Raw genomic sequence first — 72,089 nt, forward strand, 5'->3', positions numbered from 1 at the left:
CACCAGGTACAGGGGACGGCGATGGGGGCCTCTTGTGCCCCCTCATACGCATGCCTACACCTGGGTTGGTGGGAGGAATTCCTTGTATATACCCACCCACTCTTCAGGAAGTGTGCAGCTGCTTGGTTAAGATATATGGATGACATATTGCTTTGCTGGAGAGGAACACTGGACACTCTGAAGACTTTTGTTGAAGAGTTAAATTGTAATAATCTAAACATACATTTAACATTCACATATAGTGAAAATACAATAAGTTTTTTGGACCTCAACATCCACAAGCAGGGTAATAGATTAACTACCTCCACTTATAGGAAATCAACAGCTGGTAATACCTTACTTCATGCCACTAGTCACCATCACCATTCCCAAATAAAAGGAATCCCAGTTGGAAAATTTCTCCGAATTCGTAGAAATTGTACCAGTTTGGGTGATTTCAAAGACGAGTCCACACACCTGTCTGAACGGTTTAAAACGAGGGGATATTCAAAGAAATCAATTAAATATGGCTACAACAAAGCATTGAGAAAAAATAGGGAGGATACCTTAAAAAAGAAAAAAGACATAAAGACGGATGATAGAGTGAGGTTTATCTCTAGGTATGATTCACATTGGGACTTACTCCGTAACATCATGTTAAAAAACTGGTCACATTTGACCTTGGACAAAAAAATTGCGTCCATAGTTGGTGATTGTCCCAGCATGGTCCCAAAAAAAGCACCGACACTGAAAGACCTTTTGGTCAATTCAGAATTTAGGAGGAGAACTGACGGACATGAATCTTGGTTAAAGAGTCGCCCTAAGGGATTGTACAAATGTGGATCCTGTAATTATTGTAGATATGTATCGAAAACAAATATGTTCACTGATTCCGAACATAAAAAGGACTACAGAATCCTTTCTTTTATTAACTGTCGTTCCAGCATGGTAGTGTATGTAATTACATGTTCATGTGGGAAGATGTACGTTGGAAAAACGAAACGTGAATTACAAAAACGCATCAGTGAACATATCTCAGTTATTAGAAGGGGAGAGATGAACAATCCATTGGCAGTTCATTTTAAGTCCCATCACCAACAATCCCCAAAGGGTTTACTCTTCATGGGGATATACCAGCTACATGAAGATTGGAGAGGTGGAGATAGGAACAAGCTATTACTTCAAAAAGAAACCATGTGGATATATACCCTGGGGACTCTGTCCCCTAGGGGGTTAAATAATGAGATCAAATTTAACATGTTCCTCTGAAACTACTAGGCTTTTGTATCTGTTATGGATTCTTCTTTCTCCTCCCCTTCTCCGAGGTTATTATTTCTTCCTTTTTGGATCCCTGCCCAGGATGGTGGGGACTCGGTCGATGGTCATTTTTTGGCCCTTGACCTACTCCCTGCCCTCCTGCGCAGTCTCCCCTTACGACCATTAATCAGTATTCTGTATCCCTTCCTTGGTTCTTTTCTGGAATTTTATGGGTGGGTTCGACATCCACTCGGTGGGCTGTTTTCTAGCAGCTGAGTGGTCTTGCACCTATTCATCTTTTTCCACATTACAGAAATAATTGTATTTATATTCTGTAACTATAAAGATGGAGATTTATTCTTTATCTTTTTAGTTCCTCCATTTATCGAACCAATGACCTTGTTCACACATTGTAATAGAGGGAATAGAAATATTTACCCTTGTGCACATTCAATCGATAAATGTACACATATATGGAAATGAGAGAAAAGTGATACTCCTTCCTATAGTCGGTTCATAATGTAGATCTACTCCCTCCTATCATCAGATGTATTAATCGTCCCAGGACATATCCTTTCATTTAAAATAGTACTCTTTGGTTCAATTTGATGTCAGACTAATATGGACACTCTGTTCAATATATATATATATCTCTATGAGCTATGAATATGGACACTCTGTTCAATATATATCTCTCTGTGAGCTATAAAAGGAACAGAATATCGCTACTCGCAATATGCTTGGAACCCCCTTCTTCTTTCTTTTTATTATTTTTCTTCTTTATTTATTTATCTTTTTTTCTTTTTTCTTATTATTTTATTTTTTATTATTATCCATATTTTTTATTATTTTTTATTATTATTTATTTTTTATTAATTTATTTATTTTTTTCAATTATTTAACTTTTTATTTATTTATTTCCTTTTTCTTTCGTTTCTTTACTTAGTTACCCTCATTACTTTTTGGGAGATTGATGCCTCTTTCTCCAGGATAATGACATTGCATCTTATTTAAAGTTATTAATGAGGACCAAATTTTGGGTCGTATTTGCTTTTGGCAACTCCGGCAATACTCTAATGAAATTTTTCTCCCTTTTTTATGATTATTTTCTTAAAAATGGTTTAAGATATATTGTACATTTGTTTAACCTGTAATTGCAGTTTATTCCCAACATTTTTCTGCATGTAAACGATTGAGTTATTAAAATTGATCATGTATCTTTAAATACCTGTGCTATATAAGCAGGTACTATCGTGAACATGATTTCCTGTCTCTGATGAAGTCCCAGCTGGGATGAAATGCGTAAGACATATGCACGGTGGTGAGAGACGTCATCACACCGTTTTTCTCAGGCGTGGTTACCTGTAACTCCATGCCTCAAACCACGCTTGGTTTGTTACCTACTACCTTGGCCAGTGTTTTCTTACTGGGTCTCTGGACTTGAGATTCCTAACCCCTACTACCTACGAGGTATGAGACACAACACCTAGAGGATATCAATTGGCTGTTTTAAATCCGAAGCAAGGATTTTGCATGCACGCTACAACAGCCCTCATCTGTACCCGGGAATTAATCCATCCAGTTACGGATAAGGAAGCAAGGAAAAATCCACTCGGTGTATGATCAGGAATCCGCCTGTTTGAAGGAATTGAAATGACCAAAAGTTCGTTCCTAAAGGTCAGATGTACATGGCTGTTCAAGTTGCACTGAAAGTTCAATAAAGATAAAGACCATCCATGGACTGATCTGCACGCAATAGATGAGTATGCGAAAAAAATCTCTGTGGATCATCTATATTCTCATTGCTTATTCCTGGATGTGCCTAATTATTTTACTGTCTTGACCGGTTTGAATTTACCTGTTTCTCTTAGGCTGTAATTTGCTACATGCACCTTGCCGAGATATCCTTTCTGTATCTCTGATATATCCTTTTGTATTTCCTTGAGCATATTGATGCTTATATTTATATATACCCATTCTTCCTCCTGGCCAGGTAGTTTTTTTAAATTGTTTTGTATTATTGTATATGCAATTGTGGGAACTGTTGTATTACTCCCCCCCCCTTTTTTTTCTATGTATTAAACTTATTTTTTATTGCATTTATAGATATATTCATTATTTATATATCAATCATTTAATTTTCTTACCCAGATGAGTGCTTGTTTTGTCCTGGATAGTTTTTTGGTTTACTGTTCTTTGGTTTAGTTACTAGGACGGCACCGTGTGGCTCCCCAACCACAATATTCTGGGATTCTGGATATTTCCCTTCATTATTTTTTGCACCCCAACATTTGTAAAGCAATTTCTCCCGACTACGGCAATATGTCATATGTGGTATTTGGCTTTTGGAGCTCAAATTTAGCGGAGACGTTTTCGTGTTTTATGTCGCATTTGCAAATCCCCTGAGAGACCAAAACAGTGGAAACACCCCAAAAGTGACCCCATTTTGGAAACTACACCACTTAAGGAATTTATCCAGGGGTATAGTGAACATTTAGACACCACAAGTCTTTTGCAGAATTTATTAGAATTAGGCCGTGAAAATGATTATCAACATTATTTCCACTAAAATATTGAATTTTTAATTTTCACAAAGGATAAAGGAGGAAAAAGCACCCCAACATTTGTAAACCAATTTCTTCCGACGGCTATACCCCACATGTAGTCATAAATGTTTTTTTTATTAGAAATTAATTAACCCTTTCCGGACTGATCCATTTTTTGCTTTTTCTTTTTTGCTTTTCCCTCCCCACATTTAAAGAGTCATAACTGTTTTTCATGTTTCTGTCAATAAAGTGGTGTGAGGGCTTATTTCTTGCGGGATGAGTTGTAGTTTTTATTGACACCATTTAAAGTACAATTTAATGTACTGGGAAACTGAAAATAAAATTCTTTACAGGCTGAAATTGAAAAAAAATGGCGATTCCTCCATTGTTTTTTTGGTTTTGTTTTTACTGCTTTCCCTGTGCTGTAAAAACAAGAACTTACATTTTCTCTGTGACTCAATATGATTACAGTGATACCAAATTTATATGTATTTTTTTAATATAAATTTTACTACTTTTACAAAGTAAAAACTATTAGTTAAAAAAATAAAATGTTTTGTTTTACCACATTCCGAGAAGCATAATATTTTTTTTTTTTTGGTTGATTGAGAAGTGTGAGGGCTTATGTTTTGCGGGATTAGCTATTGTTTTTATTGGTACCATTTTTTGGTACATACAGCTTTTTGAGCACTTTTAATTACAATATTTTTTAAAACTAAAGGCCTGTTCACATCAGCATTGCCCTTCTGTTGAGTGGTTCCCTCGGAGGTCTCCGTCAGGTTAACCCCTCAACGGAAAGGCAAACGGAAACCTTAGCTTCTGTTTCCCTAAGCATTGATCTCAATGGTGACGGAAACGTTGTTAATGGAGTTTTAACTCCTCACGTCGCCGCTTATTTATTCTGATGCAGCCGTGAAAAGGCGTATTGGCGGTTACTAACTGCTTAAAACAACCTGGGTTCTATGCTGCAAAGTCCAACCTGTCTTGCGGTGGGCTCTGGCGAAAACCATAGAGTAGTCTTAGATTCTGTTGATCCGAGTTGTGATGGATTTTGGGTTGCGGATTTATTTGCACGCCCATTCCTGTTAAACTTCAGCAGCCTCTGGGGAATCGCTCACCTAGCAATTCCATAAACTTCCACCCTGGGAATTGCTAAACTGGTGATTCCATGACATGAAAAACCCACTTAAATGTCAGGGCCGATGCCTTATCTCTAAGTTCCTGTTCCTTACAGGTCCCCAACATTCATCCTGAAACTATTTTATCTAAGGGGATAGTGGTTTCCGCCTGATCTTGTAACTGAGATTAAAAAATGTCAGCAACTCGCTCCGCAAAACATTCCTGCTGGAAGATTATTTGTCCGTCCTCAGTTCAGATTTCGTTAGCTCAATGAGTTACATGATTCGGTTGGAACGGAAAGGCAAACGGAAACCTTAGCTTCTGTTCCCCTTAGCATTGATCTCAATGGCGACGGAAACGTTGTTAATGGAGTTTTAACTCCTCACGTCGCCGCTTATTTATTCTGATGCAGCCGTGAAAAGGCGTATTGGCGGTTACTAACTGCTTACTAACCTGCCTTGCGGTGGGCTCTGGCGAAAACCATAGAGTAGTCTTAGACTCTGTTGATCAGAGTTGTGATGGATTTTGGGTTGCAGATTTATTTGCACGCCCATTCCTGTTAATCTTCAGCAGCCACTGGGGAATCGCTCACCTAGCAATTCCATAAACTTCCACCCTGGGAATTGCTAAACTGGTGATTCCATGACATGAAAAACCCACTTATAAAGTTACACATATTTGGTATTGCCATGTCTGTAAGGACTCCAGCTATAAAATGATTACATTATTTAACACGCAATGTGAACGCCGCAAAAAAATAAAAACATTGCCAGAACTGCTGTTTTCTGTTCATCCTGCCTTAAAATTTTTTATCAAAAAGTCGTATGCGCTCCGAAATTGTTTCAATAAAAACTACAAGTCGTCCCGCAAAAACTAATAATTTTGAAAAAAAAAAAGTGTTTTCGTAGTGTAAAAGTAGAAAAATATAATAAACTATATTAATTTGGTATCGCCGCAATTGTAATGACCCGCTGAATAAAGTTATTGTTATTTATACAATACGGTAAGTGGCGTAAGTTTAAGATGCAAAAAAGTATGGCGAAATTGCTTTTTTTTTCTATCTCCCCCAAAAAAGTTAATAAAAGTTAATCAATAAATTATATGTACCTGAAAATGGTGCTGTTAAAACTTGTTCCGCAAAAAACAAATCCTTATACAGCTATGTCAATGAAAAAATAGAAAAGTTATAGCTCTTTGAATGCGACAAGGGAAAAATGTAGAAAATTTGCTCTAAGCAGGAGCTGCTCCTAACAGGAATCTCCGATCCACGCTGTTTAACCCTTTGATTGTTGCAATTAGTGCTTGCGGCATGATCAAACAGAAACTTGACGACATGATTGGAAACTGGAGAACCTTTTGCAGTCAGCCTTGGGGGCTTCGAAAGGACCTCAGGGCTGTCTTTTCTGTAAGCCTGCTGTTAAAGCACAATGGGCAGGTTTACTAATACTGTCTATGTTTGAGGCAGTGTAAACTTAGTCAGAAAATGCAGCAAATTTATCAAAGTGATGCACGCTGCATGAAATATTTGGGACATCTTGCTAGACATGCTGGACAATTTTTTTTTTTCCTTGTATCACCTATTTGTTGGCTTAGTGAACGCCAGATTTTTGCGCCAAAACTTTGGCGCACAGTATCACATTTTAAGCCATGCCTATTTTTATAGACCACACCCATTTCCCACTAAGCCACACTTCATTGCCATGCCTGTTGAAAAAGTGTCTAAAACAGTTAATAAATGTGGCGCACGGCATCTGAGCCAGAATTCTTGCACATTTTGAATAATAAATCTGCCCCTGTATATGTTGACCTGACAGCAATCTGTGTCATAGTGACACATTATAATATATTAGTAGAGATGAGCGAACTTATCAAAAGTTCGGTTCGGCTAGTTCGCCGAATTTCACAAAAAAGTTCGGTTCGGACCGAACTAGTTCTGACCGAACCTGTCACTTCCGTGCGCCGAGCATGCTACTGTCCGGGGTGCTGATAGAGTTAATGGGCTGCACCAACACTTTCAGCAACCTTCACAGTACATGCTCGGCGCGCGGAAAATACAATTTTAATAAATGTAATAAAAAAATAAAAATTATACGTTCGTACTTACTTTCCTCCTGTCCGGCCTCCAGCGATGACGTTTCATCCCTTTCGCCGCTGCAGCCAATCACAGGCTGTAGCTGCGGTCACGCACGCCAGGATGACGCTTCATCCCACGTGACCTCCTCTGCAGCCAATCACAGGCTGCAGCGGCGACATGGATGAAACGTCATCGCTGGAGGCCGGACAGGAGGAAAGTAAGTATGAACGTATTATTATTTTTTTGGGCATGTATGTATGTATGTATGTTGTCATGTATGTATATCTGTGCATGTATGTTGGCATGTATGTATATATGTGCATGTTTGTATGTATATTTGCATGTATATATTTGCATGTATGTATGTATGTTTGCATGTATGTATGTTTGCATGTTTGCATGTATGTATTTTTGCATGTATGTTGTCATGTATGTATGTTGTCATGTATGTATGTATATATGTGCATGTGTGTATGTATATTTGTATGTATGTATGTATGTTTGCATGAATGTATGTATGTTTGCATGTATGTATGTATGCATGTTTGTATGTATATTTGCATGTGTGTATATATATATGTATGTTGTCATGTATGTATGTATGTATGTATGTATGTTGTCATGTATGTATATCTGTGCATGTATGTTGGCATGTATGTATATATGTGCATGTTTGTATGTATATTTGCATGTATATATGTATGTTTGCATGTTTGCATGTATGTATTTTTGCATGTATGTTGTCATGTATGTATGTTGTCATGTATGTATGTATATATGTGCATGTGTGTATGTATATTTGTATGTATGTATGTATGTTTGCATGAATGTATGTATGTTTGCATGTATGTATGTATGCATGTTTGTATGTATATTTGCATGTGTGTATATATATATGTATGTTGTCATGTATGTATGTATGTATGTATGTTGTCATGTATGTATATATGTGCATGTATGTTGGCATGTATGTATATATGTGCATGTGTGTATGTATGTATATTTGCATGTATATATTTGCATGTATGTATGTTGTCATGTATGTATGTATGTATATATGTGCATGTATGTTTGCATGTATGTTGGCATGTATGTATACATGTGCATGTTTGTATGTATATTTGCATGTATATATGTTTGCATGTATGTATGTATGTTTGCATGTATGTATGTTGTCATGTATGTTTCTATGTATGTTGTCATGTATGTATGTATGTATATATGTGCATGTATGTATGTTTGCATGTTTTTATTTTTGCATGTATGTTTGCATGTATGTTTATATATATGTGCATGTATGTAATTATGTTTGCATGTATTTATGTTTGCATGTATATTTGTGCATGCTTGTATATATGTATGTATGTATCTTTGCATGTTTGTTTGTATGTATGTATGTTTTCATGTGTGTGTGTGTATGCATGTATGTATGATAGTTTGCATGTATATATGTGTGTATGTTTGCATGTATGTATATTTGCATGTATATATGTGCATGCTTGTATGTATGTTTGTATATATGTATGTATGCCCATGTATGATACTGTCTGCTGGCGCCCTGTATCTAAGTCAACTTCACGGCAGGCTTCTATACATGGTATAAAAGTCAGTATCACACATTAAACTGAATCTAAGCCTACGACATGTTTTATTTCATTTTTTTTTTCACAGGTTTGGTGTTTGGACTACGTCGGTTTCGAGGACTACTTAGATGATGGTTTTTTTTCTACAATAAAATGGTTAATGAGGGTTGTGTTGGGGGTGCTTTATTTCAATAAAATATTTTATCTATATCTTTGTCTTTTTCTTTTCAAATTTTATTACTACCACTTTAGTAATGGCCGCTGTCTGAGTGACAACATCCATTACTAAGGCGAGGCTTAGTGTTAGCCGGTGCAGAGGCTAACACTAACCACCATTATTACCCCGGTACCCACCACCACCAGGGGTGCCGGGAAGAGCCAGGTACGATCCAGTACCCGACCATCTGTTGTGATGGTCGTGCCCTGGGGCGGCCGCAGGCTGGTATTATGAGGCTGGGAAGGGCCAAAAACAGTGGACCTTCCCACCCTTGTAATGCTAGGCTGCTGCTGCTGTGTTGTATCTGGCTGGTTATAAAAGTGGGGGGACCCCACGTCATTTTTTTAAATTATTTATTTAAATTTATTTTTTTTAAAAGACATGGGGTTCCACCCAATTTATCATAACCAGCCACATACAACACAGTGTTATTAGCCTGGGAATGGACAAAACCAGTGGCCCTTCCCACCAATGTAATGCCAGACTGCTGCGGCCTTGTATATGGCTGGTTATTAAAAATGTGGGGGACCCGTCTATTGCTAAATTTGTTAAATTCAAAAAAAAAAACGACGTGGGGGTCCCCCCCATTTTTATAACCAGCCAGATACAACACAGCAGCAGCAGCCTAGCATTACAAGGGTGGGAAGGTCCACTGATTTTGGCCCTTCCCAGCCTCATAATACCAGCCTACGGCCGCCCCTGTACCCGACCATCACAACAGATGGTCGGGTACTGGATCGTACCAAGCTCTTCCCGGCACCCCTGGTGGTGGTGGGTACCGGGGTAATAATGGGTGGTTAGTGCTAGCCTCTGCACCGGCTACCACTAAGTACCGCCTTAATAATGGACGCTGTCAATCAGCCAACTGCCATTATCTAGGCACTAATAAAGTTTAAAAAAAAACACAAAGACAATTCTTTTTTATTGAAATAAGAAATCCCCAACAAAACCCTCGTTAACCATTTTATTAAAATTTGAAAAAACGTAGATCTACGCAGTAGTCCAACGAATCGAAGACGTAGTCCAATCGGTACATCAAAATCTGCAACAACATAAAAAAACAGTTATCAATGTGAACAATACCAATACTTCTACTCACCTACACACATATATACACGCACACACAAACAAACAACCATACACAGACACACACATATATACACAAACACAGCAAGATATAAACACACACACACACACACACACACACACACATAAACAGACAAACACACACATATACACGAACTCACACATATACAAACATAAACACATATCCAAACACACACACACACGAACACATATACACAAACACATATACAAACAAAAACACACATACCCAAACACACATATACACAAACACATATACACAAACACACCCATATATACACACAAACACACACCCATATACACACATATACACAAACACACACATACAAAAACACACACAAACATCTACACACAAACATATACACAAATACACCCATATATACACAAACATATACACAAACGCATATACACAAACACACCCATATATACACACACACACATATACACAAACATACATATAAAAACAAAAACAGACAAAGTCACATACCCAAACACACATATATACACAAACACACACATACACAAACACGGTTTCTTTTAAATGCTGCTGGGGAACCCGCTCGATCCACTATATAAGGCTGCGCTACAGTGCAGCATTTAAAAGAAACAGGATCCTGACCTGTCCATAGAGTTTAAGGCAGCACAGAGTATTTCAGGAGATGAGCATGCAGATTCAGTGCTGCTGTGAACTCTGCTCTTACCATTACGTAGCTCTCAGTCTGTTACCTCTCCTCCACTCCTGTCCTCCAGAACACCTTCACATGATTGGCAAGTCACCACGTAATGGTAAGAGCAGAGTTCACAGCAGCACAGAGTATTTCAGGAGATGAGCGTGCAGATCTTGTGCGGGGTGGTGACTTGCCAATCATGTGAAGGTGTTATTGAGGACAGGAGTGGAGGAGAGGTAACAGACTGAGCTACGTAATGGTAAGAGCAGAGTTCACAGCAGCACTGAATCTGCACGCTCATCTCCTGAAATACTCTGTGCTGCCTTAAACTCTGTGGACAGGTCAGGATCCTGTTTCTTTTAAATGCTGCACTGTAGCGTAGCCTTATATAGTGGATCGAGCGGGTTCCCTAGCAGCATTTAAAATAAACAGGATCCTGACCTGTCCACAGAGTTTAAGGGTATGTTCACACGTAGTCAACAAAAACGTCTGAAAATCCAGAGCTGTTTTCAAGGGAAAACAGACCCTGCTTTTCAGACGTTTTTTTACCAATTCGCATTTTTCGCTGCGTTTTCACGCCGTTTTCGCTGCGTTTTTTACGTCCGTTTTTGGAGCTGTTTTCATTGGAGTCTATGAGAAAACAGCTCCAAAAACTTCCAAAGAAGTGTGCTGCACTTCTTTTGACGAGGCTGTATTTTTACGCGTCGTCGTTTGACAGCTGTCAAACGACGACGCGTAAATAACAGGTCGTCTGCACAGTACGTCGGCAAACCCATTCAAATGAATGGGCAGATGTTTGCCGACGTATTTGAGACGTATTTCCAGACGTAAAACGAGGCAAAATACGCCTCGTATACGTCTGAAATTTGGCCGTGTGAACATACCCTTAGGCAGCACAGAGTATTTCAGGAGATGAGCACGGGCAGCCGTTCGTTTTTCCGAGCCGTGCTCCCATTATGCACACGACCGTAAAAACACCCGTTATTGCGGGTCGGAATTACGACCCGCAATAACGGGCTCATAGACTTCTGTTACCCACGGGTACCTTTCCGTTTTCTCACGGGAAGGTGCCCGTGCCGTTAAAAAAATAGAACATGTTCTATTTTTCTATTTTACGGGCCGTGCTGCTATAATTATAATGACAGCACGGTTCGCAAAAGCGGCCGGCTGCCCGTGGCCGGCCGGCCGTGCTCGTAGTTACGAGTCGTAATTACGAGCACGGCCCGTAAAATAAAAAAATAGAACATGTTCTATCTTTTTAACGGCACGGGCACCTTCCCGTGAGAAAACGGGAAGGTACCCGTGGCTAACAGAAGTCTATGGGCCCGCTATTTCGGGTCGTAATTACGACCCGTGATAACGGGTGTTTTTATGGTCGTGTGCATGAGGGCCCGTAATGACGGGTGGCTACATGTGTGCACCCGTCATTACGGCAGCGTTGCTAGGCGACGTCAGTAAGGGTATGTGCACACACACTAATTACGTCCGTAACTGACGGACGTATTTCGGCCGCAAGTACCGGACCGAACACAGTGCAGTGAGCCGGGCTCCTAGCATCATACTTATGTACGATGCTAGGAGTCCCTGCCTCTCCGTGGAACTACTGTCCCGTGCTGAAAACATGATTACAGTACGGGACAGTTGTCCTGCAGAGAGGCAGGGACTCCTAGCATCGTACATAAGTATGATGCTAGGAGCCCGGCTCACTGCACTGTGTTCGGTCCGGTACTTGCGGCCGAAATACGTCCGTCAATTACGGACGTAATTAGTGTGTGTGCACATACACTAAATAGTCACTGTTCAGGGTGCTGAAAGAGTTAACTGATCGGCAGTAACTGTTTCAGTACCCTGGACAGTGACTACCGATCACAGCACCTGTAAAAAAAAAGACGTTCATACTTACCGGGAACTCCCTGCTTCCTCCAGTCCGGTCTCCTGGCCGTTGCCTTGGTGACGCGTCCCTCTCGACATCCCTTGATGACGATGCAGCCCATGTGAGCGCTGCAGCCAATCACAGGCTGCCGCGGCCTCTGCAGCCAATCACAGGCTGCAGAGACCTCTGCAGCCAATCACAGGCTGCCGCTTCAGAAAAGGTCGGACTGGAGGAAGAAGAGGGACTCGTCCGCAAGACAACGACCGGGTACGTATGAAATGCTTTTTATTTTATTTTTAATCAGCAGCCTCTTTTCTCTATCAGTGATTGATAGAGACAAGTGGCTGCCGATTTGTATAATGTTTTTGACCGGGTTCGGTCAAAACGGGTTCGGCCGAACCCGGTGAAGTTCGGATTCGCTGCGAACCGAACTTTTCCGGAAGTTCGGACCGAAACCGGGTTCGGTTGTCCCGGTTCGCTCATCTCTATATATTAGCATGCAGGAGTATTCTTATACATTACAAGGATAAAATAAAGTTGTTAAAAAATTAGACCTTAAAGGGGGAAAAAAAGTAATAAAAAAATAATAATAATAAAGAAATGTCCACAAAAAAGACAATATTTTGTAATAAATATATTTTATTACCCATACAATACATAAAAACAAAAAGCTTACACATATTAGGTATCTACCACAGTATATGTTGCCCTGACAGCAGCCTGTGACGCGGGGGGTCGACATTGGGCAGGTCCCTAATGCATCATGAGCCATTGGACACTGCTTGTTTGATTCAGTATTTAAACCCTGTGTGGGACTAGCATACTACCCTCCTCACGAAACGCGCATCGAGGTGTCTCCTTTGGTGGACCTGTCAACTGCCATCATGTCAGCCACCGGTAATTGATTTATCCTTGCATTGACTATATATATTTTTTGGTCTCTTTATACCTAGGATTTTGTTCTAGACATCTAGTATGATGAGTAGGATGAGCCACGATAACATAGATTTAGTATTTATGTGATCCCTAAAAAGAGAAAAAGATTACACAGCGCCACATGTTGCAAGATAAATCTAGTTGGTAAGATGAATAAAATGCAAGGAGAAGTAGTTACGCTCACCTATGGAAGTTGTACAATTCAGGTACAACACGGATGTAAGCATGTAGTAATAAAATCAGCTGCAGCTCTCCAATCCAGAAACCGGTAATATGAACACGGTACTGCAACAAGACAGCAATTAAAAATGAAATAATTTGGATAAAATGAAAGTGCTACTGAACGAGGAAATAATAGCAATATAGGTAATAGCTTAATAATTTGAATGCATGGCTACGCGTTTCAACACAGAACCTGTGTCTTCATCAGGCCAAAGTAAACATACAATAAACATGGCATATTTATACACATCCTAGGCAGGATCAAAAATTCTAAAACAATCAGAAAGACCCGCCCAAATTTTTTTTTTTAAAGTAGAACTGTCAGTGACGTCACCTGGGAGCGGGTGGTGATACAAACTACGTGAATTGAACATAAAATGAATATAAATAGTGACTTTTGCAATGTTATATAGGAGTTACATTAAGAATAAATATAAATGGACACTATATTCTGAAGGTACAGAGTATCTAATTGTAGACGGAGAAGAAAAAAACAAATGGATAAGGGAAAACACGGCAATGCAAACAAGAGTATTATACAAAAAGAGGCCAGTAAGCATAATATATTTACGTATGCCTTTAGATAATCACATTGGAGAGATGCAGCAGCGGAGAAGATCTAGTAGTTGCGCAAGGCCCGCAAACGTCCCCGTCGGCATGGCAACCAGGGAGCAACGGAAGCCGCAGAGGAACAAAAGGACAGAGACAGCACTTCTAATCAGTCGATGTAAGCGCCGCAGGGAAAAAAGACACAGACTGATGTGTTGAAAACATCAAGAGGAGAACGGACCGGGTGAGTATTCCCATATACATAAAGGTGGGGGGGGGGTTGAGGAGGAGTGTAAAAGCAACCATAGAACTATAATTCAAATTAGAACATTGATGGCAACTGAAACATTGTGGTCATGGAATTCGATAATAAAATAGATGGTTAAAGTAATAATAAAATATATATATATATATAATCATGTCTAATATCAAATCCAAAGTTAAAAATGCATCAATCTATAACTGAAGATAAAAGAAAAAAAGTGTATATATAATATAACATAATATTATTAAAAAATATATATGATAATAGTATAAAACAAAATATATATATTTATATATACATATATATATACCGTATTTTTCGGACTATAAGATGCACCTGACTATAAGACGCACCCAGGTTTTACGCAACAGAAATAGGAAAAAATTTCATATTTGACTTCTTTTAGAAAGAAAAAAGTTTTGGTTAAAAAAAATAATTTGTTTAGATTCACCACATTCTGAGAGCCATAACTTATATTTTTCCATCGTTTGAGCGGTGTGAAGGCTTATTCTTTGCGGGATGAGGTGAAGTTTTTATTAGCACGCTCCATGTATCATCCCCTCCCCTCTCCATGATGTGCCGGCAGGGGGCCTAACGCTGCCGGGTCCCTTGACTGCCGACTATAAGACGCAGGGACTTTTTAGCAAGATTTATTCTTGCTAAAAGCTGCGTCTTATAGTCCAAAAAATACGGTATATAATGATAAATATAACCTGTATCAATAAATAGACATAGATGTAAACAAGATTCTATAAATAATAGTGTAGTTATCAATATATACAATAAAGGAAACAGAATGTACAGGAAACAAATTATTGCATTTAATCTAATGAGGATTCAGACAAGTCATTAAAGGGAATGTGTTGCCAGCAAAACATGATTTTTTTTTTTTTAGTTAAACAATTAGTGTATAGGTGATTAAACATTGTTCTCATTTTTTTTTTTTTCACGAGTCAGGAAATATTATAAATTGGATTCAATTGGATTCTAATTTATAATATTTCCCATTGCCGGTCACTAGATGGAGCCATTCCCAAAATTGCAGCATTGCATGTGGTAAAGCAACCACATTGCTTTATGCTGCAAAATTGGGTAAAAAGCCCTCGCTCTAGTGAGCTCTCAGCATCCCCCCTCCTTTTTCCTGGCTAGTGACGGGAGAAACGAGGGGTTTGAACGGTCTAACTTCCTACACTGTGTGTCGCCATTTTTTGAGCTAACACACAGTGTAGAAGGTTTACATACAGTAGTAAACACACACTGAACACAAACATACATAGAAATCCCTTACCTGCTCCAGTTGCCACCGCTCCCTCCGGTCCATTAGCTCCGTCTGCTGCCGCTGCTCCATGTGCACAAGTCCGGAAGCCGCGACCGGAAGTAGTAATCTTACTGTCCGGCCGCGACTTCCGGTCCACAGGAAAATGGCGCCGGACGGCGCGCATTTCAAATTGAACTGTGTGGGAGCGGCGCATGCGCCGTTCCCACACAGCGGCGTACATGTTAGTGGATGGAACGGGCCCCGTTCGCAGTCCCTATGGGACTGGAGCTGCCGTATTCCATGTCTGTATGTGTCGTTAATCGACACATACAAAAATGGAAAAAAAAATGGCAGCCCCCATAGGGAAGAAAAAGTGTAAAAATAAGAAAAAGTAACACACAAACACACAAATTAATCCAAACGTTTTTAATAAAGCACTAACATCTTTAACATATTAAAAAAGGACGGGGAGCAGCGTTTGAGGAGGGAGGCATGAAACACGTCGTGTATCCGAAAAGACGGGGGTAACTCCAGCCGGAAGGAGACAGGATTGAGGACCTCAATGACCTTATACGGCCCAATAAACCGGGGAGCAAACTTCTTGGACGGAACCTTGAGACGCAAGTTCCTAGACGACAACCACACCAGATCCCCGACCATAAACAGGGGGTTAGCAGAACGTTTTTTATCAGCCTGAGTCTTTTGTACGCTCTGGGACACCTCTAGGTTTTTCTGAACCTGGGCCCAGACTGTGCACAGTTCCCGATGAACGACCTCTACCTCAGGATTGTTGGAACTACCAGGTGAAACGGAGGAGAACCGTGGATTAAACCCAAAATTACAAAAAAAAGGAGAGACCCCTGACGAGTTACTGACCCGGTTATTAAGGGAAAATTCGGCGAGGGGAATGAAAGAGACCCAATCAAATTGACAGTCAGAGACAAAACACCTTAAGTATTGTTCTAGAGATTGATTAGTCCTCTCCGTTTGGCCATTGGTTTCAGGATGGAAGGCAGAGGAGAAGGACAGATCAATCCCCAACTTCATACAGAAGGCTCTCCAAAACAATGAAACAAATTGTACCCCTCTGTCCGAAACAATATTGACAGGGACCCCATGGAGACGCAGGATGTGTTTGACAAACAAGGTAGCCAACGTTTTGGCGTTGGGTAGTTTCTTGAGGGGCACAAAGTGGCACATCTTACTGAAGCGGTCCACCACCACCCACACCACCGACTTGCCTTTGGATGGAGGCAAATCGGTGATAAAATCCATGGAGATATGTGTCCAAGGTCTCTGGGGAATGGGCAACGAACACAGTAAGCCCGCTGGTCGGGACCTGGGAGTCTTGGACCTAGCACAAACCTCACAAGCGGCGACGTAGGCCTTAACGTCTTTAGGCAACCCAGGCCACCAATAATTTCTGGTAATGAGGTGTTTGGTACCCAGGATGCCTGGATGGCCAGATAGTGCGGAGTCATGATTTTCCCTAAGTACCCTTAGCCGGAATTGCAGGGGAACAAACAGCTTGTTCTCAGGAAGGTTCCCGGGAGCTGCACCTTGATCAGCAGCAATATCAGAGACTAAATCAGAATCGATCGAGGAAATGATTATACCTGGAGGCAAAATACAAGCAGGATCTTCCTCCGAAGGAGGGCTGGCCATGAAGCTACGCGACAGTGCATCAGCCTTAATATTTTTAGACCCAGCCCTATAGGTAACCCAAAAATTTAATCTGGTAAAAAATAACGCCCATCGAGCTTGTCTCGGGTTTAGCCTCTGGGCAGATTCTAGGAAAACCAGATTCTTGTGGTCGGTAAGGACCGTTACCTGGTGCCTAGCCCCCTCCAGGAAGTGGCGCCACTCTTCAAATGCCCATTTAATGGCTAAGAGTTCGCGGTTGCCAATATCATAGTTACTTTCAGTTGGCGAAAACTTCCTGGAGAAGTAGGCACATGGGCGGAGATGGGTGAGGGACCTGGTACCCTGGGACAAGACAGCCCCCACTCCCACCTCAGATGCGTCAACTTCCACGATAAATGGCTCCATTTGGTTGGGCTGAACAAGCACCGGGGCCGAGACAAAGCACTTCTTAAGGACCTCAAAAGCCTGGACAGCCTCAGGAGGCCATTGGAGGAGATCAGCACCTTTGCGAGTGAGGTCCGTAAGGGGCTTAGCGATGACCGAGAAGTTAGCAATAAATCTCCTGTAATAATTAGCGAACCCCAAAAAACACTGTAACGCCTTCAGGGAGGCAGGTTGGACCCATTCCGCCACAGCCTGAACCTTGGCAGGGTCCATGCGGAATTCATGAGGAGTGAGGATTTGACCCAAAAATGGAATCTCCTGTACCCCAAACACACATTTTTCGGTTTTGGCAAACAGTTTATTTTCCCGAAGGACCTGGAGCACCTTCCTGACATGCTCAATGTGGGAGGACCAGTCCTTGGAAAACACCAGTATGTCATCAAGGTACACTACCAGAAAAATCCCCAGGTAATTTCTCAAAATCTCATTTATGAAATTCTGGAAGACCGCAGGGGCATTACGCAACCCAAAGGGCATGACGAGGTATTCGAAATGGCCTTCGGGCGTGTTAAACGCAGTCTTCCACTCATCCCCCTCTTTGATGCGAATAAGGTTATACGCCCCCCGTAGATCCAATTTAGAAAACCATTGGGCCCCCTGAACCTGATTAAAGAGATCAGGAATCAAAGGAAGGGGATACTGGTTCCTTACCGTGACCTTATTCAGGCTACGGTAGTCAATGCATGGCCTAAGACCACCATCCTTCTTCCCCACGAAGAAGAAGCCAGCACCTACCGGAGAAGAAGAGGGACGAATGTAACCCTTGGCCAGGGATTCCTGGATATACACTCTCATAGCTTCACGTTCGGGACAAGAAAGATTAAATATCCTACCCTTAGGAAGCTTAGCTCCTGGTACCAATTCGATAGCGCAATCGTATTCTCTATGAGGAGGTAACACTTCGGAGGCCTCCCTAGAGAAAACATCAGCGAAGTCCTGAACAAACTCGGGTAGCGTATTCGCCTCCTTAGGGGGAGAAATAGAATTAACAGAAAAACATGACGTACAACATTCATTACCCCATTTGGTTAGCTCCCCAGTATTCCAGTCAAACGTAGGATTATGCAACTGCAACCAGGGAAGACCTAGAACCAAATCGTACGATAATCCCTGCATCAACGGTACAGAGCATTGCTCCAAATGCATGGAGCCAACAAGGAGTTCAAAAACAGGGGTATGCTGTGTAAAATAACCATTAGCAAGAGGAGTGGAGTCGATACCCACTACCGGGACAGGTTTAGGCAAATCAATAAGAGGCATAGCAAGGGACATAGCAAATTCCACAGACATGATATTAGTAGAGGACCCTGAATCCACGAAGGCACTGCCGGTAGCAGACCTACCACCAAAAGAGACCTGAAAGGGAAGCAAGATCTTAGTACGTTTCATATTTACGGGAAATACCTGTGCGCCCAAGTGACCCCCCGATGATCACTTAGACGCGGAAGTTCTCTGGCTGCAATCTTACGCTTAGGACAGTTGTTCACTTGATGCTTGTCGTCCCCACAGTAGAAGCAGAGACCATTCTTCCTGCGGAATTCTCTACGTTGTTGGGGGGACACGGAGGCCCCGAGTTGCATAGGTATCTCTGAATCTTTCGGGGAGGAACGAAGTAACGGAGCTTCGGGAGGCATCATGGGGGAGTCGGAGGAGAAAACACATAAACGTTCACGTTGTCGTTCCCTGAGACGTCGGTCAAGTCGTATCGCTAAAGCCATAACCTGGTCTAGGGAGTCAGAAGAGGGATAGCTAACTAGCAGGTCTTTCAGGGCATTCGAGAGACCCAACCTAAACTGGCACCTTAAGGCAGGGTCATTCCACCGAGAAGCTATGCACCACTTCCGAAAGTCAGAGCAATACTCCTCAACAGGTCTCTTACCCTGACTTAAGGTCACCAGCTGACTCTCGGCAAAGGCAGTCCTGTCAGTCTCGTCATAAATAAGTCCGAGAGCAGAAAAGAAACAATCAACGGAGGAAAGTTCAGGGGCGTCAGGAGCCAAGGAGAAGGCCCACTCTTGGGGCCCTTCCTGGAGCCGGGACATAATTATACCCACCCGCTGGCTCTCAGAACCTGAGGAATGAGGCTTTAAACGAAAATAAAGCCTACAACTCTCCCGAAAGGAGAGAAAAGCCCTCCGGTCCCCTGAGAACCGGTCGGGCAACTTGAGGTGGGGTTCAAGAGGTGCGGTGAGGGGAGGGGAACTACCAGGGTAGCATCAGGCTGGTTGACCCTCTGAGCCAGGGCCTGGACCTGTAGGGAGAGACCCTGCATTTGCTGAACCAGTGTCTCACGGGGATCCATAGTGGTGTCAGGGACCAGGGGTAGACTAGGTATGGGCTTGTTATTATGTAATGGCAGGGGGTAGGGAGACGGACAAGTGAGCCCTAATCTACCCGCCACTCTGTCCCTGCCTACTTGCAACGACCCGCCCTAGGCGACGGGGTACAACTGGGCGGCGGTCCCTGCGCTCAGTAAGTGCACGACAAACACGACAAACATACAAGGAACACAAGCAAGGAAAAGGGGCCGTTGCCCACGGCAACACCGTGAGCAACCAGAGTGGTGAACGAGCCGAGTCAAGCCAGGAGTGTGCGAGGTACAAAACGAAAAGCAGAAGAGTAGTCGGTAAGCCAGGGTCTGTGTGGAGCAGGATCAAAAATAGCAGGAGCTGTAGCTGGGCCAGGAAACCACAAGGAAAGAGTAGCTGGGCCAGGAAACCACAAGGAAAGAAACACAAGCAATAACAAGCACCGAGGGACAGGAAGTGCAGGCTTAAATAGACCGAGGGCGGGAGCTAGCTGAGTCTGGCCAGGTTACGATAGGCTCTCCCACTCCTAAGCCTGCCAGCCTGAATGGTGGAAGCAGGAGTCAGTCTCAGGGATGTATTCTCAGGTGCTGACTGATTAGTTCTGGGAGTTAACCCCGAAGCTGTGCCTGGCAGATCCTTTACACCAATCCAGCAAAATCTGGACTCCAAAGAACACATAGCGCTACTTTCCTTCTGAGCCCTCCCATGGGCCCAAACGGCAGTTTATAACCACAAATGAGGTACTGCTGTACTCAGGACAAATTGGGCAAAATGGGGTATTTTATTCCTTGTGAAAATAAGAAATTTTGAGCCAAAACTACATATTTATTGGAAACAATTACATTTTTTTAAAATTCACAACCCAATGGTCAAAATGGTAACAACAACCATAAATTAATTCCTTGAGGGGTCTAGTTTCCAAAATGGGGTAACTTTTGGGGGATTCCTACTGTTTTGGCACCTCAACACCTCTTCCAACCTGGCATGCTGCCTAAAATATATTCTAATAAAAAAAGAGGCCCCAAAATGCACTAGGTGCTTCTTTGCTTCTGGGGCTTGTGTTTTAGTCCACGAGCACACTAGAGCCACATGTCTGAAATTTCTAAAAACTGTAAATCTGGAAAATCCATATTTATTAGTGTTTCTCTGGTAAAACCTTCTGTGTTACGGATTTTTTTTTTATAAAATTTAAATTCAGCAAGAAAAATGAAATTTGCAAATTTCACCTCCACTTTGCTTTAATTCCTGTGAAATTCATAAAGGGTTAAAAAAAATCTAAATGCTGTTCTGAATACTTTTAGGGGTCTAGTTTTTAAAATGTGGTGTTTTATGGGGGTTTCTAATACATAGGCCCCTCAGAACTGAACAGGTAAATTTTCTTAAAAATATGACAAATTGCTGTTTATGTTTTAAGCCTTGTAATGTCCAAGAAAAATAAAAGAATGTTCAAAAAACTATGCCAATCTAAAGTAGGCATATCGGAAATGTGAACTAGTAACTATTTTGGGTGGTATAACCATCTGTTTTACAAGCAGATGCATTTAAATTCAGAAAAATTCTATTTTTTTCTCTAAATTTTGCCATTTTTCGCAAATAAACAATGAATATATCGACCAAATTTTACCACTAACATAAAGCCCAATGTCTCATGAGAAAACAATCTCAGAATCGCTTGGATAAGTTTAAGCATTCCGAAGTTATTACCACATAAAGTGAAATATGTCAAATTTCAAAAATGGGCTCTGAGCCTTAATGCCAAAACAAGGCTGCGTCCTTAAGGGGTTAAACAATTAATAAAGGATGTTGCCTCTGTTTCATTCCCCTTCCAAATGAAAAAAAGATCGTCTATGTAACGACAGTATAGTACAATGTTGTGCCTAAATTCATGATTATCATATATAAAAAGATCCTCAAAACTGCCCATAAATAGGTTTGCATAACAGGATGCAAATCGAGATCCCATTGCACAGCCTCTTTTTTGTCTGAAACATTGTTTATATTTATTCTTAATATAACTCCTAAATAACATAGCAAAAGTGACTATTTATATTGATTTTATGTTCAATTCATGTAGTCTGTATCACCACCTGCTCCCAGATGATGTCACTGACAAAAAATCTTGGGCGACTCTTTCTGGTTGTTTTAGAATTCTTTGATCCTGCCTAGGATGTGTATAAAGATGCCATGTTTATGGTATGTTTACATTGGCCTGAAGAAGACACAGGTTCTGTGTTGAAATGCGTAGCCATGCATTAAAATTATTAAGATAGTTACCTATATTGCTATTATTTCCTTGTTCAGTAGCGCTTTCCATTTTATCCAAATTATTTCATTTTTAAATGCTGTCTTGTTGTTAGTATTTATGTGACTGGGGCTATGGAGGTCTTCACCTGAGGTTTTAATTATGTTTTTTAACTATTTGTATACAGTATTTTCTGGACTAAAGAACACACTAGACCATAAGACGCACCCATAAATTGTAGCATTAAAGGTTTTGCCTATAACTGTACATTTCCTGGGTAATATTGAGAAAATAGGGTACCACAGTGCTCCTTAACAATGCCAGTCACAGTGCCCCATAACAATATCAGACACAGAAATACAAGATATTAGCAGCTATACTGCTCTCACACTCCCCTGAACTCACCAGATATCAGAGGTGTGGAGAGGCAGGGGTTAATGGTGTTGAATCTGCTCTCCCTGCTGTTCTGTACATAGGAGGGGGCGTAGCTAGAAGGTCCTTGCAGATCAGTACCTGCACAGATTTACTGTGCTGTGTGTACTAATGTCTGTGTTATCTGCTCACTGAATAGTGAGATGACAGAATTCTGTATGTAAGATGTGACTGTTCAGTGAGCAGATAACACAGAGAACTTTTACACACAGCACAGGACATGCTGCTTCAATTACACTGCATTGCAAGGACCTTTGGAAGCTCGGAGCTCAGTCTCCTGCAACTGACATCTGTTTGCCTTCATAAGATAAGACGCAGCAGAAGATTACTGCTCAGATTCCAAGAGAGAAACTGCTTCTAAGGCTATGTTCACACAGAGTTTTTTGCAGGCGGAATTTTTGCCTCAAAATTCCGTTTGGAAGTTTGGGGCAGATTTTCCTCTCCCTGCATGCCGATTTTCGCTGCGTTTTTCGCCCGCGGCAATTGAGCCCCGCGGGCATAAAACGCAGTGAAATACGCTTTCTCTGCCTCCCATTTAAGTCAATGGGAGGTCAGAGGCGCCTCCGCCTCCCATTAAAATCAATGGGAGGCATTTTAAGGCCATTTTTGACAAGTTTTGCGGCACAGTTTCCGCGTAAAAACACTTGGCAAAAAACTCTAAACACAGCCAATAGTCCAACAAATACGGTATATTTGTAGGGGGGTAGTCTGTATGAATTAATAGACAGTAGGCCTATTGTCAGCTGCACTATTGTATCAGATTTTTCAAGCCAGAAGTGTACATATAAAATAATAAAAGAAGCAATGCTTTTACAATTTATTAGTATTTTCAATTTCTTCTGTTTAATTAAAGAGGCCCTGTCACCACATTATAAGTGCCCTATCTCCTATATAAGGAGATCGGCGCTGTAATGTAGGTGACAGTGATGCTTTTTATTTAGAAAAACGATCTATTTTAAACCACTTTATTAGCGATTTTTAGCTTTATGCTAATGAGTTTCTTAATGCCCAAGTGGGCGTGTTTTTACTTTCGACCAAGTGGGAGTTGTACAGAGGAGTGTATGACGCTGACCAATCAGCGTCATGCAGTCCTCTCCATTCATTTACACAGCAGCATCGCGTTGTTACTAGAACACGATGTGCAGCCACATACACAGACATTAACGTTAATCAAGTGTCCTGATAATGAATATACATTACCTCCAGCCTGGACGTCATGTGTATTCAGAATCCTGACACTTCTGAATCTTTTCTGTGAGATTTCCAGCAAGGGAAACAAAATCTCGTTTACATCGTAATCTCGCGAGATTACGCGTGGCTTGCTGGAATTCTTATTATTTTCATTTTTATATTTCATATATTATTTTTTATATCAATCTACTCATGCTGGTTACACTCACAAGCATATGCAGACAACATGTATAGAATTGTACACTTAACATTTGTATAGAGGTGTATTTATATTTATATAACTTTTATACAACATATATTATGCATAGAATTGTACACTTAACTCTTGTATATAGGTGCATTTATATTTATTTAATTTATACACAACATACATTAATGTAATTGATCATATACATTTTCATAGATTGTGTTGTCTTTTACATTGAATTGATTTACTGTTACGCTGCCATTTAAGGACCCTGCACTATGTATATATACTTCTTGAATACATCTGCTACTCAGCAAAAATGTCTGTGTTTGCGTGCTTGTATATATATATTTGTTTGTTGGTCTGGTGATGTATGCAATAACGGTGTGTAGCGCTTTATTATTATAATTGCTTTGGGTGACACTCATTCATCCATTCATGTTGTTGTTTTTATCTTCTTCATTCATTCAAAAAACAACATCATGCATGCTCTACTGTGGTTTTTTCCTGTTCTCTTCTCGGGGTACTAAACTGTGTAGGGAAAGGTTAGGGATAAATACTTCACCTATTCATGGGCGTTTGCTTTTCGCCTTCTTATGTTTGGATTCAGCGCGCCCCTGGTGGCGGCAATGCGCACTACTGGTGCTCTCTGCACGTGTCTTTTCTGTGCTGTGCGTCTGCGCGGTGTCGCGGCCCGGCCCTCGGCGTCCTGGCTCGGACTCTGATGTGGGACATGTGCTTTTTGCACCTTCTGCTTCCGGGTCCGTGACCCGGATATCGATGGGCCGGCCCGTGATTCCGCGCTCACAGCTGATCCTGACAATATGTACACTTTTCTCCTTGGTGATTGGTGAGGGGCTACTTTAAAAGGCTGGAGAGTGGGCTACGACACCACCCCCAGACGAAGGCTTCCGGGCCGAAACGCGCGTCGGGTTGCACGCCAGACATTTAAACCTGGAGATGGGTAAGAGACATTCTTACACATTGCGATGTGTATATACTTTTTGCTATTCTCTGTAACTGCGTATGGACTGTTGTCCCAGATATATTATGTAGAGAAACTACAAAGTGTACACATCTTTGATGCATTTATCTCCTAGCACTTTGCATTTACATACAGTTGGCTGTTTGCATACCACCTTTTTAACATGCATTGTTATCTGACATAGGTGTGCTCAGTCTGTCTACATAGTGCCGCTCTGTGATATATGTTCTGGTTGTCTATTTCTCTCTTGTGGTAATCATCTCTATGTTTTTATATATGTGTTTATTTTAATTGATCTAATAAACTTTCACTGTTTTAAATTTACCTTTCGTGTGTCAGACTCCAAGTTATAGGTTTTGTTGAAAGTAAAAATACGCCCACTTAGGCATTAAGCAACTCATTAGCATAAATCTAAAATCGCTAATAAAGTGGTAAAAATAGATAGTTTTTTTTAAATAAAAAGCATTATTGTCACCTACATTATAGCGCCGATCTCCTTATATAGGAGATACTGCACTTATAATGTGGTGACAGAGTCTCTTTAACTGTGAACAATTACTTTTTTCTTATGTAAACTCTTAATATTTTTGCAATATTTAGTTTAACTTGTAATAAAAATATACTGTAACTTATCCTTTTAGCGACATAGGAGTTAATTTCTAGATACTTTTCTATTCTTTAAAAGAGAAACTTCCTTCCTCTAAATAAATTGATGAATGATTTTGATCTTCCTTGGGTTGCAATTACAGCAAATATGTTGGAAGGGAAAAATTGCTTCTCCCATAACTGTCACCTTTAATTTTAATAGACATAAATTGTACCAGAGCGTGTCATATTTAATTTTTTAGCTAGATTATTTTGACCCTTGCATTAAAATGCTTCAGTATTTATGACACACAGTGGGGTTTTTAAATAACAGAACCTATTGATGATAAAATGAATCATTCTGTTTGCTGCATTCCTTTATAAGCACAAAAAAATAAATAAAACAAGTCCATAGGCAATACTGTGTAAATGGTCGAAATTTAGATGGAGTATAACATCGTTCCATATGCCAGCTTGTAAACAGAATTTTTATTCAAAATGCAACTTTTCCATTTTTTTTTATTACTTATTCTTCGACATATGCCATTTATATATGGCTTTAAGTTAAATTATCATTTTACATTCAACCAATAACTATTTGTGTTATGTTTTGTATATTATTATTAATAATAATAAGTGAAATAAAAACCCAGATATAAACAATATTTTTTTCACATGAACATTTTAATGTAATCTCCACCTTTTAGACAAATCTGATTAATCCTGCAGCTAGAGAGAGTAAATGGCATGACTTGAATGCTGCCAAACTGTTTCCTTTTAAGCAGTACAGTGCAAATCCAACTTTGAGATGTCTAACAGTCTGGTTGCCAGGGTGCACTGCCTAACCACTTTTCAATCAAGTTTTCTGGCAACACTTCCCGATCCGTCTGTCACAAATTATTCTAGTCTTTATCTCAAGATTGAACTGAGGGAAAGAAGAAGCAAGGCTTGGAATGCAGATCACTTTGTTTATCAATATCCATACTTTTAGACAAATACATTTACATAAAGAGCTACTTTAAGTCAACTAAAATGATATCTCTTATTTTGATGACTGAATTCAGTATAATATACTTCACCCCTTAATGACTGCAAATACATGTTTCCACAGTGGTCATTAACCCCTTTAGGACGCAGCCTGTTTTGACCTTGTGGCACAGCCGATTTTTTCAAATCTGACATGTGTCAGTTTATGTGGTAAAAACTTGGGAATGCTTTTACCTATCCAAGCGATTCTGAGATCGTTTTCTTGTGACATATTGTACTTTATGCTAGTTGAAAAATTTGGTAGATAAATTCAATATTTATTTGTGAAAAACACCAAAATTTAGGGAAAATTTGCAAAAATTAGCATTTTTCAAAATTTAAATGTATCTGCTTGTAAAACAGATAGTAATACCACACAAAATAGTCTCTAGTTCACATTTTCCATATGTCTACTTTATGTTTGCATCGTTTTTTGAATGTTTTTTTTATTTTTCTAGGACGTTACAAGGCTTAGAACTTTAGCAGCAATTTCTCACATTTTTAAGAAAATTTCAAAAGGCTATTTTTACAGGTACCAGTTTAGTGGTGCAATGGTATTGAGGGCCTTATATATTAGAATCCTCCAATAAATCACCCCATTTTAAAAACTGCACCCCTCAAAGTATTCAAAACAGCATTCAGAAAGTTTCTTAACGCTTTCGGCGTTTCACAGGAAAAAAAGCAAAGTAGAGGGGAGATTTACAAATGTCATTTTTTTTTGCCGAAATTCATTTGCAATAAAAAAAAATCTGTAACACAGAAGGTTTTACCAGAGAAACGCAACTCAATATTTATTTCTCAGGTTCTGCCGTTTTTAGGAATATCCCTCATATTGCCCTAGTGTGCTAATGGACTGAAACAACGGCCTCAGAAGCTAAAGAGCACCTACAGGATTTTCGGGTCTGCTTATTTTTAGATTATATTTTAGGCACCATGTCGGGTTTGAAGAGGTCTTGTGGTGCCAAAACAGTGGAAACTCCCCAAAAGTGACCCCATTTTGGAAACTAGACCCCTCAAGGAATTTATCTAGGGGTATAGTTAGCACTTTGACCCCACAGGTATTTTTCTATATTTATTGGAGTTAGTCTGTGAAAATGAAAATCTACTTTTTTTCTGAAAAAAAATATTACAAAGAAATTTGTAATATTTACAAGAAATAAAGAAGAAAATGCACCCCAACATTTATAAAGCAATTTCTCCCGATTACAGAAATACCCCATATGTGGTAATAAATACCCCATATGTGGTAATAAACTGATGTTTGGACACACAGCAGGGCTCAGAAGGGAGGGAGCGCCATTTGTATTTTGGAGCGCAGATTTTGCTGGATTGGTTTTTAGTGCCATGTCACGATTGCAACGGCCTGGAGGGAACAAAACAGTAGAAACACCCCAAAAGTGACCCCATTTGGGAAACTACATCCTCAAGAAATTTATCTAGGGGTATAGTAAGGATTTATACCACACAGGTTTTTTGCAGAATTTAGTAGAATTAGGCCGTGAAAATGAATCTAAACATTTTTGTCCATTAAAATGTTGAATTTTTTCATTTTCACAAGGGATAAAGGAGAAAAAGGTCACCCTAAATTTGTAACGCAATCTCTCCCGAGTATGACAATACCCCACATGTGGTAATAATTATTTTTTTTCATAGAAATTAATTTACCTTTGCAGGAATGATCCTTTTTTGCTTTTCCATTTTAGTTTTTCACTCCACGACCTCCAAACGCCATAACTTTTTTATTTTTCCATGAATTGAGCGGTGTGAGGGTTTATTTTTGGCAGGACGAGCTGTAGTTTTTATTGGTACAAATTTTTGGTACATACAACTTTTTATCACTTTTTATTACATTTTATTTTGAGCTTTGGTGACCAAAAAACAGTGATTTTGGCGTTTTTAATTCTTTATTTCTTACGGCGTTCATAATGCGATATAAATGACAATTTTACTTTATTCTGCGGGTCGGTACGATTACGGCAATACCTTATGTATATAGTTTTTTTTATGTTTTGCAGCGTTTGCACAATAAAATCATTTCTTTATAAAATAATTTATTTTCTATGTCACCATATTCTGAGAGCTATAACTTTTTTATTTTTCTGTAAAAAAAGCGGTGTAAGGGCTTGTTTTTTGTGGGACGGGTTGTAGTTTTTATTGTTACTATTTTTGGGTACATGCGACTTTTCAATCACTTTTTATTCTATATTTTGGGAGGGGTGGAGACCAAGAAATAGTGATTCTGGCATTGTTTTTAGTTTTCTTTTTTGCGTTGTTCACCATGCAGTAAAAATAACATTGTTTTATAGATTGGGTCATTACGAACGCGGTGATAACAAATATGTGTACTGTTTTTTAACGTTTTCATTTTTTTCCTATAATAAGAGACTTATTATAGGAAAAAAAAATCTTTTATATTTACACTTTTGTAAAACATGTTTATTAACTTTTTTTTGACTTTTTTCTTTACTTTTTACACTTTTTTTTTTTACCTGCAGCTCTGATCGCTGCTAGAATACATTACACTACCTAGGTAGTGTAACGTATTCCAACGGTCAGTGTGACGTCACAGTCACTCTGACAGGTTAGTCTACTTATAGGCTTCCATACATGGCAGACCGGAAGGCTGTTGTCTGGCCCCCGGGTGCCCTCACAAGCATCAGCAGCCCCCACAATTGCATGGGGACTGCTGATGTGCTACAAACCCCCTACATGCAGAGATCGCAATCGAGCTCCACATTTAACGGGTTAATTGCCGAAATCAGCGGCAATGAGCCGCTGATCAGCAACAGTGGAGTGTCAGCTGTCAGGGACAGCTGACGTCCCGGTTCCTGACAGTGTGCATCGCGAATGGCAGTGACGTCCTGTCACTCTGACAGGAAGTCTATCAGGAGGCTGGTCCTGATAGGCTTCTGTACATGGCAAACACGGAGGCCATTACTTGGCCTCCGGTTGCCGTGCTAGTCATCTGCAAACCTCACAATTTCATTGTGAGGTCTGCAGATGTGCTAGGAACCACTATAATACGGCGATTGCAATCGATCACCGCAATTAAGGTGTTAATTGCCAAAATCAGCGGAATTAATCCACTGATCAGCATACAGTGGAGTGTCAGCTGTCAGGGACAGCTGGCCTCCTGGTTCCCGGTAACTCTACGTCCCTGTGCGCTAAGACACTGGCCACCCGGACGTACAGTTGTGTCGTGGTACGTCTACTGGTTAAAGGTATTTATGCTACAGCACTGTCTTTTCACAGCTCTGTGACAAAAGCACGGCACGGGTGTCCCATGTTGGCTAGAGTGGGTGTCGGGCTGTCTAGACAGCCAGGCTCCTGCTCCAACAAGGGGGATTGAAATTTTCTTCAAACCCACCCATTTAACTCCTTAGAAGCCGTGATCAATGGCGACCGCATCATCTAAGTGGTTTTAGGGGGAGGGGCTCTTTTTCTTGCGCCATCGGCACCCCTGAAAGCGATCACCACTGAAAAGTGTTTTTTTATGGCAGATGGGGGGCCCCCAGGTCTGCCTTCAGAGTATGCCTATTAGGTCCTTACAAAGGCAGGGCTTAATTATATGCCTTTCAGTGTTACCATGACACAGGCAGGCATAATACACTGCAATACAGAGGTATTGCAGTATATTTTAAAAGCGATCAAATAATCGCATAGTAAAGTCCCCTAGAGGGATTAAAAAAAAAAGCAGTTTATAATAAATAGATGAAAATTCCTAAGTAAAAAGAATGAGAAATTAACTTTTTTCCCTTACAAATTTATTTTTAATAAAAAAGACTAAAGAAAAAAAAAGTTACATATAATTGGCATCACCGCATCCGTAATGACACGTACTAAAAAACGATTATGTTATTTCATCAGCGTGGTGAACCTCGTAGAAAATAAAATAAAAAACAATTTCAGAATTGCTGTTCTCTATTCATCCTTGTAGCGTCCATGGCCACGGGCAGGGGTGTAACTAGGAAAGACTGAGCCCCATAGCAAACTTTTGACTGGGGCCACCACCTCCCCTGGGTGTCACACAACCCCCCTCCCTTGTAGATAGTGCCTTACTGTCCCCCTGTAGATAACGCCATACAGCCCCCCTGTAGATAACGCCATACAGTCCCCCCTGTAGATAACGCCATACAGCCCCCTATAGATAACGCCATACAGTCCCCTCTGTAGATAACGCCATACAGCCCCCCTGTAGATAACGCCATACAGCCCTCACTGTAGATAGCGCCATACAGCCCCCTCTGTAGATGGCGCCATACAGCCCCCTCTGTTGATAACGCCATACAGGGGAGCGGGCAGAGCTGGCGGGCGACACGAGCCCCCTCATGCCGCGGGCCCCGTAGCAGTCGATATGGCTGCTATAGCGGTAGTTACGCCACTGGCCACGGGCTGTCGGGTTTACTCACCTCTGGACACCCGCAGCCATGAATCCGTAGCTCTGGTCCCCATCTCCTTCCTAGGAGACGCCAGCGCTCACTTCCACTCCGGTCTGCTGTGTCTCGTAGGGTGTGTGCGCACGCTCGTGCCTGCTCTTAAAGGGCCAGCGTGCACACCTGTAAAACAATCATCATTATCAACCACATGATTTCCTGGTCTATAAGCAGGCCCCAGCCCCTCTGATCCTTGCCCTGAGCGTTGTTAGTTATCCCTTGTCTGTCTTGCAAATGGTCCCTTAGTGTTTCCCGTTCCAGTCGTTAACCATGCCCTGTTACCTGTTCCTGTATCCCGTGCTGTTCTTGTTCCTGTGCCTATTAGTGTCGGAGTCGTGTCTACTGCACCTGCTGTCGTTGCCACGTCCAGTGTCTTCTGTCACGTCCAGTGTCTTCTGCCATGTCCAGTGTCTTCTGCCACATCGGATACCACCACTGGCGCTACCTGCTGCACCGACCTCCATCCGTGCTGAAGCCACAGCCACTGTCTGGACTAGTTCAGGTACCCAAGTGTTACTAACTACTATAGACTTTTGTATAGACTGTGACCTGGTCAGCTGCCTCTCCGCTACGGCCTGCAGAATAAAGATGTTATGCTATTTGTACCACACGGTAAGTGACGTAAATATAAGAAGCAAAATAGAATAGTGAAATTTCAGGTTTCTTTTCATTACCCCCAAAACAGTTAATTAAATTTAAGTAATAAATTATATGTTCCCCTAAATGGTGCCATTAAAAAGTACATCATGTCCTGTAAAACAAGAGCCCTCACACAGCTATGTCTATAGGAAAATAAGAACATTTTGGCTTCTGAAATGCTATGATCAAAAAACTGGAAAACTGTGCTCTGTCATTTAGGCCAAAAATAGGCTGGTCACTAAAGAGTTAAGAATACAAAGTATAGATTACTTACTGCAAATTATTTACTGATGAAAGTACTTAGACTAAGGCTACACTGAGACTTTTTGTTATGCTACTGATTGATTTTTAACTATCGAGTGACAGCTGTAGTCCACAAGATTGCATGCAACTAAATGTACTCCTTTGGACTTCAGCTGTAGCTTGATCAATCAAAAATGAATCAGTAGCACTACAAAAAGTCTCAGTGTGACCTTAGACTAAAACAAATTAAGATTAGTGATTAAATATAAATACTTACTTGCATTTTAAATGACATTAAGGGCTCATTCACATGACCATATTTTACACTCCTCAACATTGAAATTGCAACCCCAAGAAGCAAAAAGGAGAATCTTATCCCAAAAGGCCTCATGATCAAGAATCCAACTGAATATACCTACAACACTCACTTTTCACAGAAACTTTGCTACAGATCAACTGAAAGACTGCGGAATCACTTTATTGGATTTTTTTACAACCAGAAGAGAACCATCCAAAATAAGATTAATTCCCTAAATGATACAATACAAGGACCTGGATCACGTCTAACCAAGCAAGTATTAAAGGAATTCTACAATAAATTACAACATCAACTTATCATCTGCAAACAAAAGAAACTCAACAGACTAAGGCCCCATGCACACGAACGTAAAAACGCCCGTAATTACGGCACGTTTTTACGGGCCCATGGACTTCTATTGGCCACAGGTACCTCTCCGTATGCTTACGGGAAGTGGCCCGGGCCGTTGAAAATATCCTATTTCAGGCCGTAATTACGGCACGGGAAGGCCCATAGAAGTCTATGGGGCTCCCATAATTACGGGTGACTACGTGTGTGCACCCGTAATTACGGGAGCGTTGCTAGGCGATGTCAGTAAATAGTCACTGTCCAGGGTGCTGAAAGAGTTAAACGATCAGCAGTAACTCTTTCAGCACCCTGGACAGTGACTGCCAATCACAATATACATCAACCTGTAAAAAAAAAAAAGACGTTCCTACTTACACAGAACTCCCTGCTTCTTCCTCCAGTCCGGCCTCCTGGGATGACGTTTCAGCCCATGTGACCGCTGCAGCCAATCACAGGCCAATCACAGGCTGCAGCTGTCACATGGACTGCCGCGTCATCCAGGGAGGTTGGGCTGGATGTCAAGAGAGGGAAGCGTCACCAAGGCAACGTCCGAGTAACTAAGAATTTATTTTACTTTTACTACGGAAAGGGTTGTCCCTTCTCTCTATCCTGCACTGATAGAGAGAAGGGCTGCCGATTACTGCAGTGTAATTTTGCAGCGAAAACGTGCCCGTAAATACGGGTGGAATACGGGTGACACGGGTCCGTAAATACTGGTGCAATACGGGTCGAATACGTGTGACCAAGGACCCGTATTTACGCCAGTGTTTACGGGAGGACAAAAATAAGTTTGTGTGCATGAGGTCTAAGGAAGAAAGTGGGTCTCAAAATACAAGACGGAAAGCAAAATCCACATAACCATTTGGATATACCATCCTTTGTTGTAAACCTCTCTCAGTATGAACCAAGCAAAATGTAGCAACATCTTGTCATCAAACACCATCCACATACCAAACACGCAACAGGACTATAAAATCACTGGCACATTCTCCTGTACATATTCCAATATAGTGTACATGATCCTGTGTACAAGGTGCATCAGTAAAAGAATCTACATTGGAGAAACAATACAAAAACTACAAACCAGGATGAATCTTCACAGACATACAATAAAACAGGAGGTGGATACACCCGTGGAAAAACACTTCTCTGGACCTGATCACAGTTTGGCAGATTTAAAGGTCCTAATACTAAAGGGTCATTTTAAGAACGAAAGAGACAGAAAAATTTGGGAATTCAAAATGATGATAAAATTCCAGTCATTGACACAAGGCCTCAATCTAACACCTGAATTGATGAGCCACTACATGGACACACGTCACATCCCCCATCAGAATGACTACAGATCCCTTATATCCTAAGTCATCACCCCTATAACCTCAGTTTTATTGCCCCGGCTTATCTTAACCCCTTCAGGACGCAGCCCTTTTTCAAATTTTCACTTTTGTTTTTTTCTCCCCACATTTCAAAAGCTATAATTTTTTTATTTTTCCCTCTATATCGCCATACGAGCGCTTGTTTTTTCCAGGACAAGTTGTAGTTTTTCATGGCACTACTTATTGTACTGGGAAGCTGAAAAAAAAATATTTGTGGGGTGAAATGAGCAAAAAACAGCGATTAATTTGGGGGTTTTGTTTTTACGGCGTCCATCAGGCGGTAAAAACTACATATTTACCTTATTCTACAGGTTGATATGATTACGGCGATACCAAATTTACATGTTTTGTTTTATGTTTTACCACTTTTAAAAAAATTAAACCATTTGCTAAATTAAAAAAAAGTTTGTGTCGACGTATTCTGAGAGCCATAACTTTTTTATTTTTACATCAATTTCGCGATGTGAGGGCTTACGTTTTGCGGGGCGAGCTGCAGTTTTCACTGATACCATTTTGGGGTATATGAGACTTTTTGATAATTTTCTATTTCATTTTTTTGGAGCGCTAAGGTGTTTGTGTGTTTTGTATATACAGTGAAGGAAATAAGTATTTGATCCCTTGCTGATTTTGTAAGTTTGCCCACTGTCAAAGACATGAACAGTCTAGAATTTTTAGGCTAGGTTAATTTTACCAGTGAGAGATAGATTATCTTAAAAAAAAAACCTGAAAATCACATTGTCACATTGTCAAAATTATATATATTTATATGCATTGTGCACAGAGAAATAATTAATATATTATTATTTGATCCCTTTGGCAAACAAGACTTAATACTTGGTGGCAAAACCCTTCTTGGCAAGCACAGCAGTCAGACGTTTTTTTGCAGTTGATGATGAGGTTTGGTCACATGTTAGATGGAATTTTGGCCCACTCCTCTTTGCAGATCATCTGTAAATCATTAAGATTTTGAGGCTGACGCTTGGCGACTCGGATCTTCAGCTCCCTCCATAAGTTTTCAATGGGATTAAAGTCTGGAGACTGGCTAGGCCACTCCATGACCTTAATGTGCTTCTTTTTGAGCCACTCCTTTGTTGCCTTGGCTGTATGTTTCGGGTCATTGTCGTGCTGGAAGACCCAGCCACGAGCCATTTTTAATGTCCTGGTGGAGGGAAGGAGGTTGTCACTCAGGATTTGACGGTACATGGCTCCATCCATTCTCCCATTGATGCGGTGAAGTAGTCCTGTGCCCTTAGCAGAGAAACATCCCCAAAACATAATGTTCCCACCTCCATGCTTGACAGTGGGGACGGTGTTCTTTGGGTCATAGGCAGCATTTCTCTTCCTCCAAACACGGCGAGTTGAGTTAATGCCAAAGAGCTTAATTTTAGTCTCATCTGACCACAGCACCTTCTCCGAATCACTCTCAGAATCATCCAGATGTTCATTTGCAAACTTCAGACGGGCCTGTACATGTGCCTTCTTGAGCAGGGGGACCTTGCGGGCACTGCAGGATTTTAATCCATTATGGCATAATGTGTTACCAATGGTTTTCTTGGTGACTGTGGTCCCAGCTGCCTTGAGATCATTAACAAGTTCCCCCCGTGTAGTTTTCGGCTGAGCTCTCACCTTCCTCAGGTTCAAGGATACCCCACGAGGTGAGATTTTGCATGGAGCCCCAGATCTATGTCGATTGATAGTCATTTTGTAAGTCTTCCATTTTCTTACTATTGTACCAACAGTTGTCTCCTTCTCACCCAGCGTCTTACTTATGGTTTTGTAGCCCATTCCAGCCTTGTGCAGGTCTATGATCTTGTTCCTGACATCCTTAGAAAGCTCTTTGGTCTTGCCCATGTTGTAGAGGTTAGAGTCAGACTGATTAATTGAGTCTGTGGACAGGAGTCTTTTATACAGGTGACCATTTACGACAGCTGTCTTTAATGCAGGCACCAAGTTGATTTGGAGCGTGTAACTGGTCTGGAGGAGGCTGAACTCTCAATGCTTGGTAGAGGATCAAATACTTATTTCTCTGTGCACAATGCAAATAAATATATATAATTTTAACTATGTGATTTTCTGTTTTTTTTAAATATAATCTATCTCTCATTGGTAAAATTAACCTAGCCTAAAAATTCTAGACTGTTCATGTCTTTGACAGTGGGCAAACTTACAAAATCAGCAAGGGATCAAATACTTATTTCCTTCACTGTATATATATATATATATATATATATATATATATATATATATATATATATATATAATATGTATATATATATATATATATATATATGTATATATATATATATATATGTATGTATATATATATATATATATATATATATATATATGCGTGTGTATTATTATTTTTTACAGATTCACCGAGCAGGTTAAACAACGCTATATTGTGATAGTTCGGATTTTTACAGTCGCGGCGATACCACTTATATTAACTTTTTTTTTTAACATAGATTTAGGGGAAAAATGTGAAAAGGTTTTTTTTTTTAACTTTTAATACTTTATTATTTTTGGAACATAACAAAAATCTTTATTTAACTGTTTTTTACTTTTTTTTATTAGTCTCCCTAGGAGACTTGAAGCAGCGATCGTTGGATCGCTTGCATGATATACTGCAATACTAATGTATTGCAGTATATCGTGATTCTGACAGTCTACTGGAGGCAGAGCTTCAAAGGAGTACAAAGATGGCGGACCTATGGGCTTTTGTTTGGCCCCCAGGCTGCCATACCAACTGTTGTAACCGGCCGATCGTGCCGCGGGGGGGGGGGGGGGCGTGATCATGTGTTTGAGGTGGCGCACCCCTGATTCTAACACTTTAAATGCCGCAATTGCGATTGATCACAGTATTTAAGGTGTTAAACGGGCGGAATCAAAGTGAACTTTGATTCCGCTCATTGCAGGGAGGTGTCGGCTGCGTGTAACAACCGTCACCCACTGTGTATGGAGCGAGCTCAGCCCGAGAGCTCGCTCCATACTTCCCCTTAACCCTTATCACGTACAGTTACGTGATTTTGCGTGAAGGGCTTAATGATGTATCACCTCATGTACTAATTGTATTTGTGTAACATCTTAAATGCTGTGTTTTTTTTCTCAGTCATTCATTTGTAAGTTGCCTGTAGAAGGGGCCTCTGCGCTCTGAAAGCTTGCATATAGAACTTTTATGGTTAGCCAATAAAGGTATCATACCTACTATACTTTTGTCTTTTTTGACACAAAAGTATTTAACATTGCAACGCCAAGAAGGAAACGTTTTGGAATTGTGGAAATCACAGGTTCCAATAACATGTTAATGATATGCAAATAATAAAAAAAACTGGAAACAATATATTCCAAACATCTTGATTTATTCAGTATTAAGTATGAGTGCCATGCGCAGACATTCACACACTTACATGTCTAGGCATGCTTTCAATGAGGTTATTATTTGTTTTTTTCCTGAATGCACATGGGCAGGCAAATCCTCAAGATTGGCTGCTGGCAGCTCCCTTTGCAATTGCTGACCAATGACGACTCAGATTTGCTTGATGGGAGATAAGTCCAGAGACGCTGCAGGCCATGGTAGCATGTTTAGGCTACGCAGGTTGCTCACATTAACACGAGCAACATGCGGCCTGGTGTTGTCCTGTTGAAAAACAGCTTCTGAGACACTTTGGAGAAATGGCCGTACCACTGGTTCCACGACCAAATCAACGTATTGCCAAGCTGTAAGTGTACTTGAAATAAAGACTAGAGGGGTCCGGCTACCATCCATTATGCCACCCCACACCATAATCCTGGGAGTAGGACCGGTGTGACGTTTCCTCTTCTGTGAGGGCCTCTTCAAGGCATTCCCCACATGGTCTCCTGGCCAAACTCCGGCTATAACTGTGTCCAAGACAAAAACGGGACTCATTGAGGAAGAGGATAGACCTCCATTTCAGCCTCCATTGCTGTCTTGCTGTGCACCATGATAGCCTTTGAGAGCGGTGGCATGTGGACAATGAAATAACTGTAGCTAGACGTCTGGCTCGTAGCTCAATGTTGTGCAAATGCCTCCTGATCGTTTGTGTCGACACTGGTTGCCGCCCTAGGCTTGGGATGTGATGTCCAATTTTAATTTGCAATACAGAATGTATCACTACGCGCCATTCTTCCAATCAGACAATCCATCCGTACAGAGGTTTGCCTTTGCTCACCTCTTGCTGTCATTCCCTTTTGTTGTTGTACTCCCAACCTCCGGGAAACGCAACGTTGAATAGTGCTGACATCTCGGCCTAGGCATGTAGCGATCTGCCGGAGTGATAAACCAAGGTCTCAGAGTTCAAGGATTCTGCCCCCCTCAGTTTGCGACAAGTGGTGATAACTGGCACATCGACAAACAGGGGGTATCGCACAATCATCCCACATCACTTTTATGCCAGTCCCACATGCCACGGATTGGAGCTAGGTGCTTGAAAATTTGATAATTTGCACCTTAGCAATACCTGCTACTTCCTCTATTTGCATAACCTTACGGCTTGCCCTTCTTGGTGTTGCATTTTCAATGTTAAGGATTGTAGATCCCTGTGGTGCAGATTTGTAACATAGCCTGCTATGGGCCCATACTGTACCTCTGTGTGTCTTTGATTTTACGCAAGAAGCACACAAAGGCTTTCTTCTCATGGAGTACTTTGAGAATTCTGAAGAAAAACATTGGTGCATGCTCCATCACATGACATATTATGGAGACATTCTCCCCTAGAGGCATTTCTCATACCTCAGAACACTGAGGAAAGAACTTAAGACATGTGGTTTCATGCGCCAGTCTTAATCTAAAAACTAAAAAAACTATAAAAGTCACCATTTTTTTTTGCAAATAAGGTGTTCACCAAACTTTGCAACTTTTTTCACCCACAGTTTTGTCTCACAGTCATTAATAATTCCCCCTTGAATGCCTACACATCTATAATATGGAGTACTACCATGAAGGACTCTGTGCCAATGGCATTCCCATGTCATGATCCATAAGCTGTAGCACAGACAGGACAGGTACTCTATTAAAAATCTAGTACATGCGAAAATGGAGAAACCCTTCCTTTAATTTTCTATAGTTTTGGAATCTTATCTAAAAAAAACTTGTCAAAGGATACTTTTGGGTCACAGGACCTAATTTCTCCAAATATGTACATTATTTAGTGTAAAGTACAGAGCTAGATGACCTCATTATTACGAGAGAAGTCTTCACAGTAGAGAGTAGGGGGTATTACTAAAAACAATTATAATTTTGAAAATTGGGGTTACCTGGAATTTTGCTTTCCTTGATCTTGAAGGCAGCACCGAAGGGTTAAACCTCACTTTAACTCCATCCTAGGACTAGCCCACCTAAATAAAACAACAATTAGCATATTTAACCGACCAGGCTATAAGAGAACCTCCCTTCTTTACAATCACTGTGAAATAAATAGACACAAACTACTTGCGACAAACAAATTGTATTGGGGGGGTATTATGTGCTGCCTTCGGACTCAAGGAAAGCAAAATACCAGGTAACCCCAATTTTCACTTTCCTATTTCGTCCTCGGCAGCACAAAAGGGATCTAAGTAGCCAAGAATGGGGGGGAGGGTATTAAGAATTCATAGCTGCATTTAGAACGCCAGTGCCAAAGGCTGAACTCCTTGCATTGATGTAAAGCCTGTAATTCCTTACGAAGGTGGAAGAAGATGACTATGAAGCAGCATTGCAGATGTCGGTAAAGGACACATGAGCATTCTCTGCCCATGAAGTAGCTGTAGAACATGTGGAATGAGCTTTGATAGGAAATGGAGAGGAGGAACAATCAAGTTTAAAGTTTGTTGACTTCTAAGAGAGCTGATTTTAGCCATCTCGCCAGGGCATCTTTTAAGGCCTTCTGAAAAAAGCACAAAGAGGGTTTCTGTAGCTCTAAAGGGTTCAGTTCGCTGAATATAGATTTGAATTGCCCTTTTAACATCCAAAGGAATGTAGAAGCTGTTGTTCATCATCAGATGCAGGGCCGGATTATCATTCGTGCTCTTGGAGCTCCAGCTCCAGGCCCCACGTTCCCCCTCACTCAGGAGGGGACCCGGCCCCCAGCGACTTCCATATTCAATTGTACCTGCATTCTCAGGATGCAGGTGCAATTGAATACAATGACAGAGGTACAGGGATCTAGCGAACTTGTTCACTATTCGCTGCAACCTATAGAGCACAGGGATTGGATACCTGGGCAGGCGCAATGACATCATCGCCCTGTCGTATGCTTCAGGCCTAATGTGGCTGAGTAGGCTGGAGCTCGGTTCATCGCGGGAACGGCCCGGGCTCTGTGAGTACAGGATTTTTTATTTTTTTTTATTTCTTGGTAGGCACTATATTCAGGGAGGTGTATCTTTCACTATCTACAGGGAGAGGGGCTGTGTGGCACTATCTACAAGGGGGCTGTGTGGCACTATCTACAAGGGGTGGATGTGTGGCACTACCTACAGTAGATGTGTGTGGCACTACCTACAGTGTGTTACGGTGCGGGGTGTCGACCCACTGGGCCGTACCGCATAGTGGGATAGCAGCTGGCCAAACAGGTACAATGCAAAGTCTATAGTTCAGAAAGGGTACCTGAGGCAATGTAGACAGTGGCGGTAGATTCAGGCTAAGATGAGGCTCCGACAGTAGACAGACACCCGGCCGGGTGCGACAGAATAGATGCAGCGGAGGGCACAACACGACTCCAACTCTTGAAGGCACAGAGGCACGGTAACACGGGATACAGGGTACAGGCAGCAGGAATGGGTAACACTGGGAACTGGAAAACACTTGGAGACCATTTGCAAATACAAACTTAAGGTAACACAACAACACTCTGCTAAAGATCGAGAGGGCAGAGCCCCTTTTATAGTCCTGAAGCCTTCTGGGCTAATTGCAGCATTCTGCAAATGTGCGCATACTGGCCATCTATGGCCGTGCACGCGCGGGCGCGCGCGCCCTGCGGGAGACAGTGGTCAGACCAGGAAGTGAGTGCCGGCATCTCCCAGGAGAGAGATGCGGCCGGGAACGCACTCGTCCATGGCCGCGGCCGTCAGAGGTAAGTCAGGACAACGGTCCGCGGCCATAGACGTTACACAGTGGATGTGTGTGGCACTACCTACAGTGGATGTGTATGACACTGCCTACAGGGGATGTGTGTGGCACTGCCTATAGTGGATATATGTGGCACCGCCTACAGTGAAAGTGTGTGGCACTGCCTACAGGGGATGTGTGTGGCACTGCTTACAGGGGATGTGTGTGGCACTTCCTACAGGGGGGTTTGTGGAACTATCTACAGAGGAAGGTGGGGCACTCTCTACAGGGGCCACTCTACAGTTTTTGAATCTCACCTCATAAAATCATGGTATATCCCCATGATATGCAATAAATGTTTGATAGATGCAGCAACCACTTCTGGGACCTGCACCCATCTCGAGAACGCAGGTCTCCTCACATCTGTCAAGTCTTCTAAAGTGCACGGGAGGTACGGAGCGGGCTGTTTTCAGCTGTTTGCATAACTCTAATAGAAGTCAATTGGATTAAACAAATAGCATAGTGAGCTATCCTGTGGATATACCATAAATGTGTGAGATAATATATGACTCCTGAGTTACGAAAACAGTGTAGCTCGCTGTGCTATACTGTGGATGTGCCATAAATATATGAGAGGAGAAAACATCTTTTAATATACATGTTTTATATATAATGTATATTTTACTTTTGGTCACTGGTGTCTCAGTGACCTCTAGCATAGTGTGTTCTTTTTAAGACACCTGGTTTAATCATGCTTATGTTTCCTGAGAGCAACCGGCCTAGCCAGGAATGAGTGTAATGTTATCTGCATTTCTTTTTATCACTTAGCAAAGACGAACCTACACTACAGGAGGGGGGCTATATGTGGGACACAATCTACAAGGGAGGCTTTATGTGGGACACAATCTACAGGGGGACTATATGTAGGGCACTATATATAAGGTGCGCTATATGTAGAGGGCAATCTACAGGCGCTATATGTAAGGCACAATCTACAGGGAAGGCTTTATGTGGGACACAAACTACAGGGGGACTATATGTAGGGCACTATATACAGGGTGCACTATACGTAGAGCTCAATCTACAGGGGGCTATATGTAGAGCGCTATCAACAGGGGGCTATATGTGGGGCATTATCTACAGGGGGCTCTATGGGGGCACTATCTATGGGAGCACTATCTACAGGGGGCTCTATGGGGCACTATATACAGGGGGCTCTATGGTGCACTATCTACAGGGGGCACTATGTGTGTGCTATTATAATCAGGGACGCAGTGTATGGCGTTATTATAATTAGAGGTGCAGTGTATGATACTATTATATATATACGGGCGTATTGTGCGGCACCATGATAACTTTATCTTTGTTTATAGATGCAGAAATGTTTGAAAAGTGGGAAGCCCGAGACATATGAGCGGAAAACTGCAGAAATGGGTCTTGGCCAAGAGAAGCCATAGAGGTCTGGACCAGATGGAGAAGAAAAGAGAAAAAGAAGAACTAGAATCTGAAATGAAGTCACCGGTAAGTCACTTAATGTAAATGTTTATCTGCCTCTAATCAGTACTGTAGTCACTGTATGATCTGCAGCGAGATGATGGGTGGTATGATATATTTTTTGGGGAAACAGCAACTCCCAGCATATCCTTACCATTGTTCGGGCCATGCTGGGAGCTGTAGTTTTATCCATACAAACCTATACGGCAGGGGTTGCACTAAATTGAGCTGTATTTGTGCTGGTGCTGTATTTATGTACTGAGCTTGGTTCTGGGGCTGTATTTATGTACTGTTCTTGGTTCTGGTACTGTCTTTATGTACTGAGCTCGGTTCTGGTTTTGTATATATGTAGTGAGCTTTGTTCTAGTGCTGTATATATTTACTAAGGTTGGTTCTTGTGATGTATATATGTACTGAGCTTAGTTCTGGTGTTGTATTTATGTGCATGCAGAGCTTGGTTCTGGTACACTGTTTCCATAAGTCCCATAGAACTGAATGGTAGTTACGTAAACAGCGTAGCTCGCATGCTACGCTGCTGCCGTAACTGCCGTTCACTACTATGAGTTACGGAAAGTCCATGGTTAGGAAGTGGCCGAGATGCAGCGATAGCAGAAAAAGGTAGAACAGGGTTTAGGGGGCCCGGTTCTAGAGATAGATGCGAGTCCCACCTCTGGGAACTGCACCTATCAGACAAGAACCACAGGATATGTCATAAATTTCCCTCACAGGCAAACCCCTTTAAAGTGTAACTAAACTTCTAAAAAACTTCTAACATGTCATAGTGAAATGTCAGAAGTTTTGATCGGTGGGGGTCCGAGCACTGAGACCCCATGGATCGCTAAAACAAAGTGGCAGAAGCGCTCAGGTGACCGCTGTGCCGCTTCGTTTCTGATCTGCTTTTCTCGGAAAGCCGAGCAAGCGGTGTACAGATGTACACCACTCTGAGAAATGACGATCAGAAGTGAAGCGGCGCGGCATTTAGTCGGGCGCTTCTGCTGCTTCACTTTAGCGATTGTGGGGGTCTCAATGCTCGAACCCCCCACCGACATGTCAAAAGTTTAGTTACACTTTAAAGAGAGGTGTTATAAAATAAAAAAAAACATTATTATTATTAGTTTTTTTTCTTAAATAAAACAGTCTATCAGTGTGTTTGGTGCAACTTTCTAAATAATTTTTATTAAAAATGATTTTTACTTTTTAAGATAGAGCTGCTTTATATCCTCAATACATAGCAGCCCTATCTAGTGCTAAAACCTGTATCCGTCAGGTCAGTGGCACTGACGGGTCCAGTGTCAGCTGGTTGGGGGTTGAATTGCGTGTGAGGGGGAAGGAGGGGGCCCAAGTTGTGTCAACAGCCCAGGTCCCATGGTACACTTAATCCGCCACTGCATGCCACCCACCATCTATGGGTACAGAGCGAAGAATGATGGGGATCAAATGTAAGTCACTGCTTTTAATGTTTAACTTAGTGGACTTTTAATATCGCAAGCACTCTGGCTTCTATTTTGTGGGGCACAGTTTATAATAGGTTGTACTAAGCTTCAAATGCCTAGAAGCACTGTCTTGGAGAATCCTGTGTTAGTTGGGTGGAGGGCCCCATCATAAATGACTGCTCTATACTGCTGGCAGTCTTCATCTGGCCCTGATCAGATCGCACAGGAAAAAAAGACTGGAAGAAAGGCTTCTCTATTGATGTTCAGTGCGGATGCCACTTTAGGTATAAATGATGGTAAGGTTCTTAGTTGTACTCCATCTGGAAGGAACCTGACGTACTGAGGTAAGAATGTCCTGAGTACAAAGCTAGTATCTCATCCAGTCTCTTGGCTCAAGTTATAGCTGTAAAAAAGAGAACTTTGCAAGAAAGCCATTTAAGATCTGAGTCCATCAAGGGTTCAAATGGAGATTTTTTAAGATTCTTAAGAACAGGTCCCAGACAGTAATAGGAGCCCTAATCTCTGGCCTAAGATTCTTTAAGGCCTTGTGTTAAGGATCTGCCAGGCACAGCTTCTGTATCCACGCACATAGGTAATCAGTCTGCACCTGCTTCTATGTCTGTGAGACTGACTCCATCTTCCACCACTCAGGATGGCAGGCTTTATTAGTGGGAGAGCCTATCACAGCCTGGCCAGACGGAACTAGCTCCCGCCCTCTGTCTATTTATACCTGCCTTTCCTGTTCCTCCTTGCTTGTGATTCTTCTCTGTTGGTTTCCTGGCCCTGCTGCAGCTTCTTGAACTACTTGTCCCTGCTTCGTATTGACCCTGGCTTACTTACTACTCTTCTGCTCTGCGTTTGGTACCTCGTACACTCCTGGTTTGACTCGGCTTGTTCACTACTCTCCTGCTCTGCGTTTGGCACCTCGTACTCTCCTGGTTTGACTCGGCTCGTTTACTACTCTTGTTGCTCACGGTGCTGCCGTGGGCAACTGCCCCGTTTCCCTTTGTTCTGTGTTTCCTTGTCTGATTGTGTGTCGTGCACTTACTGAGTGTAGGGACCATCGCCCAGTTGTACCCCGTCGCCTAGGGCGGGTCGTTGCAAGTAGGCAGGGACTGAGTGGCGGGTAGATTAGGGCTCACTTGTCTGTTTCCCTATCCCTGTCATTACATAATCACAAGCCCATATACCTACTCTACCCTGGTCCCTCACACCACTATGGATCCCCTTGAGACCCTGGTTCAGCAAATGCCGGGTCTCTCCCTACAGGTCCACGCCCTGGCTCAGAGGGTCAACCAGCCTGATGCTACCATGGTAGTGCCCCTCACCTCACCTCTTGAACCCAACCTCAAGTTGCCTGACCGGTTCTCAGGGGACCGGAAGACTTTTCTCTCCGTTCGGGAGAGTTGTAGGCTCTATTTTCATTTAAAGCCCCACTCCTCAGGTTCTGAGAGCCAGCGGGTGGGTATAATTATGTCCCGGCTCCAGGAAGGGCCCCAAGAATGGGCCTTCTCTTTGGCTCCTGACGCCCCTGAACTTTCCTCCGTTGATCTTTTCTTTTCTGCTCTCGGACTCATTTATGACGAGACTGACAGGACTGCCTTTGCCGAGAGTCAGCTGGTGACCTTACATCAGGGTAAGAGACCTGTTGAGGAGTATTGCTGTGACTTTAGGAAGTGGTGCGTAGCTTCTCGGTGGAATGACCCTGCCTTAAGGTGCCAGTTTAGGTTGGGTCTGTCGAACGCCCTGAAAGACCTGCTAGTTAGCTATCCCTCTTCTGACTCCCTAGACCAGGTTATGGCTTTAGCGGTACGACTTGACCGACGTCTCAGGGAACGACAACGTGAACGTTTATGTGTTTTCTCCTCTGACTCCCCCATGATGCCTCCCGAGGTTCCGTTGCTTCGTTCTTCCACGGAAGACTCGGAGGTACCTATGCAACTCGGGGCCTCCGTGTCCCCCCAACAACGTAGATAGTTCCGCAGGAAGAATGGTCTCTGCTTCTATTGTGGGGATGACAAGCATCAAGTGAACACCTGTCCTAGGCGTAAGAATAAGCAACCGGAAAACTTCCGCGCCTAAGTGATCATCGGGGAGGTCACTTGGGCGCACAGGTATTTCCCGTAAATATGAAACGTAATAAAATCTTGCTTCCCTTTCAGGTCTCTTTTGGTGGTAGGTCTGCTACCGGCAGTGCCTTCGTGGATTCAGGGTCGTCTGCTAATATCATGTCTGTGGAATTTGCTATGTCTCTAGCTATGCCTTTGATTGATTTGCCTAAACCTGTCCCTGTAATGGGTATCGAATCCACTCCTCTTGCTAATGGTTATTTTACACAGCATACCCCTGTTTTTGAACTCCTTGTGGGCTCCATGCATTTGGAGCAGTGCTCTGTACTGTTGATGCAGGGATTATCGTCCGATTTGGTTTTAGGCCTTCCCTGGTTGCAGTTGCATAATCCCATGTTTGACTGGAATACTGGGAATCTTACCAAATGGGGTAATGAATGCTTGACGTCATGTTTTTCTGTTAATTCTATTTCTCCCCCTGAGGAGGTGAACACGCTACCTGAGTTTGTTCAGGACTTCGCTGATGTTTTCTCTAAGGAGGCCTCCGAAGTGTTACCTCCTCATAGAGAAAACGACTGCGCTATCGATTTGGTACCAGGAGCTAAGCTCCCTAAGGGTAGGATATTTAATCTCTCTTGTCCCGAACGTGAAGCCATGAGAGAGTATATCCAGGAATGCCTGGCCAAGGGTTACATTCGCCGCTCTACTTCTCCGGTAGGTGCTGGCTTCTTCTTCGTAGGGAAGAAGGATGGTGGTCTTAGGCCATGCATTGACTACCGTAACTTGAATAAGGTCAATGTAAGGAACCAGTATCCCCTTCCTTTGATTCCTGATCTCTTTAATCAGATTCAGGGGGCCCAATGGTTCTCTAAGTTTGATCTATGGGGGGCATATAACCTTATCCGCATCAAAGAGGGGGATGAGTGGAAGACTGCGTTTAACACGCCCGAAGGTCATTTCGAATAACTCGTCATGCCCTTTGGGTTGTGTAATGCTCCCGCGGTCTTCCAGAATTTCATAAATGAGATTTTAAGAGATTACCTGGGGGTATTTCTTGTAGTGTACCTTGATGACATACTTGTGTTTTCCAAGGACTGGTCCTCCCACATTGAGCATGTCAGGAAGGTGCTCCAGGTCCTTCGGGAAAACAAACTGTTTGCGAAGACCGAAAAATGTGTGTTTGGGGTGCAGGAGATACCATTTTTGGGTCAAATCCTCACTCCTCATGAATTCCGCATGGACCCCGCCAAGGTCCATGCTGTGTCGGAATGGGTCCAACCTGCCTCCCTGAAGGCGTTACAGTGCTTCTTGGGGTACGCTAATTATTACAGGAGATTTATTGCTAACTTCTCGGTCATCGCTAAGCCTCTTACGGACCTCACTTGCAAGGGTGCTGATCTCCTCCACTGGCCTCCTGAGGCTGTCCAGGCTTTTGAGGCCCTTAAGAAGTGCTTTATCTCGGCCCCGGTGTTGGTTCAGCCCAACCAAATGGAGCCATTTATCGTGGAGGTTGACGCGTCCGAGGTGGGAGTGGGGGCTGTCTTGTCCCAGGGTACCAGGTCCCTGACCCATCTCTGTCCCTGTGCCTACTTCTCCAGGAAGTTTTCGCCCACTGAGAGTAACTATGATATTGGCAACTGCAAACTCTTAGCCTTTAAATGGGCATTTGAAGAGTGGCGCCACTTCCTGGAGGGGGCTAGGCACCAGGTAATGGTCCTTACTGACCACAAGAATCTGGTTTTCCTAGAATCGGCCTGAAGGCTAAACCCGAGACAAGCTCGATGGGCGTTATTTTTTACCAGATTCAATTTTTTGGTTACCTATAGGGCTGGGTCTAAAAATATTAAGGCTGTCGCGTAGCTTCATGTCCAGCCCTCCTTCGGAGGAAGATTCTGCTTGTATTTTGCCTCCAGGTATAATCATTTCCTCTATTGATTCTGATTTAGTCTCTGAAACTGCTGCTGATCAAGGTTCAGCTCCCGGGAACCTTCCTGAAAACAAGCTGTTTGTTACCCTGAAATTCCGGCTAAGGGTACTTAGGGAAAATCATGACTCCGCACTATCTGGTCATCCAGGCATCCTGGGTACCAAGCACCTCATTGCCAGAAACTATTGGTGGCCTGGGTTGCCTAAAGACATTAAGGCCTACGTCGCCGCTTGTGAGGTTTGTGCTAGGTCCAAGACTCCCAGGTCCCGACCAGCAGGCTTACTACGTTCTTTGCCCATTCCCCAGAGACCTTGGACCCATATCTCCATGGATTTTATCACCGATTTGCCTCCATCTCAAGACAAGTCGGTGGTGTGGGTTGTAGTAGACCGCTTCAGTAAGATGTGCCACTTTGTGCCCCTCAAAAAACTACCCAATGGTAAGACGTTAGCTACCTTGTTTGTCAAAGACATCCTGCGTCTCCATGGGGTCCCTGTCAATATTGTTTCTGACAGAGGGGTACAATTTGTTTCTTTGTTTTGGAGAGCCTTCTGTAAAAAGTTGGAGATTGATCTGTCCTTCTCCTCTGCCTTCCATCCTGAAACGAATGGCCAAACCGAGAGGACTAATCAGTTTCTAGAACAATATTTAAGGTGTTTTATCTCTGACTGTCAATATGATTGGGTCTCATTCATTCCCCTCGCCGAATTTTCCCTTAATAACCGGGTCAGTAACTCGTCAGGGGTCTCCCCCTTTTTCTGTAATTTTGGGTTTAATCCACGGTTCTCCTCCGTTTCACCTGGTAGTTCCAACAATCCCGAGGTAGAGGTCGTTCATCGGGAACTGTGCACAGTCTGGGCCCAGGTTCAGAAGAACCTAGAGGCGTCTCAGAGCATACAAAAAACTCAGGCAGATAGAACACGTTCTGCTAACCCCTTGCCTATGGTTGGGGATCTGGTGTGGCTATCGTCAAAGAACTTGCTCCTTAAAGTCCCGTCCAAGAAGTTTGCTCCCTGGTTTATAGGGCCGTACAAGGTCATTTAAGTCCTCAATCCTGTCTCCTTCCGACTGGAGTTGCCCTCATCTTTTCGAGTACACGACGTGTTTCATGCCTCCCCCCTTAAGCGCTGCTCCCCGTCCTTGGCTCCCTTGAGGAAACCTCCTGTCCCTGTTCTCACCCCTGAGGGGGTAGAATTCGAGGTGGCCAAGATTGTGGACAGCAAGATGGTCCAAGGCTCCCTCCAGTACCTGGTCCATTGGAGAGGATACGGGCCTGAGGAGAGGACTTGGGTACCCGCCCGGGATGTTCACGCTGGGGTATTGGTCAGGAGGTTCCAACTTTGTTTCCCCAATAAACCAGGTCCATCTAGAAAGGGTCCGGTGGCCCCTCATAAAAGGGGGGGTACTGTTAAGGATCTGCCAGGCAAAGCTTCTGTATCCACGCCAATAGGTAATCAGTCTGCACCTGCTTCTATGTCTGTGAGACTGACGCCATCTTCCACCACTCAGGATGGCAGGCTTAGGAGTGGGAGAGCCTATCACAGCCTGGCCAGACGGAGCTAGCTCCCGCCCTCTGTCTATTTATACCTGCCTTTCCTGTTCCTCCTTGCTTGTGATTCTTCTCTGTTGGTTTCCTGGCCCTGCTGCAGCTTCTTGAACTGCTTGTCCCTGCTTCGTATTGACCCTGGCTTACTTACTACTCTTCTGCTCTGCGTTTGGTACCTCGTACACTCCTGGTTTGACTCGGCTTGTTCACTACTCTCCTGCTCTGCGTTTGGCATCTCGTACTCTCCTGGTTTGACTCGGCTCGTTTACTACTCTTGTTGCTCACGGTGTTGCCGTGGGCAACTGCCCCATTTCCCTTTGTTCTGTGTTTCCTTGTCTTGTTGTCTGTCGTGCACTTACTGAGTGTAGGGACCGTCGCCCAGTTGTACCCCGTCGCCTAGGGCGGGTCGTTGCAAGTAGGCAGGGACAGAGTGGCGGGTAGACTAGGGCTCACTTGTCTGTTTCCCTATCCCTGTCATTACACCTTGAATAATATTTATATCAAGGGGTGATGAGAGAACACGAGTGCAGTAACATGAACTTTCAAAGTATTAATTTTTAGGCCCTTTTGAAATCCATCCTGTAGAAATTGCAGAATGCAAGGGAAACTCAAGAAAAACTAGATTCAGCCAGCCATTCTGAAAACGTCTTTCTTATTCTTTCATAAGTCTCGTTTGTAGAATGTTTTCTGAACTCCTATTTGAGAACTGCAGCAACAGAGAGAACAAAGCCCTGTGAGACCAGAATGGGGCTATTAGAATAATTCTGGGGCGATCCGCTATAATCTTCTTTAACACTTTATGAATCATGGGTACTGGGGGAAAGATGTTAAGGAATTTCTCCTTAACATTGAGGTGATCGAGAAGGCATCTATTATTGAAGGACGATCCAGTAGATTCAGGGAAGCGAAGTTCTGCAGTTTCCGGTTGAACAGGGTTTCCATTGGATCCATTTCTGGAAATCCCCACCTGTTGATTATCCACTGGAAGTACCACTGATTTAGCTCCCATTCTATAGGTAGAATAGCTGTTCGACTCAGAAAATCTGCTTGAATAATTAAGGATCCTTTTATATCAATCACTGCTTCTCGTGCCCCCTTGCTTGTTTACATAATAAACTGATGGAAGATTATCTGACTGTATGAGCAGTGCTCTCCCTGTAATCTGATCTTTGAAATGTATGAGGGCAAGACGGATAGCTCTTAATTCCCGAAAGTTTGAAGAACGGGATCTGTCTACAGTGTCCCAACTTCCTTGGACCCAGGTATTCAAGAGATGGACTCCCCAGCCCTGTGCCGAGGTGTCTGTAGTGATGACTACTGGATTCTTGTATTGGAAGTTGAATCCACTGCATAAGTTTGAGCCTTTCAACCACCATTTCAGATCCTTCTTTGTCTGAGGTCGGAGATAAACCTTCATCTGTAATTTGTCTGGGTTTTGATCCCAAGCTGCTAACGTATCCTGTTGAAGCTCTCCTATATGAGCCTTGGCCCAAGGAACTGCATCTATGGCTGTAGTAAGGTGACCCAGGGATTTCATGATCCTGTATCCCGTCAGACATGGAGATTTTATCAGGTGACGGACCTCTTCTTGAGTTGCAGTCACCTTCTCTTGGGGTAAAAATAACGTTTGGTTGCTTGAATCTACATATATGAAAACCTAGAAACAATCTTATTTGGGAAGGCACCAGATCAGATTTCTCCTAATTTATGATGAATCCCAGATTTTGAACCAACAGGACAGTTGCAAACAGATGTTCCTGCACAAGTCTGGATGTTGGTGCAACAATCAGCCAGTCGTCTAGATAAGGAAAAATGTTAATTGATTGAAGACAAAGTTATGTGACAATCACTATCAAAATTTTTGTGAAGATTCTTGGTGCTGGGGAAAGACCATAGGGCATGGCACAAAACTGAAAATGTCTGACATTTCCTTGATAACGAAAGGCTAATCTCAGGAATCTTCTGGAAGAAGTAGCTATAGGAACAGACAGATATGCGTCCTTCAGGTCCAAGGAAGCCATGACTTGACCTTATTGAAGTACAGCCATTACTGATCTTATATTGTCCATTTTGAAATGGATCTTCATCAGACAACGGTTCAGGAACCGAAGATCGATAATCAACCGCCATCTGCTTCCTGACTTGGGAATGGGAAAAATTCTTGAATAGACCCCTGAGCCCCATTCTTGGATTGGAACTGGTTCCAGGGCCCCTTTCTCCAGAAATTCTTGAACTAGGGAAGGGAGGTGAGGGTTTTCTTGATCAGGAATCTTTCTTGAGGTTGATGGTGGAACTCGAGAGCGTAGCCTTGTTCTATTATCTGAAGTACCCACTTGTCTCAGGTCATATTTGGCCAGATATGACAGACTGTCATCAACCAACCGCCTACTAATCCTCTGGCATCAGAACTCTGACTTTTATGGACCTGGTTTGTCCAAATTCTTCTTGGACTTATCTGCAAAAAATCCTTTGAATCTTCGTTCTGTTTTGCCCAGGTCATTTCTCCTCCTGAATCCAGGTCTGGAGAACGAGTCAAATCTTCTACGGCCTTGAAAATATCTGGGTCGAAACGCTTCTTCTCTTGAGGAAAAAATAGCTCTTTGCCTTCTTTTTGAGCCTCAAATACCTTATCCAGCTTCTCCTAAAAAAGTCTGCCAGGTTACAGGGGGAGAGCACAGAAATTATGTTTGGCAAATCACCAGTCCATGGCCTTAGCCAAATTGCTCTGTGGGCAGAATTAGCAAGGGTGATGTTCCTGGCTGGTCCTCTTAAGACATCCACAGGAAAGTCACATACAAAATCAGGAGCTAACTTCAGAAAGTAGAGTTGGCCTAATAATTCATCTCTGGTAACACCTGATTCAATATCTCAACCAAGATGGCAGAGCCAGATGCGTAGTGCACAAGATACAGATGGAGTCGCCATGGTTGCATTACTTAGGGAAGCAAGTCCGCAATGTGATTTCTTAAGAATGGTGTCTGCTTTTCTATCCATAGGCTCTTTTAATAATGAGGAATCATCAGCCGGAATAAAAGCCTTTTTGGACAGTCTTACAACGGCTGGATCAACTCTCGCAGGATTTTCCCAGGTCTCAGCAACAGAAGGATCTAGTTTATAAACCGTCCTGAATTGGAGCCTACATCAAAGCCCTTTACAGGATGCTTCCACTCTTTTTGTACAATACCAGAGAGTACAGAATGTTTCGGACGAACACAAGCTTTCTTCTAAGGGAAGTGAAACAGACTATCTTTTTTTTGTTCAACAGAACTAGTTTTCTTGGTTTCGATAATTCTCTTAACTTCCTTTAGCAGCTTCTCTGCATTCTCTTTCTTAAATAAATAATTATCTTCAGAGATTGCTACATCGGAGTCTGAGTCAAATTGTCCAATCTCACCCTCTGAAAGACTAGCTAGAGATGATGAAGAGGAAACAGGTGCACGACTCTTAGAATTCTTCTTCCTCTTCCTCCTCCTTCTCCTTCTCCTTCTTCTCCTCCTCCTCCATCTTCTTCTTCTTCTTCTTCTTCTTCTTCTCCTCCTCCTCCTCCTCCTCCTCCTTGCAAGCAAGCATAAGAGAGGACAAACACAGCAGCAGGGATGACAACAAATGCATCTGCAAAACAAGCACCTTAATCTGAAAGAGTCCAGGTGCCAGGCACACAGGGCACTGGGCTGCAGACATAGCCCCTTTAAATAGGAAAAAGGAACTCATAATTCCTGCCAAAACGTATTGTCCGGCAAATAATCTCTTCCACACATCAGGGGAACTTCCGATTTTCATATTCCGGTTTAGTATTTCCGGTTCACTTATTCCTGTTCAGGGAATGCAGCATACTTCTGGTAGCATACAAACAGTAACGGCACTGGATACTTTACCAGAGAGGACCCATGGCTGTAATAACTTCCGGAAGGCATAAGGAGATCCGAACATTCTTACAGGGTTGCTCTATACAGGATAGCATCTGCCAGTCTATATGAACAGGGTTGCTCTATACAGGATAGCATCTGCCAGTCTATATGAACTTGGGGCAATGTGCATAAGACCATGATATTAGGTGGGGTGAGAGAGCAAAGCCTTCATCAGCCACGATGACAAATGGGGATGGTGGTCCAGATGATTCAGTTAGTGGTCTGGGTTCTGGGAGGGCGAGCTGCTTTGATTGAAGCCATTCACCAATTCTAGAAGTCCTGAAGATGTGAGCATCAACAGTGCTCCCATAGGACCGGATATCCACAATTACAAACCAGTAACTACATTCAGTCAAGGTCAAAAGCCCTGAGTGAGGCGACTTCTAAATACAAATGTGTTTTCCATCCAGCGCCCCGATGCAGTTGGGAAACTGTGCAGAGTTGTAGAAGCCCACAGAAATATGGAGCCAGTCTCCTGCCTTGGGCTGTGGCATCACTGCCTCTCTCAGTCATTACCAGATCACCTGGCAGGCCACTCAGATGATCTGCAAGATGGTGGACAGCTGGAATTTAAAATGCATTGATGAACAAGAGTTCCTGGACGCCAGGAATATAAAAGAAAAAGAAAGTTTGAAGATTCAGTTTTACTTTGCATTTCTCACTATCATGGTGGCTGTTAAGAAACGACCGTCCCTTTAACTGCTTTAGGACGCAGCCTGTTTTGGACTTGTGGCACAGCCGATTTTTTCAAATCTGACATGTCTCACTTTATGTGGTAATAACTCTGGAACGCTTTTACCTATCCAAGCGATTCTGAGATTCTTTTCTCGTGACATATTATACTTTATGATAGTGAAAAAATTTGGTCAATAAATTCAATATTTATTTGTGAAAAACTTCACATTTTAGCAAAAATTTGCAAAAATTAAAATTTTTCTAAATTTAAATGCTTGTAAAACAGATAGTAATACCACACAAAATAGTTACTAGTTAACATCCCCCATATGTCTACTTTATGTTTGCATCATTTTTTTTCACGTACTTTTATTTTTCTAGGACATTACAAGGCTTAGAACGTTAGCAGCAATTTCTCATATTTTCAAGAAAATGTCAATAGGCCAATTTTTCAGGGACCAGTTCAGTTCTGAAGTGGTTTTGAGGGCCTTATATATTAGAAAGTCCCCATAAATCACCCCATTTTGAAAACTGCACGCCTCAAAGTATTAAAAACCACATTTAGAAAGTATTTTAACCGTTTAGGCGTTTCACAGGAATTAAGGCAAAGTAGAGGTGAAATTTACAAATTTCATTTTTTTTTGCCGCAATTCCTTTGTAATAAAACAAAAATCTGTAACACAGAAGGTTTTACCAGAGAAACGCAACTCAATATTTATTGCCCAGATTCTGCAGATTTTAGAAATACCACACATGTGGCCCTAGTGTCCTAATGGACTGAAGCACCGGCCTTAGAAGTAAAGGAGCAGCTAGGGGATTTTGGGGCCTCCTTTTTTTAGGAATATATTTTAGGCACCATGTCAGGTTTGAGGAGGTCTTGTGGTACCTAAACAGTCAAAACCCCCCAAAAGTGACCCCATTTTGGAAACTACACCCCTCAAGGCATTTTTCTAGGGGTATAGTTAACATTTTGACCCCACAGTTTTTTTTGCAGAATTTAGTGGAATTAGTCTGTGAAGATGAAAATCACCTATTTTTCTGTGGAAACATAGTATTTTTTCATTTTTACAAGGAATAAAGGAGAAAAAGCAATTTCTCCCGATTACGGCAATACCCCATATGTGGTCGTAAACTGATGTTTGGACCCACAGCAGGGCTCAGGAGGGAAGGAGCGCCTTTTGGATTTTGAAGCGCAGATCTTGCTGGATTGGTTTTTAGTGCCATGTCGGGTTTGCAACGCCCCGGAGGGACCAAAACAGTGGAAACCCTCCAAAAGTGACCCCATTTTGGAAACTACACCCCTCAAGGAATTTTTCTAGGGGTATAGTGAGCATTTGGACACCACAAGAACTTTTTTAGAGCTAAGGTGACCAAAAAACAACGATTTTGACACTTTCAATTCTTTATTTCTTACAGCGTTCACCGTGCGCAATAAATTACATTTTACTTTATTCCGGTTGGTAAGATTACGGCGATACCATATGTGTATAGTTTTTTTTTTAAATTTTCAGCGTTTGCACAATAAAATTACGTTTCTATAAAATAATTTATTTTCTGGGACACGCTATTCTGAGCCGTAACTTTTTTATTTTTTCGGCAAAAAAGCTTTGGGAGGTCTTGTTTTTTGCGGGACGGGTTTGTAGTTTTTATTGGTACTATTTTGGGCTAAATGCGACTTTTTGATCACTTTTTATTCTACAGGGTGGGCCATTTATATGGATACACCTAAATAAAATGGGAATGGTTGGTGATATTAACTTCCTGTTTGTGGCACATTAGTATATGGGAGGGGGGAAACTTTTCAAGCGAAGGTTGGTCCTGATGGGCTTCCGTCCATGGCAGACATTGTTTGGCTTCCGTTTGCCATAGTAACTATCGGCAAACCCCGCGATTTCGGACCAGGGTCTGCCAATATGTTAGAAACCCCCAAAATTCGGCGATTGCACCCGATCGCCGAATTTAAGGGGTTAATTCGCCGAAACCAGTGGCAAAGGACCGCTGGTTGGCAAGAGTGGAGTGTCAGCTGTCGACGACAGCTGACCTCCCGGTTCCCGGTGCACACTGTCACCGACAGTCTGCACCGGGAAAAACTCAGTAACTGTACGTCCTTGTGCGCTAAGACACTGGCAGCAGGGACGTACAGTTGCGTCCTGGTGCGCCTAGGGGTTAAGATTGCCATGACTACTAGTCTAGCTTCTGGGCGGCTCTGGTTTTAGTTGCAGAGCCTGTTTCTTTCTTTCTTCCTATCTGATTGAAGGGTGGAGTATTTAAATTTGGTTTGGTTCTGTCTTCTTTGCATGTGATTCTCCTTGTTTGCATGTGTTTGATCAAGCCCCTGATTGTACCCTGTATCTTTGACTATTTGATCTTTTGGAACTAGACCTCGGCTTTACTCTGGATTTACGCCTTGCTTACTAATATCCTCTAGTTTTGGGATTTGGACTTTCTGTTTACCCTCTGTCTGTCTTGTTATCTTTTCTGGTATTGCCTGCATTGCACCTCTTGCCCAACACCGAATTTTGTTAAAGCAACCTGGGTCCTATGCAGCCAAATCCAGCCTGCCTTGCGGTGTGCTCTGGTGAAGACCACGGAGTAGCCTTAGACACTGCTGATCATAGTTGTGATGGATTAGGGTAGCAGATTTACTTGCACGCTTGTTCCAGACAGTCTTCAGCTGCCTTCGGGGAATTGCTCACATAGCAATTCCATCACATTTCATTCTAGGAATTGCTCAACTAGTGATTCCATAACAGTGGCAATTCTCAATATCAGGGTGAAATGGCGGAAAAATGGAAAGTATGGGTACTTACCTGTGGTGTATGATGAGCCGCTCCTCAGAAGATATGCAGCATCGCAAGTTGCAGTCCTGGTAGGTTAGGCCATGACGCAGCTCCATCAGCAGGTGGTTGAATTTAAGGATAGACAGCCTCAGGTCGTGGTAGAGGATGTGAAAGTAGTCTTTCCTGAACCATTGAAAGACTATGATGTGAAACCAATGCCTCCTTCTCCTCATTGGGTCTTTTTCCATCATAGGCGTTTCCTATCCAAATTGCCGAAGCTAGGACAGGATTGCAACACACCATAAATCAAAGCTAGCCCAGCAGAGGAATCTATGCTATGAAAGCAATATAAAATGATGCCAGAGCGATAATGTAACTTTCCTATGGGTGTTTCTGGTGTATTGGGCCAAGAATAGTGGATAGTAATTTCCTGTGTCCTTTTCTTGTGGAACTGTGAAAACGTATGACACACGGACGCATAGAACGGATGTGAAAGCACAACAAAGCACACCGGACCATATTTTTTGGACTGTATAACGGAAACGGTTGTATGCATGATGCCTTCAGCCTATATGACAAATTACTGTTTCTATATCTTTTGACATGCTAAATAAAAAAACAGGTAATTCAGGATATAGACTGGAAGAACTAATGTCAAATAATAGTACGAATGATAAATGTGAGATATTCTACTTTGGGTAATTATAGTGCAAAATGTATTACTATAGGTAAGTATAAACTACTAAAATTAAACCCCACATGGCTTACACCTTCTGTAAAAAGGGCAATACATGACAAAAAAAGGGCAGTTGAAAAATACAAATCTGAGGGAACAGCTGTAGCCTTTTTAAATTATAAAGAGCTTAATAAAATCAGTAAAAAGGTAATAAAATCAGCAAAAATACAAAATAAAAGGCAGGTGGCCAAGGATAGTAAAACAAATCCCCAAAAATTCTTCAAGAATATAAATGCAAAAAAGCCAAGTTCTGAATATGTAGGATCCCTAGATATTGGTAATGGGGAGTTGGTCACAGGGGATCAAGAGAAGGCAGAGTTACTAAATGGGTTCCTTAGCTCTGTATATACAACAGAAGAAACAGCAGCTGATGTAGCCGGTGCCAGTGCTGTTAATATATCAGTTAATATACTGAATTGGCTCAATGTAGACATTGTTCAAGCTAAATAAAATAAAATAAATGTACACAAGGTCCTGGCACCAGATGGGTTACACCCTAGAGTTCTTAAAGAGTTTAGTTCAGTTATTTCTGTACCCCTCTTTATAATATTCAGAGATTCTATTCTATTACAGTACCAAAGGACTGGCGCAGGGCAACTGTGGTGCCTATTTTCAATAAAGGCTCTAGTTCTTCCCCAGGTAATTATAACCAGTAAGCTTAAAGAGGCTCTGTCACCAGATTTTGCAACCCCTATCTGCTATTGCAGCAGATAGGCGCTGCAATGTAGATTACAGTAACGTTTTTATTTTTAAAAAACGAGCATTTTTGGCCAAGTTATGACCATTTTTGTAATTATGCAAATGAGGCTTGCAAAAGTACAAGTGGGTGTGTTTAAAAGTTAAAGTCCAAGTGGGCGTGTATTATGTGCGTACATCGGGGCGTTTTTAATACTTTCACTAGCTGGGCGCTCTGAAGAGAAGTAACATCCTCTTCTCTTCAGAACGCCCAGCTTCTGACAGTGCAGATCTGTGACGTCACTCACAGGTCCTGCATCGTGTCGGCCACATCGGCACCAGAGGCTACAGTTGATTCTGCAGCAGCATCAGCGTTTGCAGGTAAGATCGACTTACCTGCAAACGCTGATGCTGCTGCAGAATCAACTGTAGCCTCTGGTGCCGATGTGGCCGTCACGATGCAGGACCTGTGAGTGACGTCACAGATCTGCACTGTCAGAAGCTGGGCGTTCTGAAGAGAAGAGGATGTTACTTCTCTTCAGAGCGCCCAGCTAGTGAAAGTATTAAAAACGCCCCGATGTACGCACATAATACACGCCCACTTGGACTTTTACTTTTAAACACACCCACTTGGACTTTTGCAAGACTCATTTGCATAACTACAAAAATGGTCATAACTTGGCCAAAAATGCTCGTTTTTTAAAAATAAAAACGTTACTGTAATCTACATTGCAGCGCCGATCTGCTGCAATAGCAGATAGGGGTTGCAAAATCTGGTGACAGAGCCTCTTTAATATCCATCATGGGGAAAATGTTTGAGGGGCTATTGAGGGACTATATACAGGATTATGTGGCAAAAAATAGTATAATAAGTGACAGCCAGCACTAAGGACAGAAGTTGTCAAAACAACCTGATTTGTTTTTATGAAGAGGTGAGCAGAAGCCTAGACAGAGGGACCACTGTGGATATAGTATTTTTGGACTTTGCAAAGGAATTTGACACTGTCCCTCATAGACCTCTAATGGGTAAATTAAGGACTATAGGTTTAGACAGTATAGTTTGTAATTGGATTGAGAATTGGCTCAAGGACCGTATCCAGAGAGTTGTGGTCAATGATTCCTAATCTGAATGGTCCCCGGTTATAAGTGGTGTACCCCAGGGTTCCGTGCTGGGACCACTATTATTCAACTTATTTATTAATCATATAGAGGATGGGATTAATAGCACTATTTTTATTTTTGCAGATGACCCCAAGCTATGTAGTAATGTTCAGTCTATGGAAGATGTTTGTAAATTGCAAGCGGATTTAAACAAACTAAGTGTTTGGGCGTCCACTTGGCAAATAAAGTTTAATGTAGATAAATGTAAAGTTATGCATCTGGGTAAAAACAACCTGCATGCATCATATGTCCCAGGGGAGCTACACTAGGGGAGTCACTTGTTGAGAAGGATCTGGGTGTACTTGTAGATCATAAACTAAATAACAGCATGCAATGTAAATCAGCTGCTTCAAAGGCCAGCAAGATTTTGTTGTGTATTAAAAGAGGCATGGACTCGCGGGACAGGGATATAATATTACCTCTTTACAAAGCATTAGTGAGGCCTCATCTAGAATATGCAATTCAGTTCTGGGCTCCAGTTCATAGAAAGGATGCCCTGGAGTTAGAAAAAATCCAAAGAAGAGCAATGCAGCTAACAAGGGGCATGGAGAATCTAAATTATGAGGAAAGATTAAAAGAATTAAGCCTATTTAGCCTTGAAAAAAGACAACTATGGGGAACATGATTAACTTATATAAATATATTAATGGCACATACAAAAAATATGGTGAAATCCTGTTCCATGTAAAACCCCCTCAAAAAACAAGGGGGCACTCCCTCCGTCTGGAGAAAAAAAGGTTCAACCTGCAGAGGTGAGAACTGTGAATCTATGGAATAGCCTACCGCAGGAGCTGGTCACAGCAGGGACAGTAGATGGCTTTAAAAAAGGCTTAGATAATTTCCTAGAAAAAAAAAGTAAAAGCTCCTATGTGTAGAAATTCTTCCCTTCTCTTTTCCCATCCCTTGGTTGAACTTGATGGACATGTGTCTTTTTTCAACCGTACTAACTATGTAACTATGTAGCTATGTCAGACGAACTAATGCGTACTGTATTTTGTGCCAAAAATAAATTTTCTAGTTTGACAGAATTTCAGAGAACATGTTGCCAAGAAATGATTACACGTTTCTGCATTAATAATGTGTGGCAGAGCAAGAAGTAACCAAAATATGTTACACTTGTATTTGCTTCCAGCAAACTGTGGTCTTTCATATTTTTTTTTCTCACCATATGTCGACCTCACAATCCATCAAGTAATTGTTTTTCAAGCAGATATACTGTCACTACAAAGAAATCAAGAGAGCATAAATAATTAAGGGACTCACTGTTCAATAAGTAAAAAGCTATGAATACTGAACACTGTTATATATTATATTAGAGTAAATGCAAAAAAGGAATATGTAGCTACTGATCATACTTACTGTTACCAGGGCAGATTAAAATACCAGTTCCTGCAAGGCTATTGTTGGCAACAGTTACATTATGTTCCATGACAAGAGTAATTCTATTACAGAGAATCTTATAATTTTAAGAAATTGGAGGTCAAAATAAAGAAGTAGCAGGCACTAGTATTAGCCAGGCAGTTACCATGATCTAATTGGCATTTTATTTTGTTGCCCAAAGTATATTCTGAGTAGCTCCAGATCATTGCAGTAGAATATTGTGTATAGAAAAGATTATCATGTTACCGGCATAAATAACATGTCACCTTTATTTTATGGGTCGGTATGATAACAACGATAGAAGATATGTATATTTTTTTATTTTTACTACTTTTTCACAATTAAACTAAAATATTTTGCCATTCCAAGAGCCATAACCTGTTTTACTTTTCCACCGATGTAGCATATGTTTTTTGCAGAACGAGATGTAGTTTTCATTGGTTATTATTGATGAACTTTTATTATTATTAATGGAAAAAATAGCAATTTTGACTTTGTTTTTTTTTATGCCGTTCATCTTGCCGTTTAAATAACATGTTAACTTTATTGTTAGGTTCATTATGATCTCGCAATACCATACATATGTATTTATTTTTTTACACTTTTACAAAATGAAACCACTTTTTCTGGGAAAAATGTTTGTTTTTGTTTTTTTTATACTGTTCACTAGAGATGAGCGAACTTATCAAAAGTTCGGTTCGGCTAGTTCGCCGAATTTCACAAAAAAGTTCGGTTCGGACCGAACTAGTTCTGACCGAACCTGTCACTTACGTGCACCGAGCATAGTACTGTCCAGGGTGCTGATAGAGTTAATGGGCTGCACTAACTCTTTCAGCAACCTTCACAGTACATGCTCGGCGCGCGGAAAATACCATTTAAATGTAATAAAAAAATAAAAATTATACGTTCGTACTTACTTTCCTCCTGTCCGGCCTCCAGCGATGACGTTTCATCCCTTTCGCCGCTGCAGCCAATCACAGGCTGTAGTGGCGGTCACGCACGTCAGGATGACGCTTCATCCCACGTGACCGCCTCTGCAGCCAATCACAGGCTGCAGCGGCGACATGAATGAAACGTCATCGCTGGAGGCCGGACAGGAGGAAAGTAAGTATGAACGTATTATTATTATTTTTTGGCATGTATGTATGTTGGCATGTATGTATGTATGTATATCTGTGCATGTATGTTTGCATGTATGTTGGCATGTATGTATATATGTGCATGTTTGTATGTATATTTGCATGTATGTTTGCATGTATGTATTTTTGCATGTATGTTGTCATGTATGTATGTATGTTGTCATGTATGTATATATGTGCATGTGTGTATGTATATTTGTATGTATGTATGTTTGCATGTATGTTTGCATGTTTGTATGTATATTTGCATGTGTGTATATATATATATATATGTATGTATGTTGTCATGTATGTATGTATGTATGTTGTCATGTATGTATATATGTGCATGTATGTTGGCATGTATGTATATATGTGCATGTGTGTATGTATGTATATTTGCATGTATGTATGTTGTCATGTATGTATGTATATATGTGCATGTATGTTTGCATGTATGTTGGCATGTATGTATACATGTGCATGTTTGTATGTATATTTGCATGTATATATGTTTGCATGTGTGTATGTATGTTTGCATGTATGTATGTTTGCATGTATGTATGTTGTCATGTATGTTTGTATGTATGTTGTCATGTATGTATGTATGTTTGCATGTTTTTATTTTTGCATGTATGTTTGCATGTATGTTTATATATATATGTGCATGTTTGTAATTATGTTTGCATGTATTTATGTTTGCATTTATATTTGTGCATGCTTGTATATATGTATGTATGTATCTTTGCATGTTTGTTTGTATGTATGTATGTTTTCATGTGTGTGTGTATGCATGTATGTATGATAGTTTGCACGTATATATGTGTGTATGTTTGCATGTATGTATATTTGCATGTATATATGTGCATGCTTGTATATATGTATGTATGTTTGTATATATGTATGTATATTTGTATATATGTATGTATGGCCATGTATGATACTGTCTGCTGGCGCCCTGTATCTAAGTCAACTTCACGGCAGGCTTCTATACATGGTATAACAGTCAGTATCACACATTAAACTGAATCTAAGCCTACGACATGTTTTATTTCATTATTTTTTTTTTTTACAGGTTTGGTGTTTGGACTACGTCGGTTTCGAGGACTACTTAGATGACGTTTTTTTTCTACAATAAAATGGTTAATGAGGGTTGTGTTGGGGGTGCTTTATTTCAATAAAATATTTTATCTATATCTTTGTCTTTTTCTTTTCAAATTTTATTACTACCACTTTAGTAATGGCCGCTGTCTGAGTGACAACATCCATTACTAATGCGGGGCTTAGTGTTAGCCGGTGCAGAGGCTAACACTAACCACCATTATTACCCCGGTACCCAAAACCACCAGGGGTGCCGGGAAGAGCCAGGTACGATCCAGTACCCGACCATCTGTTGTGATGGTCGGGCCCTGGGGCGGCCGCAGGCTGGTATTATGAGGCTGGGAAGGGCCAAAAACAGTGGACCTTCCCACCCTTGTAATGCTAGGCTGCTGCTGCTGTGTTGTATCTGGCTGGTTATAAAAGTGGGGGGGACCCCACGTCATTTTTTTAAATTATTTATTTATTTACATTTTTTTTTTTAAAAAGACATGGGGTTCCACCCAATTTATCATAACCAGCCACATACAACACAGTGTTATTAGCCTGGGAATGGACAAAACCAGTGGCCCTTCCCACCCATGTAATGCCAGACTGCTGCGGCCTTGTATATGGCTGGTTATTAAAAATGTGGGGGACCCGTCTATTGCTAAATTTGTTAAATTCCAAAAAAAAAACGACGTGGGGGTCCCCCCCATTTTTATAACCAGCCCGATACAACACAGCAGCAGCAGCCTAGCATTACAAGGGTGGGAAGGTCCACTGATTTTGGCCCTTCCCAGCCTCATAATACCAGCCTACGGCCGCCCCAGTACCCGACCATCACAACAGATGGTCGGGTACTGGATCGTACCAAGCTCTTCCCGGCACCCCTGGTGGTGGTGGGTACCGGGGTAATAATGGGTGGTTAGTGCTAGCCTCTGCACCGGCTAACACTAAGTACCGCCTTAATAATGGACGCTGTCAATCAGCCAACTACCATTATCTAGGCACTAATAAAGTTTGAAAAAAAAACACAAAGACAATTCTTTTTTATTGAAATAAGAAATCCCCAACAAAACCCTCGTTAACCATTTTATTAAAATTTGAAAAAACGCAGATCTACGCAGTAGTCCAACGAATCGTAGATGTAGTCCAATCGGTACATCAAAATCTGCAACAACATAAAAAAACAGTTATCAATGTGAACAATACCAATACTTCTACTCACCTACACACATATATACACGCACACACAAACAAACAACCATACACAGACACACACATATATACACAAACACAACAAGATATACACACACACATAAACAGACAAACACACACATATACACGAACTCACACATATACAAACAAAAACACACATATCCAAACACACACACACACAGTTATACACACATACACGAACACATATACACAAACACATATACAAACAAAAACACACATACCCAAACACACATATACACAAACACATATACACAAACACACCCATATATACACACAAACACACACCCATATACACACATATACACATATACAAAAACACACACAAACATCTACACACAAACATATACACAAATACACCCATATATACACAAACATATACACAAAACACATATACACAAACACACCCATATATACACACACACATATAAAAACAAAAACAGACAAAGTCACATACCCAAACACACATATATACACAAACACACACATACACAAACACGGTTTCTTTTAAATGCTGCTGGGGAACCCGCTCGATCCACTATATAAGGCTGCGCTACAGTGCAGCATTTAAAAGAAACAGGATCCTGACCTGTCCATAGAGTTTAAGGCAGCACAGAGTATTTCAGGAGATGAGCGTGCAGATTCAGTGCTGCTGCGAACTCTGCTCTTACCATTACGTAGCTCTCAGTCTGTTACCTCTCCTCCACTCCTGTCCTCCAGAACACCTTCACATGATTGGCAAGTCACCACGTAATGGTAAGAGCAGAGTTCACAGCAGCACAGAGTATTTCAGGAGATGAGCGTGCGGATCTTGTGCGGGGTGGTGACTTGCCAATCATGTGAAGGTGTTATTGAGGACAGGAGTGGAGGAGAGGTAACAGACTGAGCTACGTAATGGTAAGAGCAGAGTTCACAGCAGCACTGAATCTGCACGCTCCTCTCCTGAAATACTCTGTGCTGCTGTGAACTCTGTTCTTACCATTACGTAGCTCAGTCTGTTACATCTCCTCCACTCCTGTCCTCTATAACACGTTCACATGATTGGCAAGTCACCACCACGCACAAGATCCGCACGCTCATCTCCTGAAATACTCTGTGCTGCTGTGAACTCTGCTCTTACCATTACGTGGTGACTTGCCAATCATGTGAAGGTGTTCTTGAGGACAGGAGTGGAGGAGAGATAACAGACTGAGAGCTACGTAATGGTAAGAGCAGAGTTCACAACAGCACTGAATCTGCACGCTCATCTCCTGAAATACTCTGTGCTGCCTTAAACTCTGTGGACAGGTCAGGATTCTGTTTCTTTTAAATGCTGCACTGTAGCGTAGCCTTATATAGTGGATCGAGCAGGTTCCCTAGCAGCATTTAAAAGAAACAGGATCCTGACCTGTCCACAGAGTTTAAGGCAGCACAGATTATTTCAGGAGATGAGCACGGGCAGCCGTTCGTTTTTCCGAGCCGTGCTCCCATCATGCACACGACCGTAAAAACACCCGTTATTGCGGGTCGTAATTACGACCCGCAATAACGGGCTCATAGACTTCTGTTACCCACGGGTACCTTTCCGTTTTCTCACGGGAAGGTGCCCGTGCCGTTAAAAAAATAGAACATGTTCTATTTTTCTATTTTACGGGCCGTGCTGCTATAATTATAATGACAGCACGGTTCGCAAAAGCGGCCGGCTGCCCGTGGCCGGCCGGCCGTGCTCGTAGTTACGAGTCGTAATTACGAGCACGGCCCGTAAAATAAAAAAATAGAACATGTTCTATCTTTTTAACGGCACGGGCACCTTCCCGTGAGAAAACGGGAAGGTACCCGTGGCTAACAGAAGTCTATGGGCCCGCTATTTCGGGTCGTAATTACGACCCGTGATAACGGGTGTTTTTATGGTCGTGTGCATGAGGCCCCGTAATGACGGGTGGCTACATGTGTGCACCCGTCATTACGGCAGCGTTGCTAGGCGACGTCAGTAAGGGTATGTGCACACACACTAATTACGTCCGTAATTGACGGACGTATTTCGGCCGCAAGTACCGGACCGAACACCCTGCAGGGAGCCGGGCTCCTAGCATCATATTTATATACGATGCTAGGAGTCCCTGCCTCTCCGTGGAACTACTGTCCCGTACTGAAAACATGATTACAGTACGGGACAGTTGTCCTGCAGAGAGGCAGGGACTCCTAGCATCGTACATAAGTATGATGCTAGGAGCCCGGCTCCCTGCACTGTGTTCGGTCCGGTACTTGCGGCCGAAATACGTCCGTCATTTACGGACGTAATTAGTGTGTGTGCACATACACTAAATAGTCACTGTTCAGGGTGCTGAAAGAGTTAACTGATCGGCAGTAACTGTTTCAGTACCCTGGACAGTGACTACCGATCACAGTACCTGTAAAAAAAAAGACGTTCATACTTACTGAGAACTTTCTGCTTCCTCCAGTCCGGTCTCCTGGCCGTTGCCTTGGTGACGCGTCCCTCTCGACATCCGGCCCGACATTCCTTGATGACGATGCAGCCTTGTGAGCGCTGCAGCCAATCACAGGCTGCCGCGGCCTCTGCAGCCAATCACAGGCTGCAGAGGCCTCTGCAGCCAATCACAGGCTGCCGCGTCAGAAAAGGTCGGACTGGAGGAAGAAGAGGGACTCGTCAACAAGACAACGACCGGGTACGTATGAAATGCTTTTTATTTTATTTTTAATCAGCAGCCTCTTTTCTCTATCAGTGATTGATAGAGATAAGTGGCTGCCGATTTGTATAATGTTTTTGACCGGGTTCGGTCAAAACGGGTTCGGCCGAACCCGGTGAAGTTCGGATTCGCTGCGAACCGAACTTTACCGGAAGTTCGGACCGAAACCGGGTTCGGTTGTCCCGGTTCGCTCATCTCTACTGTTCACGTTTAAAATAATTTTTATTTCACATTAATGAATTCGTTTTTTCAAAACTAGGGGACTGGGGTATTCTGATTGCTTATATGATGCTTTGGTATACTTAGTATACGAAAGCATTATTGCCTGTCAGTGTAAAACATGATAGGTATAAACCAAGGCAGGTCTGGGGGTCTTTGATCGCATTTGTGAGACGTTGATGATTGACAGAGGGAGCCCCCTCCTTCTGAAACCACTTAACTACCGCAGTCGCTGTTGGCTGTGGCACCTTATCGGTTAAAAGTCCGTAATCAGATTTAACTCCGATCCCGATCATTAGACTGTTGGACACTTGCTCCAGCCCTCACGGAAACACCCATGCAGGGCTTAGACTAGACAGAAGTGAAAAGGCGCCGGCCTAGCCTTAGGCCCCTTAATAACCGCTGGAAAAAGGCATATTGGAAGTCACTAATGGGTTAAAAGATAAAACCAATTTGACATCACATTACAGTGGTCCCTCATGTCACAATACCCTCAGGTTACAATATGTTTAGCTTACAATTGCCTTTCCTGGTTCATGGTAACCTGAAATCGCATTCAACTTACGACCCTTACAGGCAGTGCTGATCTGCAACACATGATGTGGCTAGAAAATCTGTGTCGGCATTTCACTGGTAATTACCTGTAAATTAGTGCATTACATTGGGGTTTGTATAGCCAATCGTGGGTAATGTATAACTAAAGTGCATGTGCTGATTGGCTGTCTAGTACTGCCTCTATGAGATACAGTACAGTGCTATATGTATTGAACTGCTCTCTATTTGTGCCGGGACACGCTCACCCTTTGGACCTTAGCCTAGCAAAGAATGAAATACCAGCTGACCAATATGTTAGTCTAGAAATCGGTAAAAGTTACATAGTTACATAGTTAGTACGGCTGAAAAAAGAAACATGTCCATCAAGTTCAACCAAGGGACGGGAAAAGGGAAGGTAAAAATTTCTACACATAGGAGGTAATATTTTTTTGTTCTAGGAATTTTTTTTGTCATGTATTGCCCTTTTTACAGAAGGTGTAAGCCATGTGGGATTTAATTTTAGTTGTTTATACTTGTTACCTATAAGAATAAATTTTACACTATAATTACCCAAAGTAGATTTGAAAAACACCCATTTATCATTTGTCCCATTATTTAACATTAGTTCTTCGAAGTCTATATCTTGAATTGCAGCCCTCATCCTGGGGAAATTAGCTTTCTTAAAATTAAGAGTTTTTGCCCTCCCAGCCTGTGTTTGTTTTTTACAGTATAGGTAAAATTTAACTATATTGTGATCACTATTACAGAGGTTTTCACGAACATTGACATTCCCAACAAGCTCTGCATTATTAGAAATGACCAGATCCAACAGAGCTTCACCTCTAGTCGGGTCTTCCACAAACTGGCCCATAAAATTTTCCTGCAACAGGTTGAGGAAATTTCTCCCCTTTGCAGTTGAAGCCGAACGATGACACCAATTAATATCCCGGTAATTAAAATCTCCCATTATCACTACTGTACCCGCCTGTGCAGCCCGCTCCATCTGTTTATATATCTTACCTTCCATCTCCTCAGTTATATTGGGGGGTCTATAGATTACACCAAAAGTATTTTTTTTCAGTGTTTATCTCCCTTTTTAATTCCACCAACAAGGTTTCAACCTCCTCACAATCTTCACCCACTATTGTCTCTTTCACACTCGCCTTCATATCACTTCTCACATACAGACATACACCTCCGCCTTTCCTATTTGTCCTGTCTTTCCCAAAAAGTGTAAAACCCTCTAGATTTACAGCCCAGTCGTGCGAAGAGCCTAGACATGTTTCAGCACCAACTTTATCCATATTTTCTTCCAGTATCAAGGCCTCCAGCTCCCCCATTTTGCTTGCTAGACTTCTGGCATTTGTGAACATACACTTTAACTTGCATTTCAGGTTTTCATTTTTATTATCAGAAATGTGATTATTTGACATTATTTGGGCATTTTTATTTTCACTGCTGTTTTGTAATAAAACGATCTCCTTATCCTGTTGTCTAGTCCCCTCCCCACAGTCTGTTTCTCCCCCCACCAATATAGTCTGACCCCTCTCTAACCTGACTACCCCTTTATTTTCTACTTTGAACTCCCTCCTCAGCCCTAGTTTAAATCCTCCACCACCTCAGCTAGAATTCTCTCCCACAGCACAGCGGACCTCCTTCCATTTAGGTGCAAATAATCTGCAGAATACAATTTGTACCCCAATGAAAAGTCAGCCCAGTGCTCTAGGAACCCAAAGCCTTCTCCTCAACACCAAGACTTAAGCCATGCATTTGACTCCCTGAGCTCCCAATGTTTTTCCTGTGATGTGCATGGCACAGGCAGTATTCCTGAGAATACAACCTTGGAGGTCCTTCCCTTCAGCTTGTAGCCTAGTTCTTTAAAATTATTCTTAAGGCTTCTCCACCTACCATTTATTCTGTCATTGGTACCTACATGGACCACAACAGCTGGATCATCACCAGCCCCTCCCAGCAATTTGTCCACACGTTCCACCACGTTGTTGGGCACCTTTATTTATATAAGGCATTCATGCTAAATGCCATGTTTTTTAAACACCAGATAACTGGTGTAGCTACTTTAACAGATAATCCAGTTTGAATTAGTCTCAGCTCTGTGTTGGGTGTGAATAACAGCAGATACATTTCTAATTTTGGTGTATTCTAGGTTGCAAATTGATGATGCTGAGAAAATTGTTCTGTAATGCCAATGGAAGCAGAATGGGACAGATTACTCTTTAAAGTGTGCCAAAATTCTGACTTAAATTTACTTGTTGTGTGTCACATTTATTAACTGTTTTAAACACTTTTTGTAAACGCTTGACAAGGGGGTGGAACCTATTGGGAAAGGGATATGGTTTAGTGAGAGGGGGCGTGGCTTAAAATGCGACATCGGGCTCCAAAAATGTACCAAAATTTTAGCACAAAAAAGTGGAATAAATTTAGCCAACTAATATGGTATAAGGAAGAGAAAATAGTCTGACATGTCTAGCCTGAAATTTTTCATACAGCATGCACCACTTTGATAAATTTGGTGCATTTTCTGACTGTCTAAAACATGGACAGCATTAGTAAATGTGGGCCATTGTCTTTTTATACAATTCTCAATCGACTGACGGAAGCACAAGGTCTTGCAGACTGGGATCATGTAATGGTTAATAGAGATATTGAAGCTAAATTGGCCATTTTTTAAAGATATATTACATGAATTGTCTAGTAAGGTTATACTCTCTGGTAACAAAATGTCTAGAAATAAAAGACCAATATGGCTAAATAGGGAAGTACTGAATATAATAAGATAAAAACAAAACACATTTAACCCCTTAACAACCATGCCTATTTCGATCTTAAGGACGAAACATTCCTTTTCCTTTACTCAGTCTCACATTCCAAGAGCCATACGTTTTTTACTTTTCCGTCAACATATTTGTATGTGGGATTTTTTGTGTGGGATGAGGTGTATTTTTTAATGGGTAGATACAATTTCTTGATGAAGTTTTATTAACTTTTTTTGAGAGGGAATGATAATAACCCAACAATTTTGCCATTATTATTATCGTTTTAAACGTATGCCGTGCGGTATAATTAACATGTCACCTTTATTCTATGGGTTGGCATGATTACGGCAATACCAGATATACTGTTTTTGCACAATAAGAACTTGTTTAACCCCTTCAGGACACAGCCTGTTTTGGCCTCGTGGACACAGATGATTTTTTCAAATCTGACATGTGTCACTTCATGTGGTAATCACTCTGGAATGCTTTTACCTATCCAAGCGATTCTGAGACTGCTTTCTCGTGACATATTGTACTTTATGTTAGTGAAAAAATTTGGTCGATAAATTCAATATTTATTTGTGAAAAACTATTTTTTGCAAAAATTAGCAAAAATGTGCATTTTTCTAAATTTAAATGTATTTGCTTGTAAAACAGATAGTAATACCACACAAAATAGTTACTAGTTAACAACCCCCATATGTCTGCTTTATGATTGCAATCAGTTTTTTTCACGTCTTTTTATTTTTCTAGGACATTACAAGGCTTAGAACTTTAGCAACAATTTCTCATATTTTCAAGAAAGTTTCAAAAGGCTATTTTTTCAGGGATCAGTTCAGTTCTGAAGTGGCTTTGAGGGCCTTCTATATTAGAAAGTCCCCCATAAATCACCCCATTTTGAAAACTGCACCACTCAAATTATTCAAAACCACATTCAGAAAGTATTTTAACCCTTTAAGCGTTTCACAGGAGTTAAGGCAAAGTAGAAGTGAAATGTACAAATTTCATTTTTTTTGCCGAAATTCATTTGTAATAAAAAAAAATCTTTAACACAGAAGGTTTTAACAGAGAAACGCAACTCAATATTTATTGCCCAGATTCTGCAGTTTTTATAAACATACAACATGTGGCCCTAGTGTCCTAATGGACTGAAGCACCGGCCTCAGAAGCAAAGGAGCACCTAGTGGATTTTGGGGTCACCTTTTTTTAGGAATATATTTTAGGCACCATGTCAGGTTTGAGGAGGTCTTGTGGTACCTAAACAGTCGAAACCCCCCAAAAGTGACCCCATTTTGTAAACTACACCCCTTAAGGCATTTTTCTAGGGGTATAGTTGGCATTTTGACCCCACAGTTTTTTTGCAGAGTTTAGTGGAACTAGTCTGTGAAGATGAAAATCACCTTTTTTCTGTGGAAACATAGAATTTTTTCATTTTTACAAGGAATAAAGGAGAAAAAGCACCCCAACATATGTAAAGCAATTGCTCCAGATTATGGCAATACCCCATATGTGGTAATAAACTGCTGTTTGGTCCCACTGCAGGGTTTAGAAGGGAAGGAGCGCCTTTTGGATTTTGGAGC

At 41.9% G+C, this 72,089-nt stretch overlaps 1 long non-coding RNA gene across 1 annotated transcript; it reads right to left on the reverse strand.

Annotated features, from left to right (window-relative positions):
• Nucleotides 1-26,369: 26,369 nt before the first annotated feature.
• LOC142761129 (uncharacterized) lies at nt 26,370-39,391 on the reverse strand. The gene is made up of 4 exons (XR_012883513.1): nt 39,310-39,391; nt 31,411-31,703; nt 31,105-31,251; nt 26,370-26,594 (listed from the first exon to the last, which is right to left on the reverse strand). It is a non-coding gene; the product is annotated as an uncharacterized LOC142761129 (long non-coding RNA).
• Between the last annotated feature and the right edge of the window lie 32,698 nt (nt 39,392-72,089).

The sequence above is a fragment of the Rhinoderma darwinii genome, chromosome 4, assembly GCF_050947455.1.
Source record: "Rhinoderma darwinii isolate aRhiDar2 chromosome 4, aRhiDar2.hap1, whole genome shotgun sequence".
In the NCBI taxonomy this organism is placed as follows: Eukaryota; Metazoa; Chordata; class Amphibia; order Anura; family Rhinodermatidae; genus Rhinoderma; species Rhinoderma darwinii.